Source organism: Notolepis coatsorum (assembly GCF_963971535.1).
Source record: "Notolepis coatsorum genome assembly, chromosome: 1".
Classification (NCBI taxonomy): domain Eukaryota; kingdom Metazoa; phylum Chordata; class Actinopteri; order Aulopiformes; family Paralepididae; genus Notolepis; species Notolepis coatsorum.
The window spans coordinates 121,280,391-121,352,479 of NC_140165.1; the positions used below are offsets into that span (position 1 = coordinate 121,280,391).

At 44.8% G+C, this 72,089-nt stretch overlaps 1 protein-coding gene across 2 annotated transcripts; it reads left to right on the plus strand.

The window, feature by feature from the left end:
* Window positions 1-1,467: 1,467 nt before the first annotated feature.
* Window positions 1,468-46,186, plus strand: LOC311241921 (rab-like protein 6). 2 transcript variants are annotated; one of them, XM_084330872.1, is made up of 17 exons: window positions 1,468-1,570; window positions 2,269-2,678; window positions 8,416-8,550; window positions 9,050-9,097; window positions 11,318-11,347; window positions 11,748-11,800; window positions 12,002-12,093; window positions 13,460-13,600; window positions 17,263-17,368; window positions 18,269-18,372; window positions 18,838-19,310; window positions 32,332-32,488; window positions 34,352-34,543; window positions 38,250-38,919; window positions 39,505-39,697; window positions 40,658-40,716; window positions 45,590-46,186. In XM_084330872.1, exons 2-17 carry the CDS (start codon window positions 2,549-2,551, stop codon window positions 45,773-45,775), a joined length of 2,769 nt encoding a protein of 922 aa, XP_084186998.1. In that variant the 5' UTR covers window positions 1,468-1,570; window positions 2,269-2,548; the 3' UTR covers window positions 45,776-46,186. The 2 variants fall into 2 exon arrangements, with proteins under 2 accessions (XP_084186998.1, XP_084186999.1); XM_084330873.1 differs by lacking the exon at window positions 11,318-11,347.
* The last annotated feature ends 25,903 nt before the right edge of the window (window positions 46,187-72,089 follow it).

Genomic DNA, 72,089 nt, shown 5'->3' on the forward strand with positions numbered 1-72,089 from the left:
CTTACCCTACAGACCCCAAGAAGTGCTGTATATTCTGTATTGTTTAATATAAATGCATTTTTTATTCCAATCCCGATTTGTATTTGAGATTCCCAAATCCCATCGGACTTGACTTCTTCGTGTCCCTCAATGAGTGTAATACCAGCATTCAACAGCGGTTTCTATCATCATCATCATCACCACCCACGCTATGCATAAAATATATAGGTCCGCGGAGAGGCACGCTGAGGAGGCCGTGCAAACTGCAATGGAATATGGGGCATCTCTCTCTTTACCTAATATTTTGATTATATCCTGAAATTTTTCAGTTGGAAGGGCAGTCTATATGCGTAACGGTACATTTTTTTTTTTTTTTTTTTCAATAAGGGCACTTTTTTGATGAGGCTCAAAAAGGCAGGTGCTCAGGCCCCCCTTGGCCTCTATGTGTGCACGTGCCTGTTAACTGGCATGACTGAATGTTTGTAGAGAGAGAGAGAGAGAGAGAGAGAGAGAGAGAGAGAGAGAGAGAGAGAGAGAGAGAGAGAGAGAGAGAGAACCACATAATACCTTACTCCTAGAACCCACCTCACCCCTGCCCACTTTGACAACCTAGGATGGCTTAGAGTAGACGACAGAGTACAGCAACTTGCAATGAGTTTGGTCTTCAAGATACACTACACGACCAAGGTACCCATGTACATGTCAAAATACTTCCCAAAGGTCAGTGAATACCACGATCACAACACCAGAGGGAGCTCCACAAATCATGTTAAACCCAGATTCGGCTCAAACAAGGGACTAAACACGTTTCGCAATTATGCCACATCAATGTGGAACGCCCTACCCAAAGCTGTAAAGGAATGTGAATCACTACCCACTTTCAAAACCACTCTCAAAGAGCACCTACGTGAGACTGCAATTCGAAACTGGCCCCTGCAAATGTCCAAACCCAACCCCCTCCAATCTACAGTAAATGTCCTAACCCAATAATACACGAGACCCTCTTCTTGGGACCAAGTATGGTTTCGTCGATATTCCAATGTACAGTTTTGCTTGTACAGTTGTACAGTTTACCCCACCTACCCAACCTCCTCCAATGTACAGTTTCTTCGTCAATACTCTCTTTTTTAGACTCTTCTTGTATCACAAACAGTACTGTATTTGTAAATCTGATATGTCATAAATGTATAGATGTAGCAGTACTGTCTACCTGTATGTCATGTTATGATGAATTGAAAATGGAGGACCCTGATGTAAACAAGACGAAAGTCTTTCTCTGGTCTGCATCCCCTTAACAATTGTGTGTATTGAGCCGTACTGTATTGTACCCATTCTGCAATCTGTTAATAAAGTTTTCAATCAATCAATCAATCAACCAGAGAGAGAGAGAGAGAGAGAGAGAGAGAGAGAGAGAGAGAGAGAGAGAGAGAGAGAGAGAGAGAGAGAGAGAGAGAGAGAGAGAGAGAGAGAGAGAGAGAGAGAGAGAACCAGGAAGCAGAGCACTGACTGACTGCAGCAGAGGAATGTCGCTGCTGCTACAAACTACAGATCTCTGTCGGGAATGATTCCTGATCTCTCCTGTTTGTTAGCCGTGAGTATGGGATCCTGACACATCATCAGGTGAAACACAGCCTCGTCTGCTTTGTGTCAGTGAGCATCATGTGTATATTATATTATATTATATTATGTGTTGGGGGGGATGCTAGGCTAACCCTGGCTGCTAGCTAGTAGCAATAACAGTCCAACTAACGTTAGCTTAGTTAGCTACCTGTTAGCTCATAGGTAGCAGCCGGGCAGGTTGTCTTCCCCCCTCTCTCTCTCCCCTTTTCTTTTTTTTAGCCCATATAGTGATGTTCACTTTTTCCACTTTGATTAGTCTGGAAACAGTCCAAGTAAAATGAAAGATATTAAAGTCGAAATGTGGATGCCAGCTATGCTACCCTAGCTAGCTAGCGTTAGCATGCATGAGTAGCAACAAGGGCACACAGTGCTGCCCAACCCTCTGCAGTCTGTCAGCATCCCTGCGACTAGCTGTACGAAGGATTGATTGATTGATTGATTGAACACTTTATTAAACAGATTGCAGAATGGGTACAGTACAGTGCGGCTCAATACACACAATTGTTAAGGGGATGCAGACCAGAGAAAGACTGTAGTCTTGTTTACATCAGGGTCCCCCCATTTTACATTCGTTAGTGCTGAAAATGCAGTCATTTCGACAAGATTTTTAGACTAACTCTTCTTAAGTGAATGGTTCACAACTGTGTGTATTTTTCTGTCTTTCCACAGATGATAGACAGGTCGACGTGATGGTACTAGTAACCACCACCACCATTCACCGGCGAGGCAAAACATCTGGTCAGATCGGAGAGAATATATGATAACATTGGCATGATCTGAAGCGGATACATCCTGTACAGCATGGATCCATGACCTCTCCAGCCATCATCAGTCTTCCTGTGTAGTCTGTTACACTCGCACACCCAGCTGTGGGACCGGCCGGCCTGTGACTTTGAAACACGTTTCATCTGTTTTTGTAGACCGAGCGTTGGTTTTAATCCTCCTCAAGATGTTTTCAGCTCTGAAGAAACTAGTGGGTTCTGAGCCAGGTCAGCTCAAGGAGAAGAACATTCCTGCTGGCCTCCAGTCCATGAACCAGAGTTTACAGAGACGCTTCGCCAAAGGTGTCCAATATAACAGTAAGTAACCAAACTATTTGTATTTTTTTCCCTTTTTTTTAACAGTAGAGCCATAGTCTTACCTCATCATTGTGTGGGAATTTCTTTTGCAGAGCCAGGGGTATTTCAGCCATAATGCAGCTGGACTCTGTTTTGCCAATCCTTTGGTATAATTGATTCTCCATGATTTTTGCTGCAGTCTGTTGTTGTTCATTAGATAAGACCTGTGTTGCCCCCGAGGGGACATTGTGTTGTTGTCGACACGGTAAAGAATATCGGTTATTATATAAACTGGATATTGTTGAAGATGAGGGACAAATATTGTCTCGGGTGTTCCTTTGTGCCTACTGCCATCCGGCATCCACGATGCCTCCTGTCATAATGGGAGTCAGCTGCTGTGGCACTAGTCTCAGTCAGCTGCTGTGGCACTAGTCTCAGTCAGCTGCTGTGGCACTAGTCTCAGTCAGCTGCTGTGGCACTAGTCTCAGCTGCTGTGGCACAAGTCTCAGTCAGCTGCTGTGGCACTAGTCTCAGCTGCTGTGGCACTAGTCTCAGTCAGCTGCTGTGGCACTAGTCTCAGCTGCTGTGGCACAAGTCTCAGTCAGCTGCTGTGGCACTAGTCTCAGTCAGCTGCTGTGGCACTAGTCTCAGCTGCTGTGGCACTAGTCTCAGTCAGCTGCTGTGGCACTAGTCTCAGCTGCTGTGGCACTAGTCTCAGCTGCTGTGGCACTAGTCTCAGCTGCTGTGGCACTAGTCTCAGCTGCTGTGGCACTAGTCTCAGCTGCTGTGGCACTAGTCTCAGCTGCTGTGGCACTAGTCTCAGTCAGCTGCTGTGGCACTAGTCTCAGCTGCTGTGGCACTAGTCTCAGCTGCTGTGGCACTAGTCTCAGTCAGCTGCTGTGGCACTAGTCTCAGTCAGCTGCTGTGGCACTAGTCTCAGCTGCTGTGGCACTAGTCTCAGCTGCTGTGGCACTAGTCTCAGCTGCTGTGGCACTAGTCTCAGTCAGCTGCTGTGGCACTAGTCTCAGTCAGCTGCTGTGGCACTAGTCTCAGTCAGCTGCTGTGGCACTAGTCTCAGCTGCTGTGGCACTAGTCTCAGCTGCTGTGGCACTAGTCTCAGCTGCTGTGGCACTAGTCTCAGCTGCTGTGGCACTAGTCTCAGCTGCTGTGGCACTAGTCTCAGCTGCTGTGGCACTAGTCTCAGCTGCTGTGGCACTATAGTCACCTTTAGGCGTCTCTGTCCACCTTCTGTCCTCTTGCTTTGTTCATACTCTGTATATCACAAGCTCTTTCCTATATACAGTCGGTCCATAAATATTTGGACATCAACACAATAACTTTGGCTCTGTACACCACCACAATGGATTTTAAATAAATAAACAAGATGTGTATCTTCATCCAAACCAGGTGAATGGTGTAAGAATTACAACCATTTCTATATGTGCTTCCCCCTTTTTAAGGGACCAAAAGTTATTGGACAATTGGCCGTTCAGCTGTTCCATGATTGGTCAGGGGTGTGTTATTCCCTTATTATTATTATTATTATTATTATTATTATTATTATTATTATTATTATTATTATTATTATTATTATTATTATTATTATTATTATTATTATTATTCCACTTACAAGGAGCAGATGAAGGGTCTAGAGTTAATTTGGAATCTGTTGTCAACTCTCAATATGTGGTCCAAAGAGCTGTCACTATCAGTGAAGCAAGCCATCATTAGGCAGAAAAATCTAAACAAACTCCTCGGAGAGATAAACATTATGTGTGGCCAAATCAACTGTTTGGTACATGGTACACATGGTGAGCTCAGCAACCCCGGCGGAAGAAAAGAAACATCTTTTCACAACAGTTTGCCAGATCAAGAACACTCTTCAGGAGGTAGGCATATCTGTGTCAAAGTCAACAATCAAGAGATGACTTCACCAGAGTGAATAAAGAGGGTTCACCACATTGCCTCAAAAACAACCATTGGTGAGCCTCAAAAACAGGAAGACCAGATCAGAGTTTGCAAATAACATATTTAAAAAAAAAATGCCTGTACAGACAGTACAACATCCTATGGACAGATGGACAAAGATCAACTTGTACCAGAGAAGAGTGGAGAAAGGAAGGAACTGCTCATTAGCCAAAGCATACCACCTCATAAGTGAGGGATGGTGGTAGTAGTGTTATGCCGTGGGCATGTATGGCTGCCAATGGAACTGGTTCCCTTGTATTTATTGATTATGTGACTGCTGACAAAAGCAGCAGGATGAATTCTGAAGTGTTTCAGGCAATATTATCTGCTCATATTCAGCCAAATGTTTCAGAACTCATTGGACAGCATTTCACTGTGCAGATAGAGAATGACCCAAAGCATACTGCGAAAGCAACCAAAGAGTTGTTTAAGGCAAAGAAGTGGAATGTTATGCAATGGCCAAGTCAATCAGATGGTCAGATGAACTCAGTGGTACACAGGTTGAAGAAACATGTCTTGGATTCAAAACCAAATTCACAGCAATACTCAACAACATGGCACCCATAAGAACCACCAGGGTTAAAAATCGCGCTGAGGCATGGATGCACACTGAAATACTGGCCGCTATGAAAACCAGAGACAAAAAATGCTCTGAACTTCATAAAAGTCAGACAAAGCTTTCCAAAAGCTCAAACAGTGAACTCCAAGCCCACGTGGTTGAACTAAAAATTCAAAGAAACAGACTAAAAAATGACGTAAACACCATGATCAGAACCGCAAAAAGAAATTTCATCAACGACAAAACTGAGGAAAACAAAAACAAACCCAGCGAACTTTGGAAATTACTCAATAATCAACTAGGCTGCAGTAAAAAACTTAAAACCAGATTCTCAAACATAAACATAAAGACGGACAACACGCTCATCACAGACAAGCTGGATGTAGCCAATTACTTAAACATCTTCTTCACAAACATAGCCACAACACTGGTAAACAAACTACACTCCCACTCAGGGCATTATGGGGTAGAACACATAGTAGAATACTACAAAAACCTAGGGGTTCACAAAGATGACTTCAAACTTGAAATGGTAACAACTGATGAGGTACTCAAAAAATTTAGCGCCCTCCAACCTAACAAGGCCACTGGCCATGACAACATCCCCTCCAAATTCCTCAGAGACGCAGCAGCCGCCATCACCCCAGTCATCACACACATAATAAACCTCTCCATAAAACAGGGACACGTCCCCAAGGACTTCAAAATTGCGAGAGTGACCCCTCTGCACAAAAAGGGCAGCAAATTAGACCCAGGCAACTACCGCCCTGTTTCTATTCTTACCTCCATCTCGAAAGTCATGGAGAAAATAGTCTACGAACAGGTCGAAAAGTACCTGGCGGAAAAAAATCTAAATAATCTACGAATTCCAATCTGGCTTCAGAACGTCCCACTCCACTGACACATGCCTCCTCTATTTGAACGACCACATCAAACAAGAGGTGGACGCGGGCAAATACTGCGGCATGGTCATGCTGGACCTACAAAAGGCCTTCGACACTGTCAATCACTCCATTCTGATGGACAAGCTAAAAGCAATTGGTTTTGATAGCTTATCAGTGAGCTGGATGCAATCCTACCTGGAGGGGAGAGAACAGATGGTAGAGGTAAACGGTACTCTATCCCCCCCCCTCACAGTGAGCTGTGGTGTTCCACAAGGAAGCATACTAGGCCGCTACTCTTCCTAATTTGTGTCGTCAGCCTGTGACTGCAACTTGTTCCTGTTTGCGGACGACTCAGCCCTGCTGGTCTCTGACAAGAACAAGTTGCAGGTTGAAAAAACCCTCAGCACGGAACTAGGCAAAATCTGCATATGGCTCGCTGATAACAAACTATCATTACACATGGGCAAAACAGAGTCCATTCTCTTCGGTTCAAATAACAAACTCAGCAAGACCGACGGCTTCTCAGTTACAGTGGGTGACAATATTGTCACAAGGAAAGACGAAATTACCTACCTGGGTTCCATCCTAGAGGCAAATCTTTCCTGTGACAAAATGGCATCCAATGTAATAAAAAAAAGTCAACCAACGAACTAGATTCTTGTACCGGATCTCCTCTCTGGTAAACAAGAATACCCTGAAGACTCTGGCAGGAGCACTCATTCAAGGGTACTACGACTATGCTTGCACCTCATGGTACCAAAGCACCTCAAAGGCGCTTAAAACAAAATTACAAACATCACAAAACAAACTGGTCAGACTACTACTTGACCTGAACCCCAGAACCCACCTCACCCCTGCCCACTTTGACAACCTAGGATGGCTTAGAGTAGACGACAGAGTACAGCAACTTGCAATGGGCCTGGTCTACAAGATACACTATACGACCGGGGTACCCATGTACATGTCAAAATACTTCCCAAAGGTCAGTGAATACCACAACCACTACACCAGAGGAAGCTCAACAAATCATGTAAAACCCAGATTCGGCTCAAACAAGGGACTAAACACGTTTCGCAATTATGCCACAACAATGTGGAACGCCCTACCCAAAGCTGTAAAGGAATGTGAATCACTACCCACATTCAAAACCGCTCTGAAAGAGCACCTACGGGAGGCTGCAATTCGAAACTGGCCACCGTAAATGCCCAAAACCCCTACCACCTCCTAATAGACAGTCTCCTCCCCATCGCATGTATATATTCCCTCCCCGCCGTATGTATATTTCTCTCCCACCCACCCACCCCCTCCTAATGTACAGTCCCCTCCCCATCATATATACTCTGTCAGGATCTAGGGGTAACAGTACTGTATATTTGAATACCGTTTATGTCACAAATGTATCAGTACTAAATACCTATATGTCCCTATGCCATAAATGTCATGTATGTTGTGTATGTCATAAATGTCTATATGAATTGAAAATGGGGGACCCTGATGGAAACAAGACAAACGTCTTTCTCAGGTCTGCATCCCCTTAACAATTGTATGTATTGAGCCGTACTGTATTGTACCCATTCTGCAATCTGTTAAATAAAGTTTTCATTCATTCATTCATTCATTCATTCATTCATTCACCTGACCTGACCTGACCTGAATCCAATAAGCATGGGTTTCACTTGCTGAAGACAAAACTGAAGGGAAAATGCCCCAGAACAAGCAGGAACTGAAGAGGCCTGGCAGAGCTAGGGATGAAATTCAGCATCTGGTGATGTCTATGGGTTCAGTCATTGACTGCAAAGGATTTGCAACCAAGTATTACAAGTGACAATTTGATTTATGATTGTTAGTTTGTCCAATAACTTTTGGTGCCTCTAAAAAAATAAAAATAAAATTATCACCTGATTTGGATGTAAATACCCTCAAATTAAAGCTGAAAGTCTGCACTTAAAGCACATCTTGATTGTTTAATTTCAAGTCCATTGTGGTAGCCAAAATTGTACAATGTCCAATTATTCATGGCCCTGACTGTATTACTTGGCAAATGTGAACATAGTACAGATTATACTCTTGCACATCAGTCTGTAATTATTAATAGCCATATCCAATTTGTATACATGTATTTGCTCTGACCCGACAACGTTTTGGATTTATCGATCATTGGGTACCTGTACACTTGGGCACATTACTCTGGTAATATCAATAAGCCGGCCTACACTATCAGTTTACTGTATCTGCTTTCTCACACGTTACTCAAATTGACTTTTTTTTTTTTTTGTGATGTGCTCCTTTTTAATAAAATCTCCACGTTTCTTTTTCCTCCCCCCCCCCCCCCCCCCCCCCCCACAAGTGAAAATAGTTATCCGAGGAGACCGAAATACTGGCAAGAGCACTCTGTGGCATCGCCTGCAGGGCAAGCGCTTCTCTGAGGAGTACCTGCCCACGCAGGAGATCCAGGCTACAAGCATCCACTGGAATTACAAAAGTAAGCGTGAACTTTAATATTATGAATTATTTCATTTCATCTTTATTCCGATCAGGTTTATTTTTATTCCCAATTTATTTCACTCTTGCTCATGTAAGCGTTTGACGTGTACTTTTTCCTGCCTCTGCCATTTGTTTCAGTGGCCCCTTATCAAGGTAAACATTCAGACTAGGAGATAGAATTAGCCCCCGTCTAACCTGTTCTAGTGTTAGGTGACCTGTATTTGTGTTAGTAGTGGAGTAGTGACCTACATACGGTAGGTAGTAAGCCGTTTCCTGCCTCTGAACATACTGGTAAGTATCTTACCGTCGCACTTAATTAATTAATCCGAATTTGTCAATACAACCATTTAGTATTTAGCCTACATCCATACTATAGTGACGTAAGATCTTCATCGTATGAATTGTACCCGCCTGTAGTATTGAAGCTAACACTGAAGGAAGCAAACCTTCTAAGATCATCTTCATCTCAATGAAAGGAACTCTCTTGTTTCTCTCAGCGACTGACGACGTGGTGAAGGTGGAGGTGTGGGATGTGGTGGATAAAGGTAAGACGGGCTCTTAATCAGTGATTAGAACCTTCTACTGAGGCACTATGAGAGGTAGGGATGTAACGCTGTAAGTCACCCAACGTCGCTCTTAATTAGGGACGAGTTATATTATTATATTATTATTATTATTAATTATTATGAGTTAGAATTTTCTAATTTTCGAATAGTCGTGCCAGTCTCCACTAGGGATGCACCGATCCGACTTTTTTGGCTGATACCGATACCGATCCGATACCCATTGTCTAAATTCTTTTTACGAAAAAGTTAAAAAAAAAAGAAAAAAAAAATTGTATCCACGTTTTTTTTTAATATATATTAAAATATATTTTGTTTTTAAGAATTGTAAAGGATCACAAGTGTGTTTTTGATTTGTTGTAAACAAAGACAGAAAATAAACTTCATTCATTCAATTAATAAACTGTATGCCTCACTGTGTGGAAGAGACTGGGATCATTCTTTTGTGCAACAAGGCAACATCAGGCTCGACTTAAAACATTACTTTCCTAACTTAGTGAAACTGAATGTAACAAATTAACACATAGATCCAATTTTATTTTATTTTTTACCGATACCCGATCCAGCTATTTTACTGGTATCGGCGGACAATATCGGATCGGTGCATCCCTAGTCTCCACATTCGATTTTCATGTCTGAGCCAAAAACATTTGTTTAAGTGAAGCAAACCATTCTTATTTCATTAATCTTTATATTTAGAGGCAGCCTAATTTTCATAGCCTAATTGATCTAAAAGATGCCCATGCTACTGTTTCTGTTTGTTTATTAACCGGTTGATAGGCCAATGCAATGTTGTTATTATTATAGGCTACGATGGTGAATGGTGTCATTTTGATTTATTGTCTGACAGCTGAGCCGATCAAACTTCTGAAGGATTATCTGAAGTGCCTATCTATGTGCAATACCCTTTGATTTTAATGATCCATTCTATTAAAAAGAATAACTGAATTGAACTGAAACTGAACATTTTAACTGAATTTAAACTGAAACAGAAAATAACAATTTCCTGTTTATTATACATTTTATTTGGGGGGGGGGGGGGGGGGTTTGAAATTTCGAATATTCGGTCTTAACACATTGGGCGCCGGGCATTGTGCCCATCATTATACCCAGTCTGCCAGCGCTGTGAGCCTATGGAGATGTTTACCTTCTTTGCAGGGCTATACATTTTTAAATATTATAGCTATATCTGCATTACTATGGCCCATTCAACATCGGGTATCTATCGTTCCGGATGTGGGAATGTTATATTTTTTCATTCATACATTGTTGTGTTAATACCGTCGAGAATATAAGTATGTTTTTAAGCTTTTCTGCTGTAATTCCAAAAACGAGAGTTATAGGCCCTGACGCATATGATAGATTATCGATTGGCGTGTCTTTCCTATACACGCTATATAAAAAAATTCAAATGTATATGATCGGTATACATTATGCTTCATCATGCGTGAAGGAAAGGGGGGGGGGGGGGTCGTTTATAATTCATTGATCGTCAGTAACGGCTTTATTTAGTATGGGTTGATATATTGATCAGACTGATTGCAAACAAAGAGATGGACAATCGGGCTGAAAATAACGTTAGTGTCCTCTTACCGTTCGCCGATGAGACTGGAGGAAAAATATCCCAATTATTTGACGTCAATCTCCTATATCCATTTCCGGTTTGTATGGCACAATAAACGCCAAAATCATATTGATTATTGCGTTTCGAAAGCGATCCAAATGCACTTGAGTGTTTGTTTGGACCCACGTAACAAGATATTACTGCCGGAGGAATTTCCTTGATGCACCGATCGCCACTTCCGGTTTAGCATGAGTGTAACTCGCCCGACCATCCACCAGGCGGTGGTATTGAGGCGTTGCAATCTCAGACAGGGTGCCGCTGCAGTCCGGAGGGAGGCTGGATGAATTCTGAATGCCATGGCGAAAAAATTAAATATTGATCCCAAAAACGATTTACGCCGTTGTTGGCGTTCAACGCATGGCGGGCAATAACGACTTACGCCGTTTATGGCGCACAATGTGTTAAGAAGAGTAGACTATTCTAAAATTATTTTGGTCAGTCAAGCACATCCCTGCTCTTAATCAAGTCACTACATTGTTTTTATGGCATCAAACGCCTTCATGGTTGGTTTGTATTTGTTGCTGTATGTCCTCTGTGTTCATGGTGTCTCTCTTGCTCCTCCATCGCACTCGCCTCAGGCCAAAAATACCCTCTTCCCGAAGGTGTAGGTGAGCGCCACCGTAACGTGTAGAAAATTAACGTGTTTTGTGTGCTGTGGGTTCGCCCCTCTTGTTATCTGAATGCAAACGTTCTCAAGGTTCGCCGTTGGCGTTGGCTAATTTGCAGTGTGGCTGAAATGAAACGTGTGTGATTGCCGCTGTGTTTTTAGATAAAGCCTGAATACTTGCACCGTGTGAGCTAATGGACTGAAGCAAAGCAGGAGTTGTGGAAATAATGGCTGCTGTCAAATCTGTTGAAAGGAGGCTGAAAGATGCTTATCAATAAAGAGAAAGAGCTTTGCTGCTGTACTTGCTAACGAGCCACGGGGTCAAGCAAGAAATAAGCCGTTCAGATCACCGCGTGTCGATCGGTTCAACTAAACATCTATCTGCTCTTTGATTCTTGCAGGCAGAGGCAAAAAGCGTGGAGAGAATTTGAAGCTTGAGAATGAGCCCCAAGAGGTGACTATCACATGACCGTCATGCGTACGAATAATAGACCCCCTTAGCGGTATGTGGGCCAGGGATTAAGAGTCTACCTCAGGAGGACTCGTAGGTTGTTGTAAATTACATGTGCTAGTTGTCTTCCTCAATATAATCTTATATGTGATACTTTTAATAAAATCTCTTGATTTATTTGTGACTCGTGTGGTGTGTTATCAGTCGGAGTCCGAGGTGGCCTTGGATGCAGAGTTCCTGGACGTGTACAAGAACTGTAACGGGGTCATCATGATGTTTGACATCACCAAGCAATGGTAAGAGTTGGGGCTGGGGAAAAAAAGATTGCGATCTCGATTCATAGACCCATGCAATCTCATTTCAGAATTATGACGATTTGTTTTATATTAAAAAAATATATATATTTATATATTTTCTTTTTACTTTTTACTTAACTTTTAAATTATGACGATTCTGACTTGAGTTATTTTGTATGTTACAAGAGACTTTTAAGTTTAAGTCAACCACTTTCATATGTTGTCTGTTTAAGAAAGAGTGCAATAAATGATTTTATTGAAAGAAAAAAAAATAAGAATCGCGTGAGAGAATCGTGACCTCAATTCTTAGAGGGAAAAATCGTGATTCACATTTTAGCAAGAATCGCCCAGCCCTAGTAAGAGTCCTCTGCCCCGGGACCTTCAGCGCCAATTGTATTGTCTTAACGCGGCTGGAATCAATGAACTCTTAAAAGAACACGCCAACATTTTGGGAAATTAGCTTACCGTCTTCTCCAGAGAGAGACAAGAAGATAGACACCAGTTTCCCTATCTGTGCGTTCAGTAGAAAGCTATTTGGCTGCACGTTAGCCTAGCTTAGCACAATGAATGGAAGCGGACATGACCGGTTAGCCTAGGCATTGTCCAACTAACACCTCTCCCGAAGGCTAACCGGTCATGTCCGCTTCCATTCATTGTGCTAAGCTAGACTAACGTGCAGCCAGATGGCTTTCTACTGAACGCACAGAGAGGAAACTGGTATCTATCTATCTTGTCCCCGTCTGGAGAAGACGGTAAGCTAATTTCCCCAAATGTCGGCGTGTTCCTTTAATGCCACCCTCTGTGTATACAGTATTCTGTTGCAGACAGGCCTGCATGTAGCCTAGAAACTTCAGGAGCTCTCAGTGGCTTTGCTGGGCTTCAAAGGCAGCGGAATTTGAAGTTGATCAAAGGAAATAATGATCAAGCAAACGCACACGCATCTATCTAGCTGCTACTAATGATTATTTAAGTAATTTAATATTATTGATTAATCGGTTCATCTAAACGATACATTTCCATCCAAACAACCCCTCCCCCCACCCCAATTGAACATGTAAGCATGCATTTTATCTTTCCCATGCTTTCCCGAGCTAAAGCATGCACTTACACAGGATGTTTTTAGAGCCGTTTTGAACAATCTGAGTGCAATCAGAATCTTACCTGAATGAACTGATTTTTCTCCTTTTTATATTTCCGTCGGACTGGACACTTTGGAACGTTTACTTGCCACCAGTGAAATGTATCGAAGCATCGATGCAGTAAATCGATCTGATTATCCCATTCAGCCCATTTATGGCGACAGCCCCGCACTCACACAGAGGGTTCATAACGAACTGGTATCCTGTCGCCATGTTGTCATTGGCAGGACCTTCAACTACATCTTGAGGGAGCTGCCCAAAGTGCCCAATCACGTGCCAGTGTGTGTCCTGGGCAACCACAGGGACATGGGCGAGCACCGCATCATCACGCCGGACGACATCAGACACTTCATCGCCGGCCTCAACAGGTAAGAGGGACCGCCCTCCCCGGTTACGCTTTTTAGAATGTTCTTCCAATATCGGTTTCTTGAAAATGACAGATGCAAATGTTATATTCGGAATTTTGATGTAGTAGCCATCAGAAAAATACAAACTGGAAATGAGTAGAGTAAAAAAGAATCATGGTTGAACTCGGTAGCATGATATGTGTTAGTATTTGAGCTTTGGTAAAGTTTGAATGTGAATGTGACACTGATTGCTACAATGTGCAGCACAGTAGTGTAGATCAGTGGTTCCCAAAGTTCCTAGGGGGGGTCGCGAGCCCTTGCAGTTCCGCGATCTGATTGGCCGCGCGTTTAGTTCAGTTAGCTGGATAAACCATGGCCACACCCTCGCAAAGAAATCCCAGCTCGCTTCCTGAAATAATTCTCACAGTTTAGATCCCATTATACCATTCTGAATTATGTTTTTGTGCTTCGTTTTTCTAGAGGGGGCTTTTGAAGTGTAAATTAATAGACTTAAAATGCTGATACTAAATTTACTTTGTCCTAAATAATGCACGTTATATATACGGCGCTCGCGAGGTGCGATATACACATTATAGTTAAACTCGTTCAGAATAAGTAGATACAAACAAGCCCAAAGAGTATCTAATTGATACAAATTAATAGATACTTATGAGGATATCTGTACTGTATGCGCTCGGCTTAGGTATCATGTACTTTACATATAAATACATGGTTCCCAAAGTTTTCAAGGCTCGACCCCCGAAATAACGTGTCAGAGAGGCTTGGAGGGAGGCTATATACAGTTTCACTATTAATCAGGTTTTTATCTGAATCGGAGCCAAACGAGCAATAGGTTTCATTCATTAAAAACATCCCAGCGGGATTCACATTTGCAATGCTGCGCGTTATTAAAATAACCACATAATGTGTATATCGCACCTCGCGAGCGGCGTATATATAACGTGCATTATTTAGAACAAAGTAAATTTAGTATCAGCATTTTAGGTCTATTATTTTACATTTCAAAAGCCCCCTCTAGAAAAACGAAGCACAAAAACATAATTCAGAATGGTATAATGCGATCTAAACTGTGAGAATTATTTCAGGAAGCGAGCTGGGATTTCTTTGCGAGGGTGTGGCCATGGTTTATCCAGCTAACTGAACTAAACGCGCGGCGAATCAGATCGCGGAACCCGAATGCGGAACTGCAAGTGTGTTGGTAAAAGACTACACGCCAGATGATAAAAATAACTTAAAAAAAAAATATGTATGCAGTCATGCCACTGAACTTAGAAGCAGGTCAGGCCAATAGTTAGATAACCTAGGTGGGGAACAACCAGGAGATCACTGCAACTCACATGAGTTGGAGAACTATCTCTCTCTCTATCTTTCTCTCTTGCTCACACACACACACTCACAAAGGGAGCCGCATGTGATTGGTGGAGGCGGGACCCTTACAAAAAACTGAAAATCCATCAAAATAAGTGTTGTTGCTAATCATACATATGCTAGCCTGTTTTTTAACAATAATTTGTGATGCCATCACAAACACTGGCATTTAAAGGGTACAAATAAAAAAATGCCTGCACCAGAATGCAAGAAATTAAGTCTTTGTAACTAAATGTCCTGGTGGGGAAAAGTGGCCTGACTGGGGCTATATTTCGCACTACCGTAATTTTTGCACTATAAGCCACACCTGAATATAAGCCGCAGCAGCTAAATTGAATGATGTGTACATATATAAGCCGCACTGGACTATAAGCCGCAGGTGTTTTAATGTTTAATTACCATATGTAAGGGTTCGTGCACAGAGGGGATTGTCGGGAAAGAGATGGCTATTTGAGGAAGCTCCCATTTATTAACTTGCAGAAGAGCGAGTGAGAGTTAAAGGTGGTGGACTGTAACCTGTAAAATCCATAGATTTAGGAGGTCCCCTAGTGGCCGTTAGATTAGCCGCACCGTTATATAAGCCGCAGGGTCGAAAAATGGGGGGGAAAGGCGCGGCTTATAGTCAGAAAATTACGGTATATTTCCTGGCCTGAATGATTTCCCCAGTCCGGCCCTGGTTAAAAGCCTACAATGCTTATTAGTGTGTGTGCGTTTGAACGTTTGCATGTTTCAACCATACATTTCCATTTATAAAAAAAAATATATATATATATGTATATATATTAGGGCTGACCCCTATTAATCGATTAGTCGACTAATCGGTCGAAAGGGGCCGTAGTCGACTGGCCAACCTCTTAGTCGAATATAATAAAAAAAAAATAAAAAATAAAAATATATATATATATATATATATATATATATTATTATTCTTTTTTTTTTCAAAATAAAAGAGGCATAGAAGCGTGGCTAACGCTAATGGCACGCATACCAGAGGCTAACTGCCTACGAAAACAGGCACAGAGGCACCGAAAGAGGATTTCACCCATCTAATTAACACACTAGACTAGACAAATATCAAGATGTATCCATCAGTGGACCAATTGCATTTTTTTTTTACGTCGACCAATAGTCGACTAACGGCAAATTTTGGCCAATCCTAGTCGACCATCCAAATCCTTAGTCGGGGACAGCCCTAATATATATATATACGGTATATATAATATATTTTTTTTTAACATTCTTTTTTTACCTCTTATAATAGTGGGGGTCGCGGTCTGAAAAGTTTGGGAACCCCTGGTGTAGATAGACTTTACTGAAATAGTACTTTACTGTTGCTGAACGCTACAATGTGCAGCACAGTAGACAGACCTCACTGTTGCTGAACGCTACAATGTGCAGCACAGTAGACGGACCTCACTGTTGCTGAACGCTACAATGTGCAGCACAGTAGACGGACCTCACTGTTGCTGAACGCTACAATGTGCAGCACAGTAGATGGACCTCACTGTTGCTGAACGCTACAATGTGCAGCACAGTAGACGGACCTCACTGTTACTGAACGCTACAATGTGCAGTAGGGATGTCCCGATCCGATCATGTGATTTTCAGAAGATCGGGATCAAAAAAATATATATATCTGGATTTTTTATTTTTATTTTAACTTTTTTTTTAATTCAACAAACATGACCATGTTCACGTCTTAAACTCATACTGAGGCCTTAGTTTTTGCATATCATCATTCATTTATTTATTGTCACACAGAGCAGAAGAATTTTGCCAAAACAAACGCATTTCCTTTGATTTAATTATACATCAAATTATTTATGTCAAGGATGAGGGACATCCACTAGTTGCAGAACTTGCAGTCACCTGATTTTTACAGACGATGGCGCCATTGCTCTCATGAAGCAGCAGGTTGGAGGCGGAGTTTTTAGATTACTCCGGTTGCAATACCTCTCTTGAATGAAGTTAACTTTTCACCTGGATAACGTGAATGTAATGGGAGAAATTGGGATTTTTATTTTATTTATTTTTTTATATAAAACTTCGGTATCGGTAGATACTCAAAATCACATGATCGGGATCGGATCGGGAGCAAAAAAATGTGATCGGGACATCCCTAATGTGCAGCACAGTAGTGTAGATAGACTTTACTGTTCCTGAACGCTACAATGTGCAGCACAGTAGATGGACCTCACTGTTGCCATGGTCTTATGTGCTGAACAGAATCTAATCTCGGACACAATTATTATGGACCCATGATGTACTTTAATGACGCCTCTGATCCCCCGCAGACCAATGGGATCTTCCTATATCCACTATGCCGAGTCCTCCATGAAGAACGGATTTGGCTTAAAATATCTACACCGGTTCTTCAACATCCCCTTTCTCCAGCTTCAGGTTTGCAATTCTTACCCCTCTTGATTTTATTCCTTTGTTTTGTCCTTTGCCTCTCAATTGTGTCACTTATTATGCCTTAACCCTTTCACTACCACGTTGCAGACGGCTGTAGTGTGGTAGTGAAAGGGTTTGATTGATTGATTGAAAAGTTTATTAACAGATTGCAGAATGGGTACAGTACAGTACAGCTCAATACATACAATTGTTAAGAGGATGCAGACCTGAGAAAGACTTTCGTCTTGTTTCCATCAGGGTCCCCCATTTTCAATTCGTCATATGACACACATGACATACAGATAGACAGTACTGCTACATCTATACATTTATGACATACCAGATTTTCAAATACCTTATGTATTGTCACAGTGAAAGGGTTAACCATTTGGTGGTAGTGAACGGGGGGTTAAGGCATGATGCTGTTAGTCTGCTTCATGCAACCATTAGATTGGTCCATACTAGGGCTGTCACTTTAACAAAAAATCGAATTCGAAATTCGTTGCAGAATTGTAGACCAGTTCGAATTCCAAATTCAGTGTAAAAAAATTTATAAAATAAAAACCTTTTTGGCAACTTTCTTTTTACGATGGTATGTTTGCTATCATTCTTTTCAGCACAGTCTCACCTATATGACCTGACCGTTTAAAAAAAAAATTATATTATTAAAAAAAAACGAATACAATTTAAAAAATACATATATTTCAAATTCGAATTTCTCCCTTCAAGTTCGAATCTCGTGTTTTCATGTAAATTCGAAATTAAATTCGAAATTCTAAAATAATAATGTGACGGCCCTAGTCCATACCCTGAGCTGGCTCACGTACGTACACTAGCTAAGACCCACTCCCAGTGAGGAAGGAATACCAACGCTGATCTCAGCGGCGCTGTCGTGTGTTTGTGCAGCGGGAGACTCTCCTCAGGCAGCTGGAGACCAACCAGTTGGACATGGACGCTACGCTGGAGGAGCTCTGTGTGCAGCAGGAGACGGAAGATCAAAACTACGACATGTAACACGTACTTCTCTACGTCAATGTAGCGCTGGGTCTTCTCTCTCCAGGAGAACGACATGTTTACTAACTGTTGCTGTTGGTTCTGTTTACTAACTGTTGCTGTTCTGGATAATGACATTACTGCAGCAGCTATGGTTCTGTTTACTAACTGTTGCTGTTCTGGATAATGACTTTACTGCAGCAGCTATGGTTCTGTTTACTAACTGTTGCTGTTCTGGATAATGACTTTACTGCAGCAGCTATGGTTCTGTGTTTACTAACTGTTGCTGTTCTGGATAATGACATTACTGCAGCAGCTATGGTTCTGTTTACTAACTGTTGCTGTTCTGGATAATGACATTACTGCAGCAGCTATGGTTCTGTGTTTACTAACTGTTGCTGTTCTGGATAATGACATTACTGCAGCAGCTATGGTTCTGTGTTTACTAACTGTTGCCGTTCTCTTCACTGAATCTGTTGCAGATTCCTAGATAACTTGGACAGTCGTAGTAAAGGCTACGGCTCGCCGGGTCCGGCCAACGGACAGAGCCCCTCCTCGGGCTCCCAGTCCCCCATCGTCCCTGCTAGCGAGGCCTCCAGCGGCTCCAGCCCCGGGACCCCCCAGCCCCCGATGCCCTCCCAGATCCTGCCTCAGCCCCAGATGCCCTCCCAGATCCTGCCTCAGCCCCAGATGCCCTCCCAGATCCTGCCTCAGCCCCCAATCCTCTCCCAGATCCTGCCTCAGCCGACGTCTCCACGCTCCTCTCCTCCTCCAGCCGCGGTCAGCGAGGTCACCCCCCCGACCACTGAGCCTCCGCCCTCGGCTCAGTCTGAGCCCCCCGGGCCCTCTCCATCGCCCCCGCCCCCTGTCGGAGCCCAGCCCCCTCAGAAACGCAGTTTCATCTCCCGCTTGTTTGGCTCCTCCCCTGTTCCAGAGGCTCCTCCCACTCTGTCGGGTGAGTCTTGTTGTTTACTTGACACGCTCCTACGCAGGGTGGTCTCCACTAGGGATGGGAACCGAACCGAATTAAGGGTCCCGACCGGATCATGTGAGATCCGCCGGTGCCACATTTCGATACTGTAAAAAAAACATTTGTCCGATGACGTCAACGTTTCGTTTACCGCGAAACAAAACCTATGAAGTGTGCCACACGTTCACGCGCACAATACATGCTTTACCTAGGATTTTACTTCATTCAACAACAAAGCAGTCTCGAGGCAATGGCAAGCTTTTTACACTTTACAAAGCTAGATGCAGACAACGCTCGCTGCAATATTATATATTATATACATACAGTATATATTAACAAATTGTTCTAAATAAATAACAATGATAATAAATTATTTGAAGTTTGGATTATTATTTTCTTTTTACAACTGAGGTAGGTAGATAAATTTTTTTTAGATAAAGTACCGAAAATTATTGATTCACAGGTACCGGTTCAAATGTGAACGGTACCGAACCATAGTCTCCACGCCTGTACTGTACGTCACAGCCTGCGAAACAAAGCCAGACATCTGTACCAAATCCAGACATCTGCGACCAAAATGGTTTGAAAGAAAACGTGGCTATAACTTTGAATTGGGTGTGTATATATATATAGAGCTTGTCTGAACAGTTCTCAGTTATGCAGTTATGTAGTTTTCTGATGTATTAGAAAAGTAAACAGGCTTATCTTTTCTGCATAAGGAGGAAACCACACCTTTATGGCATCATGGTTTCCATGGAGACAGTGAATAAACAAGGCTGCACAGACGCCATTAATTTTCGGTTCTTATTTACAAAAGAGATTAGAATATATGGTAGGGGGGGGGGGCAATAATATAATAGGATTAATTTACTTTCTCTCGCTGGCCAAAGACATGCATTGAAAATAGAAATATAGTACATAGAAGAGTCACAAGACTCTAGAGTCAGTAGTTGAGAAATGCAGAGCTTTTCAAAGGATAAAGGCGCGCTGCCTGGTATTGCTGGAATATGATTTCTGCCTTGTCTCAGGAATATACAAGGCAGTGTGTGCCGGACGACTGTTGCTGCTAGATTACAAAAGTTAGAAAATTGCATTTAGGTGGAGACATTATTATTAGGGTTGGGCATCGTTTGGATTTGAACGATTCCGGTTCCGATTCCGATTCTCCATATCGATTCCTGTTCTGAACGGTTCTCGATTCCGATTCTTTGAGGTGCAGGTCACAGCTTATTTCGCAGGAGATTTTTTTTTTTTGAAAATGTTAAAAAAATTTCATACTATTCACATTTTCAGTTGACTTGATACAGTTTAATTTGGTTGCTGTACTGTAACTATGGTATTAATTAACAAAGTAATTTTTTTTTTTTTTTTTAATAATCGAAATGCAGGTATGTTACTTCCGGTTCCAGAACCGGAAGTTAGGAACCGGTTTCTAATTAGAACCGGTTTTCGGTGCCCAACCCTAGGTTTTAAATGTGCTTGAATTGTGTATAAAGTTACTGAAATTGTAATTGCACTTTATACTTTAATAATAAATCGCTATCTGACTGAATAGTTTGGTTTGTTTAGACAAAGAAATAAAATAAGTCGGAGCGATTCGAGTGAGCCTATTTTGCAATCGCCTTTCACGCAAAATGAAATGTGTCTCGGCTCGACCCGTAGTGTTTTTAGCTGTGCCATCTGAGAACAGCGCGCGCGTGTGGTGGTCAAAATGCCGGGAGGCTGCCGTTTTAATGAGCTCTGGCTCGAAAATATCAAATATAAGTCATGGTTGAAAAGAGGAGAACATGCTCGAGTAGCCGTCTGCAAAATATGCAGAAAGGACTTGAAGATTTTTACGATGGGGTAGAGTGCACTTTCGAGCCACATGCAAGGTGAGCTAATTAATCATAATATTAACGTGTCTCACTCTCAGCCTGGCTCGACACTACAAGTGCTCCACACCGGTCTGTCTCCGTAAATGTTAGTTTTAAAAATACCACTTCAATAATCGAAATAGTCAAGTAACAGGCAGAATACACTATTGGAATTACAAACTTGTGTTTACCGGACTCTGTTTTCACCGCAGTGTTTTGAAATACGCAGCATGTAGCAAAGCCTTAACGTTAGGCGAATCAACGTTAGCTAATTTCCTTTCACTTGTTGTGTATTGAAATGGTATTTTATTTTTATAACGGAACATTTACGGAGACTGGTGTGGAGCAGTTGTTGGTTGGAACGCAGTAACGTACTGTATATGTGTATGTCATAAATGTTATGATGAATTGAAAATGGGGGACCCTGATGTAAACAAGACGAAAGTATTGCTCTGTTCTGCAGCCCCTTAACAATTGTGTGTATTGAGCCATAGTGTATTGTACCCATTCTGCAATCTGTTAATAACGTTTTCAATCAAACGTGACGAGCCAGGCCAATTTTAGCATGTTTATTTATGGAATATGCAATCTAACAGCTAACGTGAACTTTACAGTTAATTACATGGATAATAATGTAGTTAGTTCATTCCAGGTCATCATTAGGCTCTAAAATCCATAGGCAGTAGCCTATAAATGAAAATGAAATATAAATTTATAATATCATAATGATCCATTTAGATTAGATGTCAACATTAAACAATAAACACTCTTAAAATTAAGTGCAACCAGTGAGATTAAATTAAAACACTTTGTTTTATTTATAACATGATGTTGCTCCTTTTTATTTAGGCAAGAAGCATCAAATTCTGATGAAAGCACGACTAAATCCAGGTCCTGCATTAGTGGATTATTTCCAGCAGACAAGCAATGCATCAAGCAGCACAGCTACATCCACATCAACAAGCAGCAGTGTAGTGAGAGCCAGTACAGTGGAAGCAGCCAGTGGAGTAGCTTGCAGTGGAGTTGCCCCTCTACCATCCACAGGCTCATCCAAGAACCAGTCAACTAGCAACACCACAGGCACCATTAAATCATTTGTTACCTCTAATCCAACAAAAGCTGTAACCAGCCACTATTCCTACCATTCATGTAATGACATGGGGGCCATGTTTCAAACAATGTTTCCTGACAGTGAGATAGCAAAACAATTTACTTGTGGGGAGAATAAAGTGGCATACCTCACCACATTTGGGATAGCTCCTCATTTCTCTTCCCTGATGAAGGCCAAAGCCAAGAAAGAATCTGGATATGTACTTCTGTTTGATGAAAGTCTAAATCGGGAAATGAAGAAATGCCAGCTTGACATGCACATGAGATTCTGGGATGATAATCAAGTAAACTCAAGGTATATGACATCTTTTTTCATGGGCCATCACACCGCAAAACGAATACATGAGAAGGTTGAGGCAGTGTGTTCGGATATCAGCTTCCAAAACCTGTCTATGGATGGCCCAAATGTTAACTGGAAGCTATTCTCCCTGGCCCAGCAAAACATAGAAGAACAAACAGGCAAGACGATGCTAAATGTAGGACGCTGTGGTTTGCATATACTACACAATTCCTTCAGAGGAGGGTGTGCATCCACAGACTGGGAGCTAGGAAATGCTCTGTCGAGCCTTAAATGGCTATTCAAAGATGTTCCAGCTCGTAGGGAGGACTATACAGCAGTCACTGGTTCCTCGTCCTTCCCTCTTGACTTCTGTAGTCATCGATGGCTGGAAAATGTGGAGGTGGCTGAGCGTGCACTAGAGATTTTGCCTTCTCTGAAAATGTACATTAATGCAGCCAAAACGAAAATGGTAACGGAACCATCTACTAAGTCTTTCAAGACTGCTCAGATGATTGTTCAAGATGACCTCTTCCCAGCAAAGCTCAACTTCTTTCTAATGGTGGCTAGGGAAATAACACCATTTTTGAAGTTATACCAGACCGACAAACCCATGCTGCCGTTTATGAGTGTGGATCTCACCAATATGCTGAGGAGTCTAATGGAGAAGTTCATCAAGCCCAGTGTCATGAAGGACGCAACTACCACAGTGAAGCTTCTCCAAGTTGATTATGCTGACCCAGTCAACCACATGGATGTCACCAAACTGAGTGTGGGATTTGTCACAGAGCGAGCTCTGCAGGAGCACATGAAGAAGAACTCAAATGCTGAGAGGCTGAGGCTGGAGTTCAGGCAGAACTGTAAGGTGTTTTTGCTGAAGATGGTCTCCAAGCTTTTTGAAAAGGCTCCACTCAAGTATCCTCTTGTTAGAAGCATCTCTGTCCTGGATCCTAGGGAGCTCATCAAGAGCAAAGAGAGAAGCACCCGGAAACTCACCACTTGTCTGCGGCTCCTTGTTGAAACTGGCCGCATTGAAGAGAAATCATGTGATGAGATTCTGAGGGAGTTTGGTCACTTCTATGACTACAGCTTGATGTCAGTGTCAGATCCCTTTAGGAACTTCAACCCAGAAAGTGGAAGGTTGGATGAATTCTATCATGAATGTTTATCCAACAAAGCAGAGTGGCGCCATCTATGGGGAGTAATGAAACTCCTCCTGATCCTTTCACACGGTCAAGCCACTGTCGAGAGAGGGTTTTCAATCAACAAAGAAGTGATGGTGGAGAACCTCAAAGAGCATTCATTGATTGCCCAGCGGGTTATTCATGACCATGTGCAGAGTGTTGGAGGGCTGCTCAACATAGCCTACACAAAGGAGCTACTCCTCTCTGCAGCTGCTGCCCGGCAGAAGTATCGCATGTATCTTGATGACCAAAAACGTCTAAAGCAAGATAAGCAGAAGGCACAGAAGAGGAAAGGACTAATGGAGGAGATAACCGAGATAAAGGCCAAAAAAAAGAGAATGGAGGAGGATATAAGGGTCCTCCTGAAGTCTGCTGATGCCAATGCAGAAAAAGCTGAGTCTATAGGGAAATTGAGCTTCATCTCAAAGTCCAATGGCCTTCGAAGAGCTGCAAAAGAAAAAGAAATAAGTCTAGAGACTGTGGAGAAACAGCTAACCGACAAACTCAAGGAACTGAAGGACACTCCCTAATAGGCCCTGCCCTATTTGGTCTAACTAGGCCAATTATATTTTTTGCACTATTTTGTGTTCGATGCAGTGTTTTTCTCAAGGAGATGTATTTCTTTTGCACAATACAAAGTGTTTGATTTTGTATAAATTTAAGGCTCAAGGAGCTGATTGACTGCCTACCTCAAAGACTTATTATTTAGCACTTTTTTGAGTAAATATTTAATTAATGTTCGCACTATTTTGTGTTGTTTGATGCAGTTTTTTCTCAAGGAGATATGTTTTGCTTTTAAAGTGTTTGATTTTTTAAGGCTCAAGGAGCTGATTGACTGCCTACCTCAAATACTTCTTATTTAGCACATTTTGAGTAAATATTTAATTTACCACAGCCTGTTTGCACTATTTTGTGTTGTTCGATGCAGTTTTTTCTCAAGGAGATATGTTTTGCTTTTAAAGAAAAAGTGTTTGTTTTTGTATACATTTAGTATACATTACATACATACATAAGGCTCCAGGAGCTGATTGACTGCCTACCTCAAAGTCTGTTCTCTTATTTTGCAAATTTTCATTAAATATTTGAAATAGTTTTATCTGGTGATTATTTGAGTGATTGTTTACCTACAGGAATGAACTAACTACCTTAACATTATTATCCATGTAATTTACTGTAAAGTTCACGTTAGCTGTTAGATTGCATATTCCATAAATTAACATGCTAAAATTGGCCTGGCTCGTCACGTTTGATTGATTGATTGAAAACTTTATTAACAGATTGCAGAATGGGTACAATACAGTACGGCTCAATACACACAATTGTTAAGGGGATGCAGACCAGAGAAAGACTTTTGTCTTGTTTACATCAGGGTCCCCCATTTTCAATTCATCAGGACATTTATGACATACATGACATACAGATATACAGTACGTTACTGCATAACACATGGGCTCAGCCAGGTTATATATGATGCCAAGTCTACATAGTTTCGGTTGTTTATAACTTTATAGCACAATAACATCTGATTTAATGTGATGGAAGAAGTGAAATAATCATTGAGTAAATATTTAATTTACCACAGCCGCATAAGATGCTGGAAAATCTTGAAAATGCACCTTGAAAATGCTTGAAAAGTGCTTGCATTTTGCCTTGGAAAAGGTGTACAAACCCTGATTATAGTGTCAGTACCTTGTTTCACCACCTGGCAGTGTCAGTACCTTGTTTCACCACCTGGCAGTGTCAGTACCTTGTTTCACCACCTGACAGTGTCAGTACCTTGTTTCACCACCTGGCAGTGTCAGTACCTTGTTTCACCACCATGGACGTGTTGGTACCTTGTTTCACCACCTGACAGTGTCAGTACCTTGTTTCACCACCTGGCAGTGTCAGTACCTTGTTTCACCACCTGGCAGTGTCAGTACCTTGTTTCACCACCTGGCAGTGTCAGTACCTTGTTTCACCACCTGGCAGTGTCAGTACCTTGTTTCACCACCTGGCAGTGTCAGTACCTTGTTTCACCACCCTGACAGTGTCAGTACCTTGTTTCACCACCATGGACGTGTTGGTACCTTGCTTAATCTACACAAAACCATGTTTGAAATAAGAGTTGAAATTGCATTCAGTTTATTTGATCATATGGTTGATATAGTCTACTACTTGAATGATGGTGCCATTCCACGATATCGAATAGAACTGATATATAAAATGGAAACGTTGCACACTCCTCTGCGCGCTGTGACCAACATTAAGTGGCCAACGTCACAGCAAGTGGAGCGGAGTGTCCTTTTCATCGGTTTAAATCTGCAGTTGGCAAATTAGCAAGAGTGAGTTTACCTGCCCAGCAGAAATAGAGCTAAGCTCTGCATCACTTTTCAAGCCCGTGCACGACACGTGCAACAAAGGTTTTCCACAGACTCCCAGAGGCACCAGCAGCTTAACGTGCAACGGCCCAGCCCCGGGCCCTCTTGAGGACGATTTGTCCACCGACGCCACTTTGGCGACCTCTTGCAGCTCGGGTTTTAATACAATATATAGATAGAATTAAAGCCATATTTGTTGTCTGTCGATTGCCGTTTCAGGCGACAAAATCCGTTCAGCGGTTCTCGAGTTACATGCCGATATGTGAGGCGTGCGCCAACGTCTTTAGCAGACTTTACATTTTTTCGAATACCACTCCTGACGCTCTAGCTCCGTCAATCATTTCCCATCTAGACAATTACTGGACAGGTTTGTAACCAATGAGTGTGTCTTTCCAATGATACCCCACGTGGGGATGAGCAAATCCGGGATCTAGGTGAAAAGTCACGAGCTAAAACAGGAAGTGAAAACCGTGCAAAAATAAATCACTCATTTCTGAACGGATTCTTATGAAATTTGGACATGTTTATACAAGACTTCAGGCTATGGACCCAGGGTGTTTTCCAGCTCATGGCCGGTTAGCCTTCGGGAGAGGTGTTAGTTGAACAATGCCTATTCTAACTGCCTATTCTAACCTATTTAACTGCCATTCATTGTGCTAAGCTAGGCTAACATGCAGCCAGATAGCTTTCTACTGAACACACAGAGAGGAAACTGGTATCTATCTTCTTGTCTCTCTCTGGAGAAGACTGTAAGCTAATTTCCCCAAATGTTTGCGTGTTCCTTTAAAGCTTCTGGTGCCTCTGGGAGTCTGTGGGAAACCCTTGTTGAGTCTGCATGAACTTGAAAAGTGATGCAGAGCTTAGCTTTATTTCTGCTGGGCAGGTAAACTCACTCTTTCTAATTGCTCTGAAGTTGCCCACTGCAGCTTTAATTCCCATTTAGTCAGCATCTCGCTGAGCTGTGTGTTTGACCAAAATCATTTTCCAATAGTCTACTGTTCTTAACACTTTGAGTGCCAACGACGAGAAACTTGTTATTTAATCGTTATTGCTTTTATTAGTGATATCCATTCATTTTTCATCAATCCAGCCTCACGTTATCATTGGGACTGGCTCTGACCTCAAAGGGCAAATACCGCCCCCTATCGTCTCCCGGATGGTAATGCACCCATTGGATTGGACTTAATGAAATTACAGAGGCTACTCAGCCACTCTGGCATGTAAAATTATTGGGAGCCATATGAGCATATTAGAGTATTATATCAGGGCTATACAGTGTGAGCATTTCACTCGCATTTGCCTAAAAATAGATTTGTGCGAACCGGAAAAATCATTTAGGAGCACAGTGTGCGAGTAATAGTCTTGCGTAGTGGGCGTGTCAACAACTGCACAATTGTCATTTCATAAGACACGGAGCAGCGTGGATCAGCTCTGTAACAACTCATCTCGAGTCACGCTGCTTCTATGTGCAACGAAAACTCCGCGAGCAGCAGTTCCAATTGTCTAACATGCTTTGCATCCTCGCCAGTTATACCCACGTCGTGCTAAAAAACAATAACTACTGTAATGTTATCTGCTAACTGAGTACTCCAACTAAGCTAACCTGCTAACGCTAACTACTGCTAACGCTAATCACTGGGGACGCTCAGAGGCATAGTGAGGGAAGGAGGGGCTGAGAATCTGTCTCTCTCCGTCTATCTCTCTGTGTGTGTGTCTCGCTCTCTCTCTCCCTCTCTCCATCTCTCTCCTGAACCCATTTCATTCAAAAGGAAGATATTGATGGACAGTAGCTATAGTATATAGCTCAGTAGCTGTAACAGAATAATTGTATTAATTACTATTGATTAACTATTATTCAATAGCGTTTAAATTATAATGAATTAAATAATTGTATAAAGAATTGTCCATGTTCTGTCATCTAATAATATATTCCATTACCTTTCCTATCTGTATCAAATGTTGGTATATACAACATACAAAAGCAGCTTGACAACCGATATCCTTTGTGTCTAGTAGGCATGGACCAATGTGTGATTTTGGTGATGTGCTATTGCACAGATGTTGACCCTTAGTATGCACACGCACGCACAGTATGCATGTAATAAATAGTTTGTTAATAAACTCTGTTACTTGAAAAATGTTCACTGTGCTCCTAATTTCTTTTTAATTTAGGAGCACATGTGCTCCCTGGGGAAAAGGTTAGCGTAGAGCCCTGTATATAGTAATATAATTACACATGGTGATATACTAAAAAGTTATTTCAAATTTTTGGCCACCTCGGCTGGTAAGCCAAAAAGTTAATTTTGTTCCCTGCATATACTATCGATAATCTAGTGTTTATTTGAAAAAGATTCATAAATCAGCCGGAAAATGACAACGTGTTGTGTGTATTACACTAAAGAGCTATTCCTGCGGAATCTTTTTCTTTTTCTAGAAATTTTCAAAAACCCCAGTTTTTCAAAACGGTATAAAACGGAAATGTACTGATGAAAAAAACTATCCGTTTCGTACATGTTGACTGCAAGCAAGTCATTGATAAGCGACGGGCGTATTAGACACATAGCCATAATATAGAATATAGAAATAGCTCAGCGAAAATCATGAAATATCAGAAAATCTGTCCCAAAAGGCTGGCATTCAAGCGATAAATTGTGCGCCCCCCTGCTGACACTCAATGTGTTAAGACCGAATATTCGACCACCCCCCCACATTTTTTTTTATTTAATTAAAAATATATTGTTATTTTTTTATGGCTTATACTTTATTGAGTTTTCTTTTTTCTTTTTGCACACAGTACTTCAGGACAATACAAATTAATGATGACATCTTGTGAATCAACATGGGGCGGTCCTGAAGGACAACACACACACCTAGACCACTAACATCCAGACTACAATGACACCACCCCACATGGGGGGGAAGACAAACAACAACAAAAAATTCAAAATAAAATAAAATAAAAAATAACTAAACCCAAAAATAGAATGAAAAGTAATAACAAAGCAAAAAGAAACTACACAAAACAAAAAGAAATTCTACTACATTACACCAAAAATAAAGCTATATTAATACATAGAGCCAATCTTGTCGACATACATAGTGCATTTGTCAGGTATTCTTTCACCTAAGTTTCTTTCTCCTGCACCTGAGCCGTACCCTCTACTCTCACCGGTCCAGTGTGATCCAAAGTATCTGTACCTTCCCCACCTTTACGCCTCCGAAGCCTATTTGCTCACACTTGTATAGATATAATCATGTGCATCGTCGCTGTCTTAGGGCATGCGTCCACCTAGCTCACATTTCCAGCTGAAAAACGCTGGCAGTGCGCCGGTAGGTGCTGGGGTGGAGCGCTTGCGGTGAGAGAAAAAAACGCAGCGCGAGCCTTTTGTAGCTATGGCAACGAGCTGTCAGTCACCAACCTACCTGATGACGAGAGAGAAAGAACTCTAGCGACAACTACATGACAGCCATCTTGTAATAACGTTTATCGTATTTTACTGCCGCGGTTTTGCACATATAGCATATTTTAATACACTTTATTGTATATTAATTATATATATAGTTATTGCCTGACACCACAGTTTGCCCTCTGCTTTTTATTAGCTTTTTATTAGTGTATTCGTGTAGTTATAAGTGTATTTGTGCCCTCATACTGTTCCTGTCTCTTGTGGGTAGACAGGCAGGCAGCTCCAGTGTCAGGTTACAAACAGAGTGGTAGATATGACTGGCTGTGATTGGTTGTCTGAAATGCGCTCAGCGCATCGCTCTGAAAAGTTCAGAAGTGTTCAACTTTAAACGCTGGGTGCGGCCGCACAAAAAAACTGAAAAGTGCTGAAAAAAGAAGCCGACTGCAGCGCATTTCCTATAGGCGGCAGCATACGCTCCCTCCCCATTGGGAACAATTGACAAAATACGCTTGCGCCCAGAAATATGCGGCAGGTGGATCCAAGCCCTTAGGCAAGTGTGCCCCCCCCTCCCGTTATAATGAGTGAAATTGCAGATATTTCCCCCATTTGCTAATATATTTTTCTCCTTTCTCTCCTAAACTAGGGCTGTCTTAAATACTTCGAAGCTTCGAAGCTTCGTTCGATGGGCATGGGATTCGAATATGAAAATAAAATTCGATTATTAAAAAAAAAAAAGATGAATTTCTTTTTAAATTATTTTTTTTTGCAAAATCAACTCTGCCTCTCTTTGTTAACTACAACAAGCAATGCTGTTTGTTATTTAAGATTAGGTCGGACTCGGCACTGACAGATTTGTGTTCATTGTGCTGCTTTTATAAAGCCTCAAATGACGGCTTACAATATTTCATGAAAGCAAAGTGTTTAGTTTGTCTAAGATTTAAAAAGGTTTAAACTTTACAGCACTGACAAAGTTGAACAAAGTTAATACATTTTTTTTAATTTTACATTTTATTTCGAAGCTTCGAATTAAAATCGAATCTCGGCCCCGAAGCTTCGAATTCCAAAAAATAAATCGAAGGTCAGCCCTATCCTAAACTAAAAGAAATATTCTCATAGGCAGCTACCCTACCCAGTTCTCCACTCCACTCTCGAAATGACGGGCCTTCTGGTGCCTTCCAGCCTCTCATTATCCGTTTACCTATCATAATACTAGTCTGTATCCAATCAGCTAGGGGCTATGCGATATGGCTAAGACTGCAGGGATCCCCCAGGATATATAAACCAGAGCAGAACTCATACTCCGTCCCTGTGACCTCTGTGATGTAGTTTGTTTGTTTGTTTGTTTGTTTGTTTATTAACACAGTTAAACAGAAGTAAAAACAATACATAATAAGTTATAACGATTGTGAAGGAGAAGTTAGAAGCCTAGAGGCTTATCAAGAACGTCCCCCGTTTTATAAAATCAAACATACAAAAATACAAGAATATGCATATTATAAAATACCAGAATACATTAAAAGATTCGTGTTAATACAAACATACATACACACAGTACATACATGGATATACTGTGTACATAATAATATATAACAACCCACCCACCTGCCTATAAACCTACCCACCCACATAACCAAATGCATACCTACATGTATGACCTGTTATCTATCTACTACTTTTGGATGAGAATTTCTTTGTAGTTTGCTTTAAAAATAAGCAGAGATGGAGATTTCCTCAGCATAGGATCAGCTGCATTCCAAAGATTGGACCCTCTATACCTCACTGAGAACTGCCTAAGTGAAGTACCACAATAAGGTATATGCAGGTCCCTGGACTGACGTGTAGCATATGAATAGACATCTGAATTAAAAGAAAAAAAACTATTAAAACCATTTGGTAGATTGTGATCATGAATGCATTTGTACACAAATATACATATCTGTAAAGAATTAACCTCAGACACAGTCAGAATGTTTAGTTTCTTGAAAAGAGGAGCAGATGGTTCAAATCGATCTGAGAGGGTTGCCAGTCTAACAAATCTTTTTTGAAGTAAAATAATTTTTTGAAGATTAGATGAATGAGTGCTAGCCCAAATTATGTTACAATAAGATATGTAAGGAAAGATAAGACTATAATACAGGATTAAAAAACAACTTCTATTTATCAATGAACACACCTTCCTAATTATACCTACTGTCATGTATGTTACTCCAGAAGTCTCTGATTTTCAGACATGACCAGAGTGCATGGACTAGGTCCCCCTCCCCTGTCTGGCATTTCCAGCAATCTGGGTTCTCTTTCAGGCCCAGTCTATACATTTTAGAGGGGGTCCAATAAATGCGGTGGAAGATCTTGAATTGTATTAGTCTTGTTCTAATATCCCTGGACACATTATGCATACTTTTGACAATAAATTAAATAAGAATTTGTTCTTACTTGCTTGCCTGGGTAAATAAAGGTTAAATAAATGTAAAAATTTAAAAAGATTTAAACCGATACCGATCATTTCCGATATTACATTTTAATGCCAATATCGGACATCCCTAGCATTGCATTGGCCTATCAATCGGTTTTAATAAACAAACAGTAGCATGTGCATCTTTTAGATCAATTAGGCTATGAAAATTAGGCTGCCTCTAAATATAAAAAGGAATTAAATAAGTGGTTTTAATTTATATTAAAAAAAATATATATTCGACTCTGACATGAAAATCGAATGTAGCGACTGCTGGCATCGACTATTCGAAAATTTTAATATTCTAACTCATCCCTAGTTTATTATTCTATTAGCCTACTTTTCTTGTTGCCTCCTCAGATGAAGCGCCCGCTCCTCTTCCTCCTCTTCCTCCCACTGCGGTCCAGAGTGTGGATGACTTTGTGCCGGACGAGGGTTTTGACCGGAGCTTCCTGGAGGACAGTCTGCCCTCCAAGGCGGCCCAGCCAGCGCCCGCTCCTGCAGGGGACAGTGACAGGTAGGACCGGCCTATATGGAAGAAGTTAATATCACCATCATGTACTATTTATATATCTCCAATATCTTTTGGATATATATATTCAAACCTTTCATTCAAACCTTTATTTATTCTCAAAAAGACAATATTGAGGTCACCCTAATTTTCAATGTCTGCAAGACTTTACTTTACAGACATTTCAACGCACACATTTCTACAATATAACAATAATAAATATGAATAACTTATCTATATAGTGCTTTTCACACATGGACCGCAGTCCAGAGTGCCCCACAGCAATTCGTATAAAATGAACATAAAATCAGCACACAATGAATTTACAGAATAAAAAAACAATGCATAAATTGCAGACCAGGGCTCGAAATTGCGACCGAAATTGTATCTGTGCGAACTCAAAATATAATTGGGAGCATTCGTGCGAGTGCAAATAATTGTTCTGGTGCGACCTGAAAATCGTTGTAGTCATATTGTAGTCTTTTAGTCTTATTAACTAAAAGATTTTAACCAAATAAAAAGCAGCAGCACTATTGCATAACTGAGTCATGTTTGCTATGTATTTCTTTCTTTAGGGGAGTAGGACTTTTGTTTCACAGTTTTAGCATGATGATTTATAGATGGCTAGGTTAAACACAGGTATTAGTTTAAGAGGGGGATTTGATTTGATTGAAGTTTATTTCAAATATGCAACACAACAAACAAACATCAAGTACAGATATAGCCTTAAGCCGTTCAAATAATAAATGTATAATTTTTTTTTTAAATAATAATAATCTAAAAGAACCGATAAGAGTATCGATAAAGTACCGCACCGTTAAGCAGTATCGATAAGAGTAGTAGTATCGATAAAATCCTAACGATACCCATCCCTAACTGTTATAGTTGTTTTTTTTATCAATAAAAAAAAATATTACATTATATATTGTTTGGTGCTCCTTACATTTTGGTGGGTGCTCCTAAATTTTTGAAGTTGGGAGCACCAGTGCTACCAAGTGAACATTTAAATTTCGTGCCCTGCAGACACAAGCATAGGTATAAAAGACAATAAAAGTAGTGCAATGTAAACATGCAGACTTAAGAATGGGTATTAAATAAGTACAATGTTGCTCGAAGGCATGTGAACCCCCCCGGAACAGTCCCCCAAACACATCCCCCACCACATCCCCATCCAAGACACACCCCCCGATAAAGCACGTCCTGACCGAAGGAATTCTTATTTCATGTCTGCTTACGTATGCAAAACCACTTGATAAATAATCCAATTGATGCTAATCGTCTTGAACTGCGCAGTAATGTAAAGTGTGACATTAAACTAAAACTTGCATTGAAACGCAATTGAGACATTTTAAATATCACGATTCCAGTTTTATTGACTACAAAATGGAATTAGTAAAGTTTGAGCACCGTGTCGTCTGGACCAATTACATAATCCAACATATGTGTAAAGAAACAACATATTCCAGTTAACGGTATATTTTTTTAATGATTCGTTACGGCGTAGTCAATACTTCCATGCGTATAAATTGAGGAAGTTGAGAACACACAGGGACTTCTGCCGCGCGCTGCAACACACAGAGGAGCTTGGCGCGGCGTAGCGGCAGGCGTGGATAAGGGGGCGTGCTAGCGCGGGGTCACGTGGGCGTCGTGGCCAATCAGAGGAACCCGGAAACCGAACTGCGTTGTATTTGGCACAGACGCGACCAGGAGTGACGTATACAGCGAACGGGTCTATAGGAGCGGGCCGTCGTCATCGTGCTCCTGTCCCACCTACTGACGAGGGAATTAAAGTGAATGTTCCGTCATGAGTGAAATAAAACGGCTGTTCTTCCATTTTGAATTGATTTTGAACTGTGCACCTGCTCCCAGTGACGGCGAGGACAGGGGCAACCCCATGGTGGCAGGCTACGAGGATGAGCTGGACCTGGACGACACAGAGCTGCCCCTGCCCCAGCCCCACGCCCTGCCTCCCAGTCAAGACCACGCCCTGTCCAGTGATGAGGGAGAGCCCCCTGCTGGCACACAGGACCAAGACCTGAACAGTGAACCTGAGCTCCAAGAGTACGTCTCTCGCCAGCCCTGCACTGGGCCCACCTTCATCATCCCAGGCTAAAATCAATTGTCAATTGCTATAGATAACATTCAGCCATTAGATGTCGCACTAGAGCACCAGCGTATCATTCATCCAATCGGGGGCATTCCACGTGGGGAAATGGGAAGTAGGGACGGGAGACATGCACGCATCATGTAAACAAACATTCATTCATTAACTCAATCAGCGCCAGAGGGTGAGCATGAGTATAGTTTTAGAGTAATCCTGTGTAATCCCAGAAAACGACGCTTTGCAGCAATACGTGCATTTCACTAAAAACGTGCCGTTTCTCGCCTGTATACGCTATTATTTCGAAATCAACGCTATATTATCGGTATTATGTTTCATCATGAATGCATGAAGGGGGGGGGGGGGGGGTCGTTTTTCTATGCTTTGATCGTCACCAACGGAATACGTTACACACACACGCTCGGATCGCAGTGAAGGAATTCTTGGATCAACGCAAGATTGATACCATATAGCCCTTACCTTGACTAGGATGTACTATTCCTGGGGCGCCCCAGTGGCGAACCACATAACGCGCTGAGTCGCGGCACGGCCGACCCGGGTTCAATTCCCGGACCCATCGTTATTTGCCCCACTCTGTCTCCCGTTCCTCCTCTCTCTCTCTCTCTACTGGACTGCCCAGTAGCAAAAAGCGATAAATGCTAAAAAATAAATCTTAAAAAAAAAGAATATTCCAATTATCAGATCGCCATTCCAAGTATTGATGTCGATCGTGTTGCCAACATAATCCACCAAAGAACATGAACCGGGAGTGCTTGATTCTCCTCAATCCATGCGTTATAAACGCTTGTCCTGCCCGACAAGGAAAACTCTGTCCGGACACTTTAGATCACCGGACAGCCCAAGATGGAGAGTTTCAAAGGATGTGCAATACCGGCCGCAAGGCGGCAGGCGGCGGTATTGGACGTTTGCGATCTCAGACTCATTCCCAATGATAACACAGGCTCCCTCGATGGATTATGAATGGGAATATCGAATAAAAGAAATAATGATAGACAACCCGACTATTCTCGGGTTTGGCGCGAGTTAACCCGACTTTATTCGTGAGTGGCGTCCAATGAGTTAATCAATAATTTTTTTCCACAGCCTTCTAAAAGCTCTGCATATGTATTCTTTTATTTTTTTATTTTTAAATATATATTTTTTTAGGGCATTCCATCTTCGGGGGACAACTTTATTATTTATTATACATTTTAACTATTTACAGTGCAAAATTAAATAAAAAGTGTAGTAAAATAAGAAAAATAGTGACATTTCATTGCCCTCTCGGAGGGGGGGAACTCAGACTAGACATTGACAAACAAATTACAACTAAGGAGGACAATGAAGGACAACAACGAATACACATGACCAGGGAAAGGGGGTGGGTGGGGGGTAAGTAAAGTAGGGGGTGAGGAGGGGGGGCAGAGAGGGGAGTAAGTAAAGTAGGGGGTGAGGAGGGGGATTGAGAGAAGGGTGGTTGTGTGGAGTGGATGGCTCACAGGTCAATATCATGTGATTAGGAGCCTAGATTATCCACAAGCAATTCCCAGATGCTATTAAATTGTGAGACTTCGATGTGATCCACGGTTGAGATTGTTTCCTGTGATATGTAATTTGAGAGAAGGCCCAACCATTGCCCCAGTATTCACGTTTTGTCTTGTCTTCCAGTTTAAGAGGATCGTTTTCTTGGCGACAGCTAGGGAAACGAGCAGGGGTTTGGTGTTCTGGACTAATAAATGGATAGCAGTAGTATCCCCGAGTAGGCAGAGGGAGGGGGAGAGAGGAATGCTGCAGCTCATGACCCGGGATAGTGTATTGATGAAGTCTTGAACAGGTGGGCAGAGCCAGGTAGCATGGAAATAGTTGTCTGGGGTGTTGAGGGTGCAATGGGAGCATACCTCTGTGCTTGTAAATCCCATTTGAAACATCCTGTGCTGTGTGATATGTACTCTGTGTAACACCTTATATTGGATTAATTGAAGGTTCGTGTTGTTAGTCATTGTGAATGTGTTGGTGCAAATTTGTTCCCAGGATACGGCATTGGGAGAGAAAGCCAAGTCCTGTTCCCATTTTGTGAAGGGGAGATGGAATGTAGTGTCTGCGCTTGCCAGTATTTTGTATATTTTTGAAAATATTTTCTTTTCTTTTGTGATGTTATTTTATTCATTGCTAATATAATTGGAGGTGGGTTCAAGATAATTTTGTGTAGTGTTAATTTTAGATTTCAAAATGGTTTTCAGCTGTAGAAATTGGAAGTGTTGGTCTGTCTCAATGCCGTATCCTTCAGTCAAATCTTTGGAAGTAATTAGGCTGTTGTCTGTGAAGATGTGGTGAAGATGAGTAATGCCTTTTTGTTTCCAAGCTGGGAAGTATATGGGTGATTTGCAGAGTTGAAAGTCAGGGTTGTGCCAGATTGGGGTGTATTTACAGGGGGTTAGTGTGTTACCAGTGATTTTGTTGGCTTTCCACCAGGCTGTCGGAGTTGTGGAAATGACTATTCCTAAAACAACAGTGATGTTTTATGCTTGTGCTAAGGAATGGCAGATCTTGTGGTGAGATTTCCATGCACACGTCCTTCTCAATGTCTTCCCAAGGGTTATATTGTTGGGTAGGGTGAATCCATTTGTAGATGTATATTAATTGGTTGGCCAGATAGTAGTTGAGAAAGTTAGGTGCTTCAAGTCCTCCTTGGTTTTTGTTTTTTTGAAGGGTGGTTAAATAGATTCTTGCTTTTTTATTCTTCCAGTAAAACTTAGTAATGATGGAGTCCAGGGAGCTGAACCAGTTGGTGATAGGCTGGGTTGGGATCATAGTGAATAGATCATTTATTTTTGGGAGAATTTACTTTTTGACGGTTGCTATTCTACCCATTAATGAGAGTGGTACGCTTAGCCATCTTTGTGTGTCGTCTTCTATTGTTTTTAACAGTGGGATGAAATTGAGTTGAAATAACAGCCTGGGTGAAATGTTGACTCCTAGATATCTGATATTCCCTGAGCGGAAGGGGAAGGATGGGCTCTGAGCTGCAGGACTCCGATCACCCCCCCCCCCCCCCCCCCCCCCCCAATGGCAAGATTATTGACTTTGACCAATTTATAGCATAGTTATATTTTTAGAGAAGGAGTCTATGAGTTTGGTAGTTGCTTGTAGTGAATTGGTTGGTTCCTGTAGGTATAACAACACATCGTCTGCATAGAGGCTGATCTTATGGTGAGTATTGTGTGTAATGATTCCTTTGATATCATAATTCTGTCTGATTGCTGCTGCGAGAGGTTAAATAAAAATGGCAAAAAGAGAGGGGGAGAGTGGACATCCCTGCCTGGTTCCCCTGTGAAGTGTGAAGCTTTGTGATTTTAGTCCGTTAGTAGTAACAGTGGTGACGTGTATAGTGTTTTAATCCAGAACTCTCCAAAACCAAATTCTTGTTGAATTAAGGTGGATATGACTGTTTCCAGTCTGGTGGTTAGCGCTTTACTTATTATTTTAATATCTGTGTTGATCAGTGAGATGGGGCTATAGCTAGAGGGTAGGGTTGCATATGTATTGTGTTTAAAACATTATTACTCTATATAAAATGTTATCTATAGCACCTTTAACAATCAAAATTGGTTGACTTCTTGTGTTAATAATTTCGATGTTCTAAAGTTCCATATTACTTTATTACAGGCCCGCTTTCGATCTAAAACTAGAGGTGTTGTCTGAAGCGCCTGAGCCCAGGGCTCTGAGCGAGCAGCTCCTCATAGCGGAGCCCATCTCCCTCAGCCTCGTCCCACCAGAGCCCGTCTCCCTCAGCAGAGCCCCAGCAGGACCAGAGCCCGTCTCCCTCAGCAGAGCCCCAGCAGAGCCCGTATCTCTCAGCCTCGTCCCAGCAGAGCCCGTCTCTCTCAGCCTCGCCCCAGCAGGACCAGAGCCCGTCTCCCTCAGCCTCGCCCCAGCAGAGCCCGTCTCCCTCAGCCTCGCCCCAGCAGGACCAGAGCCCGTCTCCCTCAGCCTCGCCCCAGCAGAGCCCGTCTCCCTCAGCCTCGCCCCAGCAGGACCAGAGCCCGTCTCCCTCAGCCTCGCCCCAGCAGGACCAGAGCCCGTCTCCCTCAGCCTCGCCCCAGCAGAGCCTGTCTCCCTCAGCCTCGCCCCAGCAGAGCCTGTCTCCCTCAGCCTCGCCCCAGCAGGACCAGAGCAGCAGCCGGTCAGACACCAGGGGAAGAGGAAAGGAGGGCCTCCCCAGGCAGAGGACTCTGACTCGGACACAGAGGCCCCCGCCTCCCGCCAGCTGCTCTCCTTCATCATGGATGATCCCGACTTTGAGTCAGAGGCCTCGGATACACCCAAAGTAGCTACGGTAAAGATACACCCAAAGTAGCTACGGTAAAGACGCACCCAAAGTAGCTACGGTAAAGACGCACCCAAAGTAGCTACGGTAAAGCAAACCGTACCACCTCAGTGTAGAGATAGGATTCACTCGTTTTCGAATCTTTGATCCGTTCTATTCTTTGACGTTCCTGTCATCCATATATTAATATATTAGGTGATTTTGATATATTGAAATATTCAAGCCTTCTCTCTAGCAATAACTAGAACATGGTGTGTGTGAAAATGGGAAATGCCCAATCAGAGCTTCTACCCATCACAAAAGGTGTTCCACAGGGATCAATCCTGGGCCCTGTCTTATTTACCATTTATATTAATAATATTGTCTCATCTCTGAGCACCTGTCAAAGCCACCTTTACGCGGATGACACAGTTCTCTATTGTACTGCTGATTCTGTGCAACTGGCCACTAAATATTTACAACTCTCCTTTGACACCCTGCAAGATGCACTTATTAGTCTAAAAAGTTCATGTTGTTTTCCAAAGCCAAAAATATTGTTTATAGTGACTAATGGAATATCTCTCTCTCTCTCCCTCCCACCCTCCACCCACCCAGGATACGTTCCCAGTCAGGGACGAGCTGCCGTCTGACCTGTCCGATGACGACGACGTCCCCCCAGCCAGGGTCCCGGAGCTTCTCAAACCCACGGTCATCTCCTTCAGACACAAGAGCGACGCCGACCTGTTTGGCCTCGGCCTCCTCCGGGAGGAGCCTGCTGTCGCCAAGGAGAGCAGCGAGGAGCAGGAGGGTGAGTCGCGCCTCTCGGTCTCCCCGTCGCTGAGCCTTTATCTCCGGCCCTGATTCACTGGATGTTTAAGAAGCCTGTAGGTTATTGTTTATTACAAACTGGAGGTTTCTTTGGTCCATTCAAAAGGCATTTGCGCTAGTATTCTGGTTTTAGAAATATTTGAAGCGGAAAATGTTAGCATTTGCTAGCGTCATGCTAAGCATGCTAGTGGAAGTCATGCTAAGCATGCTAGTGGAAGTCATGCTAAGCATGGCTAGTGGAAGTCACGCTAAACATGCTAGTGGAAGTCATGCTAAACATGCTAGTGGAAGTCATGCTAAGCATGCTAGTGGAAGTCATGCTAAACATGCTAGTGGAAGTCATGCTAAGCATGCTAGTGGAAGTCACGCTAAACATGCTAGTGGAAGTCATGCTAAGCATGGCTAGTGGAAGTCACGCTAAGCATGCTAGTGGAAGTCATGCTAAGCATGCTAGTGGAAGTCATGCTAAGCATGCTAGTGGAAGTCATGCTAAGCAATGTTAGTGGAAGTCATGCTAAGGATGCTAGTGGAAGTCATGCTAAGGATGCTAGTGGAAGTCATGCTAAGAATACCAAGAACATGCAAACGGACCTTGTAGACGTGGAGCAATCTTCCTTTTACTTACAGTAGGTATGTATTTTTAGGTGGATTTTCAGAAAATAGGGCTAGGGCTTAACAGGGAGTTGGTGAATGTGAGGCATACGTTGTAAAGCGCTTTGGATAAAAGATATAAATGCAGTTAATTTACCATTTACTCAGTTCACAATCAGTAATGCCCGTATACCTACGCCATGTTCACAGGAAGAATGAGAGTTGGTGACTTTTGGATCATCTGATTGAACAGTTCTTTTATTATGGTAATTTTAGTAATCGTACATCGGTCCTTTCCAGGAACAAAGAACATTATATGCAATTCTATGTGTCTTGTCCTTTTTTCCAGAAAAAGACGGCAAGCACTCTTCAAAAGATAAGAAGAAAAAGAAGAAGAAAAACAAAGAGGTACATTTGTGAATGAGGAGGCATAAATAGATGAGGTATAGAATAGAAGTACTTTATTAATCCAGAGGGAAATTCTGCACCACAGATCGCTCACAATAAACATTTAGGTAGTCACAGTCAAATATATACAGATACAAAGATATACAGATATAAATAGATGAGGTATAAATAGATGAGTTATAAATAGACTGGGCATAAATGGATGAGATATAATAATAGATGAGTCATAAATAGATGTGGCATAAATAGGCAAGGCATAAATAGATTAGTTATAAATAGATTGGGTATAAATGGATGAGGTATAAATATATTTGCACATTGACACAATTTTCACAATTTTGGCTCTGTACACCATAGAGCTGACCCCTATTAGTCGACTAATCGGTTGAAAGGAGCCGTAGTCTAACCAACCTCTTAGTCGAATAGTACCAAAAAAAAAAAAAATTATAATATAATATTTTTTTTATCATTCTTTCCAAAAGAAAAGAGGCCTAGAAGCGTGGCTAACGCTAATGGCACGCATACCAGAGTCTAACTGCCTAAGAAAACAGGCACAGAGGCACTGAAAGAGGATTTCACCCATCTAATGAACACACTAGACTAGACAAATATCAAGATGTATCCAACAGTGGACCAATTGCATGCTTTTGCAGAGGACAAGAAGCCTTCAGTCGACTCCTTCAGACATTAAGCACCCCCCACAGCACAAATGGAATGACTAAAAAAAAATGTTTTAATAATAAATTCATTTTTTTTTTATATTATATATATATATATATTTTTTTTTTGTCGACCAATAGTCGACTAACGGCAAATTTTGGCAAATCATAGTCGACCATCCAAATCCTTAGTCGGGGACAGCCCTAGTACACCACCACAATGGACTTGAAATGAAACAATCAAGATGTGCTTTAAGTGCAGACTTTCAGCTTTACAGTGTAGGAATAACAACAGTTTGTGCTTTGGGCAGATGGGCCCCCCTTTTTAAGGGACCAAATGTAATTGCACAAACTAACTAATCAATCAAATTGTCACTTTTTAATACTTGGTTGCAAATCCGTTGCAGTCAACAACTGAAGTGTGGAGCCCATATAGGTTTGCACTGTGAAGCGCCGTCCAATGAGTTCTGAAGCATCTGGCTGAATACGAGCAGATATTAATTGCCCAAAACATTTCAGAATTCATCCTGCTGCTTTTGTCAGCAGTCGCATAATCAATCAATACAAGGGAACCAGTTCCATTGGCAGCCATACATGCCCACGGCATAACACCACCACCACCACCACCACACTTCACCGATGAGGTGGTGTGCTTTGGATCATGAGCAGTTGCTTTCCTTCTCCATACTCGTCTCTCATCTGTCCAACCGCAGTTTTCCTTGGTCCTTCCGGGTCTTTTGGCGTTGCTGAGCTCACCAGTGCGTTCCTTCTTTTTTTAAGAATGTACCAAACAGCTGATTTGGCCACACATAATGTTTCTGCTGTCTCTCTGATGGTGGCTTGCTTCACTGTGACAGCTCTTTGGACCTCATAATATTGAGTGTTGACGGCAACCGATTCCAAGTGCAAATATCACACTTGAAATTTACTTTAGACCTTTTTTATCGGCTCCTTGTAAATTACATGATGAGGGAATAACGCATGGAATGGCCATGGAACGGCTGACCAGCCAATAGACCTATCTCAAACCCTGCCCTCTTTTCTTGATCATTGTCCGAGGTAAGCGACAGTTGTGATTGGAGGATCAAGAACAGAGGGCAGGGTTTGAGATAGGTCCATTGTTGCCAATTATTTATGATCCCCTAAAAATCGGGAGGCACATAAAGACTTCCGACACCCTTCACCTGATTTATTTGTAAATACGCTCAAATTAAAGCTGAAAGTCTGAACTTAACACTTTGGCTGCCATGAAACGTCTTTAGACGTCATTGCCGGCCATGCTCAAGTTGCCGGAGGACGCTGTACAGCGTCCTTATATCAATATTTCAAAAATCTGCGATCGGATTCATATGTCCCCTCCGCTGGCCTGAGATCCACCAGCAGGACCCACTGAGCTCTCTGGCGGTTCAGGAGCGCCATCTGGTGGCCGATCGGCGCAATCGCTTAACAGGATGTGCCATAGAGGTTGTGCTAGACGTCTGTAGTACTTCCGGGCGCTCGCTATAGGTCCCGGGACTCTGGCTCGTCACGCTACACAGTGTTCGATTGCCAATAACTCGATAAACAACATGATTTGGACGTATATACCATTATACAAGCTGGAGATGGACCGGGTAAATTTACATCCCATAATGATAAGATTTCTACTCTACGATGATCGCCCAACGGCGCGCGGAGACTGGGGTGAGTTTCAGCGTGTAACGTTACCGTCTTCGATACTAACTGCTATTATCAACATTTGACCCACATTAGATGATTGGTATAACGCTGCCCACGGAATTATAAACGCCCCCTAGCCCATCCGGTCAACATCAGATGACGTGTAGTAACTTCTAGAAGTACGTCTAGTTGGAATTTTTTATATCGCGCTGATTGCCATAAAACTGTATTGCATCATCAATATAATGCATTTGGGGCTATAGATCACGTTCTGGAGAAAGCTGCAGAAAGAGATGAAAACATACTTAATAATAATACATCTATTTTATATAGCGCTTTTCCAGGTGCTCAAAGACGCTTTACATGGGCAGGAGAGACAAACTATGGCAAAACAAAAAAACAGAACAAAAATAATACATGACAAAAATAAAATAACACCGACAGAATTAGAGGTCAAAAGCAAGATTGAAAAGGTGAGTTTTGAGGGCTGATTTAAAAGATGTCAGGGTGTTTGCATCACGGATATGGCTGGGGAGGGCATTCCAGAGGGAGGGGGCAGCAGCAGCGAAGGCCCTGTCGCCCCAGGTCCGGAGCCTGGTCGTGGGAGGTGTTAGGAGGTTGGCATCTGCAGACCTAAGGCGACGGGTGGGCGTGTGACGGTGGAGGAGGTCGGACAGGTAGGGAGGGGCAAGGTTGTTGAGGGCTTTGAATGTGATGAGTAGTATTTTAAAATGTATCCTGTATTTGATTGGAAGCCAGTGGAGGTCGTGGAGGACAGGGGTGAGGTGATCAGAGCGACGGGTGGAGGTGAGCATGCGGGCAGCAGAGTTTTGGACATATTGGAGTTTATTGAGGATAGTGTTTGGTGAGCCGTAGAGGATGCTGTTGCAGTAATCTAGTCGTGATGATATGAATGCATGAACCAGTGTTTCAGCAGCGGAGAGTGATAGGGAGGGGCGGAGACGAGCAATGTTCCGGAGGTGGTAGAAGGCCGATTTGGTTATGTGGTTCACATGGCGGAGGAAAGAAAGGGTGGGGTCCAGGATGATGCCAAGGTTACGGACGTGAGTGGAGGGGGTGACAATGGTACCATCAATATTTAGGGTGAAATCCTGGGTGTGGCTGGTGAGGGATTTTGGACCGATAATGATTATTTCTGATTTATTGCAGTTTAGTTTAAGAAAGTTATTTTGCATCCATGTTTTGATGTCTGTGAGGCAGGTGCTGAGGGTGGAGAGAGTGGCTGGAGTGATAGTCTTGGTGGAGAGGTAGAGCTGAGTGTCGTCTGCATAGCAGTGAAAACGCAGGCCATGTTGGCGGAGAATCAGACCAAGTGGAAGGATGTAGAGGATGAAGAGCAGGGGACCAAGTACTGAGCCTTGGGGGACACCATGAGTGATGGGGGCAGTGGGGGATTTGCAGTTGTTGATAGAGATGAATTGGTGCCTGTGTGAGAGGTATGATTGGAGCAAGGTGAGGGGGATTCCGGAGATGCCAACGGAGGACTGGAGACGAGTGATGAGGATGGGGTGACTGATGGTGTCAAAAGCAGCGCTGAGGTCTAGTGAGGATGGAGAGGGAACCAGAGTCGGCAGAGAGGAGTATGTCGTTGGTGACCTTTAGAAGAGCAGTTTCGGTGCTGTGTTTGGTGCGGAATCCGGATTGAAATGTATCATAAAGGTTATTGTTGTCGAGGTAGGATTTTAATTGGGAGGCAATGGCTCGCTCAATTATTTTTGAGAGGAAGGGGAGGTTGGAAATGGGGCGGAAATTATCAAGGGTTTCAGGGTTGAGACCGGGTTTTTTTAGTAAGGGGGTGACGGAAGCAATTTTGAGGGCGGGGGGAAATAGGCCAGTGGTCAGAGAGGTGTTTACGATGGAGGTGATTAGGGGAGAAAGGGCAGGGAGACAAGCCTTGACTAGGATGGAGGGGATAGGGTCCAGGATGCAGGTAGAAGTTTTCATTGTAGAGAGAATGGAGGATAGGTCCGATGCAGTGATTTCAGTGAAGGATGTAAAAGGTGGGTTGGGCGGTGGAGAGGGGGTTGAATCCGGAGGGGAGATAGTGTTGGCGGAGGCAATTGTTAGTTGGGTGTGGATTTTGTCAATTTTTGTTTGGAGATATACTTATACATTAGACCATACTTTACTATGAATATGTGAATGAAAAAGTTTAACGTTGCTACACAATGAACAATACATATAGGACTTTGAATGGGCCCTAATAATGGCAATGTAGCAATAGAATTTAAAAAGTTATAGCCATGCAAAGAAGGGGTACTTCTCCATAGACAAATAGAGCCGGCAACCTATGGTATATCATGAATTTAACCCAAGGCAACCAAAGTGTTAAAGCACATATTGATTGTTTAATTTCAAATCCATTGTTGTGATGTACAGAGCCAAAATGATGAAACTTGTGTCGATGTCCAAATATTTACGCACCCGACTGTATAAATAGATGAGGTATAAATAGATGCATAAATATAAGCCTGTGTCTGTGCTATAAACGGGAAAGCCAACGCAGTTCAATAATTCTTAAAATGTGTTCTCAGGAGGATGAAAAGACCAAGAAGAAGCATAAACAGAAGAAGAAGGAGAAAGACGAGACGGGAACGGGGGATGAGAAAGAGAAGAAGAAGAAGAAACCGCGCTCCAAGAAGACGGAGGTGGACGAGCTGGAGGACTTCTTGGGCAGAGGGTCGTCGAAGACAGAGGGCGGGGACTACGAGGAACTCTAGAACGTACTCGAACGTCTTTCTCATTTGGCAACTTGAACCCAGGAAACTGCGAGACCCGAGGGGTCGTTCCGAAACCCCTCTGTTCCCCCCCCCCCGAACCCAAGACTTGTTCCTGTGTGCGCGAGTAGCAGCATCTGCAAAGCCATACACTAGGTTACCGACGAGCCTGTGTGATGCTTTTTAACCCATCTCCCCATCTGCACTACTACTGTCACTTTCACGCTGGCCAATATGAAAATAGCAAGACGACCGACATCTACCCTAGTAACGACAATTTAATAATTACTAGTAGAGACCATAGAGGATTTGTCTATTTTTATTTTTAATTTTTTTGGTTGTTGTTTTTGCTTTTACTCTCTTAAGTGGACTACTCCAAATAAACTACTGTGTGTGTATAGGGCATTCATTTTGTCTGAATGTCTTGTGTGATCATTGAGAGCATGCTCCCAAGTGTCCATAGCCACTTCCTAGTTGAGCTTTAGGTGTTTGAATTGTGTCCTTGTTTTTCCCTCCAACTCAGTGATGTGACTGTTACTGGCAGATATACAGCTTTTATCTGGCTCCTGTTCGTAAAAGGTAGAATCAAACCTCTGGTGTTGCACTTTGTTTACATGTTTTGTTCTGATCTGATGTGTGGGGTGGAGTGGAGGTGAGGATGGAGGTGAGGGGTCACTATCGTGGGCCACGCCCCAGGCTCCACCCAGAGAGGTCGGGAGTCACTCCACAGCATAGTACGGGGGTCCTCAAACTTTTATACCACAACCCCATTTTATTTAGGATTTGTTTCGGCGACCCCACACCAACATTTTATTAATCGTGTAATGTTGTGCGACCGCTGTCGCCTACCCACGACCCCACTTTGGGTCGCGACCCGTAGTTTGAGAACCGCTGGCATAATAAGTTGCTAAACTCCAATTAATCCACACATCAGATCGAGACAAAAAATTTAAACAAAATGCAATACCCAGTCGAGCTCTAGAGGTCACAGTTATCGGATGAAATACGGAGTACTTTAGAGTGGGTCGACTGGAATACTGTGGCCATCGAAGGGCTAACGAAAACACCACTTTGTAGCAAACCGAGATAAGATGAGGTGGATCTTTATTAATTCCCGCGGGGGGGGATATTCTGGCGTTGTGGATTTTCTTAGGCACACATCGCTTCTTCAGTCCCACCTCATCTCATCGGCTTAATGTTGCATAGTTTCAGTAAATGTTTCAGCATATGCCTTAAAGGAGGTTATTATAAAATTAAGGGAATAATGTGCAGCTTAGCCTCACGAACCATCTCAAGTGTTCTTCTGTAAATCACCTGAGTGAGTACTGTAGCTTCAGGACGGTTCATCCGCTGGGTGAAATGTCGTCAACGCTCCAAAGTAATAAGACTGCCATAATATGACACCGCATCAGTCCATCTGTTTTTGTTTTTCATTTGACGTTATTAAAGCACCCTCCTATTATGAAAGAGCTAAGTGAATGATGTTGATGTGTTCTGTAAGTGCAACTTTTTTTTTATCAAAGTGATCCATGTTCCCTTATCCATTTGTTGTTCTCGGCTCCCTTTTTGATTGTTTGAAAAGTGTATGGCTCTCTGGACTGTTTGAAAATGTAGGGCTCTATAAGACTGCTGAAATTGTCTATCGTTATCAAAAAAAAGACTGAGCAATCGGTCAAGACTAACATCTCATCGAGCCCAGCCCTCGGCGTTGCTACCAGCTTGGCTGGTCGTTCATACTAATACAATTGGCAGTGTTAGGGGGTGGGAAGCTGGTGGGTGGGAATCTGGCGTTGTGGACAGCAGATATACTGAGGTCAGGTCTCGGCGTTTGCTCAGCGGGGGCAGGACTTGGTGGAGATAGCGTGCCCTCCCACGCGTTACACTTCACCAATGAGAGCCCTCGCTGCCAAGTGAAAAGACGTCACTGGCAGTCGCCGCACGTGTCGGAGGAAACGTGCGATCGGCTTCGGGACGCCCTTGTACCGACCAGTAGGAGGACATGCGTACAACAACCAGGTAGGGGAGGGGGGGAATTGGCACAACGACTAAATTGGGACGGGGAGAAAAACAGAAATTGGAGAAAGAGAAGGTAAAAAAAAAAGACTAACATCTCATGCCACTGCTATGAACTCTAAAGTTATAGCCTGTACACATTTCTAATCCCTTTTTTATATCAACTCATTGACCATATTCACACAGCGGCCATTTTGCTCTTGTGTTGTTCTCAGGTTGGGATCCCTTTCCACCCTCACAGGGCGGAGATGCGCCCCAACCGTAGGATGATATGGGAGCAAAATGGCTGCCGTGTGAACGGGGTCAGTCCCTCGTGGTTTACTTGCACTAGTTTTTATTTTCTTGATAATGAAATGTAGTTGATCGTGTAAACTGGTTATCATCATTCATATCTGAACTTGCCATGTGTGATATCTTTTTTAACAGAAGGTCAAAATGTCTCAAATTGCCTGCTCAAAATGTACAACAATTAACTTTTCCAACTTGCACCGCAGAATCATGTGATGTGCTGATTAGTGATTGCTTTGTTGTTGAAACCACTTTTAGTTTAGTAATGTGAGGAATACCACTCTGGTGTACTTGAATACCACACTGGTGTACTTGGATACCACTCTGGTGTACTTGAATACTAGACTGGTACTTGAATACCACTCTGGTGTACTTGAATACCACACTGGTGTACTTGAATACCACACTGGTGTACTTGAATACCACTCTGGTGTACTTGAATACCACACTGGTGTACTTGAATACTAGACTGGTACTTGAATACCACTGTGGTGTACTTGAATACCACACTGGTGTACTTGAATACCACACTGGTGTACTTGAATACCACTCTGGTGTACTTGAATACCACTCTGGTGTACTTGAATACCACTCTGGTGTACTTGAATACCACACTGGTGTACTTGAATACCACACTGGTGTACTTGAATACCACACTGGTGTACTTGAATACCACTCTGGTGTACTTGAATACCACTCTGGTGTACTTGAATACCACTCTGGTGGAGTGGTGTACTTGAATACCACTCTGGTGTACTTGAATACCACTCTGGTGTACTTGAATACCACTCTGGTGTACTTGAATACCACACTGGTGTACTTGAATACCACTGTGGTGTACTTGAATACCACTCTGGTGTACTTGAATACCACTCTGGTGTACTTGAATACCACTCTGGTGTACTTGAATACCACTCTGGTGTACTTGAATACCACACTCTGGTGAATGAGATCACTCTGAGATCACTCTAATCACAGTGTACAAGATCAACTGTGTTTGGTGAAGATTTTATTTCCAAAATGTCACAATGTTTTGACAACCAACACATCCAGATATGTTACCGTACATCATTGGCCTCATGATCATCACATTCAATCGGTTTACCATCAAATTATGTTATTTCAAAAGCGAAACTACTATGCAGCGTTGATTCTAAAAAAAAAGAAAGGAAAAAAATAAACAGTTTACTCCGTTTTGTCTTTTGTCATGCCATAGGATAAATGCTAACAGCATAGTTCCAAGTGTAGCATGAGACTTATCTGTATAGTAAGAAAATAATATATACGTATTTTGGAAGAGTTTTCTTCCAAATAGATTTTCAATATAAAACAAAAAACGGGCGTCAGACCTATTCCTAGAGAATGTTTGCTTATAAAGTAATAACATCTCTGATTATGTAAATGTGCTTTTGAAACATTGAGAACAGGACCTCCAGGTGACAATATTTCCAGAATGGATATATTGCATTTTGGAATTTAAACTTTAATTTTTCACCCCATAACATGTTCCCATCTTTACACATGTGGGTTTGCCCAATAAATGCAAACTTATTTCTTCAAAGTGGTCATTATTTCATTTTTGTAGAAAATGAAAACCTATTCATGGATTGAATTATGCTTTACTCGTGTATGTTCCTTTGCATCTGTCTGTCTTTGCCACCAGGGGGCAGAAGAACTTCACCTAAGAGGAGGCCGTGGACAGGTTCTTAAATTTGGTCCAAAATGTACTCGTCAATATGTCCCTTCAGTTCTCACTGGACTATTTGTGATTGATTGATTGAAAACTTTATTAACAGATTGCAGAATTGGTACAATACAGTACGGCTCAATACACACAATAGTTAAGGGGATGCAGACCAGAGAAAGACTTTCGTCTTGTTTACATCAGGGTCCCCCATTTTCAATTCATGCGAGTTGTAAGGAGTGTGTAGTAATTAGTTTCAGCCAGAATAAGTTTAATTAAAAGATGATACATACACTGTTTTACTGTTAGACAGTATGGCTCAGGAGGTAGAGTGGTCATCTGGTAATCTGAAGGTTACTGGTTCGATTCTGGCTCCTCCCGGCAGCGTGTCGGACGTGTCCTTGAGCAAGACACTTAACCCCTAACTGTGTGAGTGAATGTGAGGCACAAGTTGTAAAGCGCTTTGGGTGAAACAGATTATAATTAAATGCATTTACCATGCTTTAACCCTTTCACTACCAAATGGTTAACCCTTTAACTGCGCCAATACAGAAGGTTAACCCTTTACTACCACACTACAGAAGGTTAACCCTTTCACTACCACACTACAGAAGGTTAACCTTTCACTACCACACTACAGAAGGTTAACCTTTCACTACCACACTACAGAAGGTTAACCCTTTCACTACCACACTACAGAAGGTTAACCTTTCACTACCACACTACAGAAGGTTAACCCTTTGCAATCACCTTTCACTACCACTACAGAAGGTTAACCCTTTCACTACCACACTACAGATGGTTAACCCTTTCACTACCACACTAGAGAAGGTTAACCCTTTCACTACCACACTACAGACGGTTAACCCTTTCACTACCACACTACAGATGGTTAACCTTTCACTACCACACTACAGAAGGTTAACCCTTTCACTACTGTTACAAAGGATCAGATTAAACCGAATATATATATTTATTTATTGATATATATTGCATAGTATTTGTATATCGTTTGATATCCCTTGTATATTCCTTGTACATATACACGGAATATCCCTTTAGCCCAGACCATAATATTTCATTCTCCTATTGGACAGCGGTCCACCGGCGCCAGGGACCGGCCTCCGGAGTCAGGTTCAAAGTCACCGTCAAGACATGTCTGGACATGCCCGGCCTTGCCCAGGGATACGCGACAGAAATGAGATTGGCACTAGTTTGTTCACCGTGCATATAAATACGGCGCAGGTGAATACAGAAGTATGTTACCCAATAAGTTGAAGCCTCACCCACGATACAACGTGCGGTGAAGTATGGCCTGTTTGGCCCCAGAATAGAGCATTGAGACCGCGTGCGAATTAATAACTGAATTGTCAGAGTTTGGCGCTATACCGTCGAGTGCGACATATTTCTATTAAGTCAATAATAGTCTATTTGTGTATAGTGTATCGTGCGGCTAAAGTTCTACAGTGACCAGCATCTCCAACGCTTCCTCGTATTAGCTAGAGTTCTTATCCAGGCTGGGCTGCTTTCATTGCGCTTTCACCCGAGGAGACCTAGACGAGAACCGTGTGGACATGTACACTGGATTAATCTACCCGACGACTACATAGCCCTTTGCGGCTGGAATATATTTGCTTTGGTCCTGTGATTTATGGAGCGGAGAATCGCAGACGCCTGCACGTGTTGGATTTACCCCGCGAGGAGACCAGTCGAGTCGGCGCCTCAGAGAGCCTGAGGCCGGCTAGCTTTCTTCACTGTGGAGCTACAGTCTACGGAGAACAGCTGTATTCGTCTGTGGACCAAGAGGCTATTGCACCGTCTCCTGTACTCGGAGTCTCCTTAGTCATCGTTGACCAGACTCTCTACTACCGACAGATCTTCTACCCCTGCTGGCTTACAACCAGGGGGACCCTTCCAGTATCTCCCGCTATATTACTAGTGTACCATAGATATAATTCCCTAAGATTCAGGTTGTATAACTACCTCCTGCGTAACCAGAGAATGGACATTCATTGTTGATTTGCCTACGCACATTCCTTTGCCTTACAAGTGCATTCAAAGTATATCGAGAAGTATTATGTACCTTTTGCTGCAATAAATACTTAAAGACAACTTTGTGTAGAACCGGTTCATTGTGGGAAGTGTTCATTATATTCATATATCATGTACTGTATGGCCAGTAATTAAAGTACATAAAGCGGTAGTGGTTTAATGATACCATACTTATCAATACAGTCAGGGAATTGTACCCCTCAGTTACAATTGGTCCTTCGAGCCGGAGATAACTAGCGTAATATTAATATAGTGGTATTAATATTGACATGGCCGATGATGAACACTCCACAAACGGTTCTCCCGAGCTAGAACGCCCGCAGCGCAGACGGCAGCCACCTCCCTATCTAGAGGCATACAATGTCAGTCCAATACCTAGCTTTAAAGGGAAGTTAAATACGGATAAAGTAACTAAAGCGGATAGTAAAATTATGTCCAACCCTACCGACCAGGCTACCCCGCCAGTAGAGACCCTAGTGGGTTCTAACGTAACTGACCAAGCTCACGGTGGGGACCAGGAGGGACCTGACATGACTTTACCCCCCGCCAACGTCGACGAGGTAGTCCCCGGAGAGCTCCAGGATAAAGAAAGCCCTCCCGGGACGGGACCCGACCCACCACAAGAAGAGACGCGCACCCAGGAGATGGATCTCCTCGGTACGCGACAGGAGAACGGATCTCCAACGAGTACTGCCGGGAGCCGATCGCCTCGACCGGCGTCTTCCCCCAGCGAGGCGGACAAGATGCTGGCACAGGCACTCATCGCCACCCTGGCAGCCTCTACCGAACGCGATCGACTTCAGGGTGCAGACGAACGAGAGCGCCTTCACGCGCAACTCCAAGCGCAAGCCCTCCGTGAACGCGAACATTCTGCAACCGAGCGAGAGCGCTTCCAGGCGCATCAAAGGAGTGAAGACGACCGCATAAGACTGGAGACCAGACGCCTCCAGACGGAAGAGAACATTGAGAGAAGCCGCGCCGATGCGCAGCACGCCGCAGCCAATGCGCAGCGCGACGCCGCCAATGCCCAGCACGAAGCAGCGCGCGACGCCGCCCATGCCCAGCGCGAGACAGAGCGCGACCGGCTGCAGGCGCAGCTGATGGACAAATTGATCACCATGGCGACACCCCCTCTCTCCGCACGGAGCTCCCGGAGATCATCACGACAAGGGTCTAGGACGCATTCCCCTACCCGACTAAGCGACCCGGGACCCCGCCAACAGGAGGATCCTGTCCACGTCTCCGAACCCCCTCCCCGGCCGGTCCATACGAGACCCAGCAACCGGGAAGAACCGGACCACGCCGAGAGACTGAACAGAAGACTCCAGGTCCTGGCAGAGGAAGAGGAGGAGGAAGAGGAGGAATGTCAAGCCGACCAGCAGCAACGTACTCTGGACCAGGAGGCCCAGTACAGCCCCGACCAGCAGCAACGTACTCTGGACCAGGAGGCCCAGTACAGCCCAGAAGTCAGCCCCGAGGCACTACGCTACAAACCCCCGACTCAACTCACGGGTGAGTTTGACGCACCGCCAGCTCCGAGTAACAGCACCTGGGTACCCGACCTTCGGTACCCACCAAGTACCAGCCCAAGACGACACGCAAGAGGAGACTCGCCTAGGAGGCCTCTCCCCCAACGCTCACCGATGTGCCAGTCATCCATGGCATCGTACCTTGGCACACCGACGTTCCCGGACTTCACACACGAGAACAGAGCACAGTACACAGAGCTACGAATGTGCCTAGAGACTATGCTGTCCGACGTACCAGATGAACCGTACAAGTATGCTATCCTACTCAAGCACCTGAAGGTGCCCAGAGCGCACAATATAGCGCTGGCATATTCCAGCTCTACTACCCCATACACCGCGGCTCTAGTAGCCCTCGACCAACGTTATGGACGCATATGGGACTACGTGATACAGGAGATAAGAGACATTGACCGTCTCCCCCCAGCCAGAGACAATAGAGCCTTAGATGACCTCGCTATCAAGGTACAGTCCCTGGTAGGGATGCTGGGGTCCCAAAAGGAAAAAGGGATCTATGAACTGTACGCTAACTCTAATGTAGAGAGGATACTAGAGAAGCTCCCTCCCGCCCGACAAGAGCGCTTTCGGCGGCAGAGAGACCACCGCGACCCCAACGGTCCAGAGGCATCCCTCCTAGACCTATCTGAGTTCCTCGCCAGGGAGGTCAGTAGCCTACGACTCGACACGTTCGTATGGAGTGGACCAAGCCCAAGACTCGGACCTCAGGGATCAACGGATAACCGCCGGTTGGTGACCGTTATGCACCAAGCCGAATCAGTACCGCAGCACAAGAACCACCACACCCCCTCGACGAAAGAGGACCAGTGGAAGATTGAGTGCCAGTACTGTGAGGGAGAACATCGGCTGTACCAATGCGACACTTTCGGGAAGCTGACCACGGACGAGGTGAGTCAGTGGATCAAGGACCACCGCCGCTGCTTCCGCTGCGCGCGCAGCCACCTAGCAGCTGAGTGCCGCTTGAAGAAGAAGTGCAGCAGGTGCGGTGGCACCCACTTGGAGGTCCTGCATGACATCAACAGGCGTCAGCCAGGACAACAGAGTGGGCCCGTCGCGGTAATGTACCATGCCGAGGCGGTGGCACCAGTACCGAAGAGCCACCAGACCGCTCCCTGGTGTCCCGACTGCTACAGCAGACACTGGGAGTCACGGTGCGACTCGCACCATATAGATTCTGTGTCACCACAGACAGGTGACAACCCCCCGGCAAAGGAGGTATGGAAGATCGACTGTACGTACTGCCGAGGAGGACACTGGCTGGACCAGTGCGACGTGTTCCCGGAACTGACCATCGCCGAAATGGAGCAGTGGATTGCGTCTGACCCCCCACAAGCCGGTCACCGCCGATTCTTGTGCGAGGATAACATGATAAGAATAGCCCGACGAGGCAACCGACCAACAGGAGTGCTCCACATAGACCCCAAGCAGAGCGGGACCCCCCGAGTGCTCCTCAAAGTGGTCAGAGTGCTCCTGAGCTACGAGGACAAGGTCCTGGACACTTACGCCGTCCTGGACGATGGGTCTGAAAAGACTCTCCTCCTCGCTTCCGCAGCAGCCCAGTTGGGCCTGCGGGGTGTCAAAGATACCATGACCATACGCACCATCAGAAGGGACCAGAAGACCATAAAAGGTGAAAAGGTCTCCTTCAAGATAGCAGCGGTGGACCAGCCCGAGAAGCAGTATAGTATAACCAACGTCTTCACCAGCCACGACATAGGCCTGTCTCAGTACACCTACCCCATCCCACAGCTGATGGCCAAATATGTGCACCTACGTCAACTACCTATACCGCTTATCGACGGCGCCACACCGACCCTGCTCATCGGCTCCGACCACGCGGACCTCATTCTCCCAATTGAGGCGGCCCACATCGGACCCAAAGGATGCCCAGTCGCGGTTCAGACCCGACTGGGATGGACGCTCCAGGGCCCCCTCTACGGACTTGACAGTCAACCCACGTCTACACGCTGCCTACACACAAAGGCGAGCGACACCGGCCACTCCCTCGTACAGCAGAGGCTATTGACATTAAGCGAGAGGCCCGTGAGAGAACCGTGGGCACCAGAGGGAGTTCGGAACTCCACCCCCCTCAGCTGCGCTCCAGACGTAGCTGACCTCGAACCCAGCACCCCAAGCGACTCCTTGACGGGGCGGCCGGGACCGGCCCCTCCTCAGACGGGGTACAGAGCAAACAAGAGAAACAGACGTAGGAGGAGGAGGCACAGCCAAGCACAGATCAAAGCAGTCTCAGGCCCGCTTCCTCCTAAGCCCCCCTTCATCCCGTCCAGTCGTCATGACCATAGACCAGTCACTACCCCGAGCTGCGTGGCCGGCCGGCCGCGTAAGCAAAGTGACCACTGGTGCCGACGGAAAGGTCAGAGTGGCAGAAGTGCTCGGCCAAGGGCGGACCTACAACCGACCCGTGGCGAGGCCGATAGAGTCGCCAAGGCTCCCCGACTCGCTTAATGACGACCATGACCCCATGACTTTGTGAACTGACCGACCCCTCACAACAGACATTGAGTAGTGGACAGTGCGGTTAATCTGTCTCTGCTTAGCTAATTAGGTGGGACTAATTAGGGGGCGGCTGTTACAAAGGATCAGATTAAACCGAATATATATATTTATTTATTGATATATATTGCATAGTATTTGTATATCGTTTGATATCCCTTGTATATTCCTTGTACATATACACGGAATATCCCTTTAGCCCAGACCATAATATTTCATTCTCCTATTGGACAGCGGTCCACCGGCGCCAGGGACCGGCCTCCGGAGTCAGGTTCAAAGTCACCGTCAAGACATGTCTGGACATGCCCGGCCTTGCCCAGGGATACGCGACAGAAATGAGATTGGCACTAGTTTGTTCACCGTGCATATAAATACGGCGCAGGTGAATACAGAAGTATGTTACCCAATAAGTTGAAGCCTCACCCACGATACAACGTGCGGTGAAGTATGGCCTGTTTGGCCCCAGAATAGAGCATTGAGACCGCGTGCAAATTAATAACTGAATTGTCAGAGTTTGGCGCTATACCGTCGAGTGCGACATATTTCTATTAAGTCAATAATAGTCTATTTGTGTATAGTGTATCGTGCGGCTAAAGTTCTACAGTGACCAGCATCCCCAACGCTTCCTCGTATTAGCTAGAGTTCTTATCCAGGCTGGGCTGCTTTCATTGCGCTTTCACCCGAGGAGACCTAGACGAGAACCGTGTGGACATGTACACTGGATTAATCTACCCGACGACTACATAGCCCTTTGCGGCTGGAATATATTTGCTTTGGTCCTGTGATTTATGGAGCGGAGAATCGCCGACGCCTGCACGTGTTGGATTTACCCCGCGAGGAGACCAGTCGAGTCGGCGCCTCAGAGAGCCTGAGGCCGGCTAGCTTTCTTCACTGTGGAGCTACAGTCTACGGAGAACAGCTGTATTCGTCTGTGGACCAAGAGGCTATTGCACCGTCTCCTGTACTCGGAGTCTCCTTAGTCATCGTTGACCAGACTCTCTACTACCGACAGATCTTCTACCCCTGCTGGCTTACAACCAGGGGGACCCTTCCAGTATCTCCCGCTATATTACTAGTGTACCATAGATATAATTCCCTAAGATTCAGGTTGTATAACTACCTCCTGCGTAACCAGAGAATGGACATTCATTGTTGATTTGCCTACGCACATTCCTTTGCCTTACAAGTGCATTCAAAGTATATCGAGAAGTATTATGTACCTTTTGCTGCAATAAATACTTAAAGACAACTTTGTGTAGAACCGGTTCATTGTGGGAAGTGTTCATTATATTCATATATCATGTACTGTATGGCCAGTAATTAAAGTACATAAAGCGGTAGTGGTTTAATGATACCATACTTATCAATACAGTCAGGGAATTGTACCCCTCAGTTACAACTACCACTACAGAAGGTTAACCCTTTCACTACCACACTACAGACGGTTAACCCTTTCACTACCACACTACAGAAGGTTAACCTTTCACTACCACACTACAGAAGGTTAACCCTTTCACTACCACACTACAGAAGGTTAACCTTTCACTACCACACTACAGAAGGTTAACCCTTTCACTACCACACTACAGAAGGTTAACCTTTCACTACCACACTACAGAAGGTTAACCCTTTACAATCACCTTTCACTACCACTACAGAAGGTTAACCCTTTCACTACCACACTACAGACGGTTAACCCTTTCACTACCACACTAGAGAAGGTTAACCCTTTCACTACCACACTACAGACGGTTAACCCTTTCACTACCACACTACAGATGGTTAACCTTTCACTACCGCACTACAGAAGGTTAACCCTTTCACTACCACTACAGAAGGTTAACCCTTTCACTACCACACTACAGACGGTTAACCCTTTCACTACCACACTACAGAAGGTTAACCTTTCACTACCACACTACAGAAGGTTAACCCTTTCACTACCACACTACAGAAGGTTAACCTTTCACTACCACACTACAGAAGGTTAACCCTTTCACTACCACACTACAGAAGGTTAACCTTTCACTACCACACTACAGAAGGTTAACCCTTTCACTACCACACTACAGAAGGTTAACCTTTACTATCACACTACAGACGGTTAACCCTTTACTGCACACTACAGAAGGTTAACCCTTTACTACCACACTACAGAAGGTTAACCCTTTACAATCACCTTTCACTACCACTACAGAAGGTTAACCCTTTCACTACCACACTACAGACGGTTAACCCTTTCACTACCACACTAGAGAAGGTTAACCCTTTCACTACCACACTACAGAAGGTTAACCTTTCACTACCACACTACAGAAGGTTAACCTTTCACTACCACACTACAGAAGGTTAACCTTTCACTATCACACTACAGAAGGTTAACCCTTTCACTACCACACTACAGAAGGTTAACCCTTTCACTACCACACTACAGAAGGTTAACCTTTCACTACCACACTACAGCAGGTTAACCCTTTCACTACCACACTACAGAAGGTTAACCTTTACTATCACACTACAGACGGTTAACCCTTTACTACCACACTACAGAAGGTTAACCCTTTACTATTGATTGATTGATTGATTGATTGAAAACTTTATTAACAGATTGCAGAATGGGTACAATACAGTACAGCTCAATACACACAATTGTTAAGGGGATGCAGACCAGAGAAAGACTTTCGTCTTGTTTACATCAGGGTCCCCCATTTTCAATTCATCAGGACATATATGACATACATGACATACAGATAGTCAGTACTGCTACATCTATACATTTATGACATACCAGATTTGCAAATACAGTACTGTTTGTGATACAGAAGGAGTCAAGAAAAGGGAGTATATACATTTGACGTAGAAACTGTACATTGGAGGAGGTTGGGTGGGGGGGGGTTGGGTACAAGTTCAAGTTTCAAGTTTCTTTAATAGTTGTCATACAGAAGTACAGAATACTTTCATACAAAATGCTTCTTACTGTTACGCTCCAGAGACTGTGCTAGACAAGATAGTATCAAATAACATAGTATAGCATGTAATTTAGAAGTAGAAAATGAGGTCACAGTGTTCAGTATAGACATATGTACAATGTTCGATGCAGAATAGACGTAACTGAGTTACCATATAATATACAATACTATGCAGTGTACTAATGTACAGTACTATATAGTGCAAAGCAGAAATGGGATGAGGTACAATTTAGGTACAATTTACAGTAAGGTGTACGAGTTGTAGTGCAATCCTTCATCAATAAATATAAAGTGTGGGGAGTGGGTGCTACAGTGTGTTTGTTTAAAGTGAGTGTGTGCTATAAAGTGTGTGGAGTGGGTGCTACAGTGTGTTTGTTTAAAGTGAGTGTGGATGTGTGTGCTATGTGCGTTTGATGGTTGTTGTTGTGTAGTGTTCATTGTTCGTTTAGCAGCCTGATGGCCTGGGGATAGAAGCTTCTTCTGAGTCTTTCTGTGCTCGCCTTGAGACTCCGGTATCGCTTGCCTGACCGCAGCAGTTCAAAGAGGCAGTTGTTCGGGTGACTGGAGTCCTTAATGATTCTCTTAGCCTTGCCCCTGCAACGCTTGTTGTAAATGTTCTGGAGGGTGGGGAGCCCCCCTCCAATTGTGCGTTCGGCTGAACGTGTCACTCTTTGTAGTCTGCTTCGGTCTTGTGCAGTGCTATTCCCAAACCAGGAGGTGATGTTGCCAGTCAGGATGCTCTCTATTGTACATGAGTAGAAGTTCTTAAGGATCTTCTGACTGACTTGGAACTTCCTTAGGCGCCTGAGGAAGTAGAGGCGTTGTCGTGCCTTCTTCACAACACTGTCAATGTGTGTGGTCCATGTCAAGTCCTCGGATATGTGGGCTCCGAGGTACTTAAAGCTGTTGACTCTCTCAACCGGTGCCCCGTCGATGCTGAGTGGGCTGTAGTCCTTGACCCCCGACCTCCTGAAGTCCACAATCATCTCCTTTGTTTTGCTGACGTTCAGGGAGAGGCTGTTTTCCTGGCACCATCCCGCCAGGACCTTGACCTCTTCCAGGTAGGCCCTCTCGTCGTTGGCAGAGATCAGGCCCACCACCACTGTGTCGTCAGCAAATTTGATGATTGTATTGCTACTCCGCTGAGCCACACAGTCGTGTGTGTACAGGGAGTAGAGGAGGGGACTCAGAACACAGCCCTGGGGGGCCCCTATGTTGAGGGTGATGGATGAGGAGGTGCAGTTGCCTGCTCTCACCACCTGGGGTCTGCCCGTCAGGAAGTCCAAGACCCACTGGCAGAGGTCATAGTTCAAGCCCAGGTCCCTGAGCTTGGCTATGAGTATGGAGGGGACTATGGTATTGAATGCCGAGCTGTAGTCGATGAATAGCATTCTCACATAGTTCCCCTGCCTCTTGTCCAGGTGTGATGCTGCTGTGTGCAGCACATGGGCTATGGCGTCCTCCGTGGACCTGTTGGGGCGGTATGCAAATTGCAGGGGGTCCATGTTAATGGGGAGGGAGGAGCAGATGTAGCCCTTTACTAGCTTCTCAAAGCACTTCATGGCTATGGAGGTGAGAGCTACAGGGCGGTAGTCGTTGAGGCAAGCAGGCTTGGATTTTTTGGGTACAGGGATAATAGTGGACTTCTTCAGGCAGGTGGGGATGACAGCCTGTTCTAAGGACATTGGGATATTGACAACCATACTGGGTAATTTACATTGGAGGTGGTTGGGGGGGCACACTGTATAAACAAGCAAACCTGTACATTGAGGGGGGGGGGGAGGAGACACTGTACAAACAAACAAAATTGTACATTGGACTATTGACAAAACCATACTAGGTAAATGACTGTACATTGGAGGGGGTTGGGTTAGGATATTTACAGGGGCCAGTGTTGAATTGCAGTCTCCCGTAGGTGTCCCTTGAGAGAGGTTTTGAAAGTGGGTAGTGATCCACATTCCTTTACAGCTTTGGGTAGGGCGTTCCACATTGATGTGGCATAATTGCGAAACGTGTTTAGTCCCTTATTTGAGCCGAATCTGGGTTTAACATGATTTGTGGAGCTCCCTCTGGTGTTGTGATCGTGGTATTCACTGATATTCACTATCACTACAGATGGTTAACTGTCTGTAGTGTGATAGTAAAGGGTTAACCTTCTGTAGTGTGGTAGTGAAAGGGTTAAACCGTGGGTCACCTCCAGGTTCCCTCCCTCCATCAGACTGAAGGCCGTCCAGCACTGAGTGGTGTTCTCCTGGCACCACACCCTGAGCCTCGTGCTTCAGTTCAGATGGACATGTCAGCTCCTGCCAGCACAGACTGCCACCCACGTTTCAAGTTTCAAGTTTGTTTATTATTTGTCACAACTAGGGGGTGTAACGATGCAACCTCACAATGATTAATTTCGATTACTCAGGCAACGATTCAATGCATCATGAAATCTCTTCATTTAACCACGATTCGATTAGATTTAGATTAATTCTCGATTAATTCTCGATCAGTTAATTCCCCAAAAAAATTTGAATACACAAATGTGGCTGGGGGAACTGATTCACTCAGCATGAATGGATTATAGGTCAATAAAAACAATACACACACAAAAAAAACATTAAAAAGAATATATATATATATAATAATAAATAATAACTTTATTTATATAGCACTTTTCATACAAGATGCAGCCCAAAGTGCTTCACATTACATGATAAAAGAAAGATAAAACAATGAATAATAATAGATTAAAAAAAGAAAAGAAGAAAAAAGAACATAGAGTAAACCACACAGTCAAAATCACAAGTAAGGAAAATGGATAAAATCGAGTATATAAAGAAAAATAATAAAAATAGTTGCTAATTAAAAGCAATATTAAAAAGGTATGTTTTCAACTGTCGTTTAGAGATGTCCACTGAGCCAGCCTCTCTAATATTTTTTGGGATTGTGTTCCACAGCTGTAGTGCATAGAATTTAAAAGCAGATGCCCCAATGTTCCTTTGGGGCACCCCAGGAACAATGAAAAGACCAGCTGTGGAGGACCTCGGGGCTCGTGAGGGGACATAAAGGGACAGGAGATCGGAAATGTATGAAGGTGCTAAATTGTTAAGAGCTTTAAAAACAAGTAGAAGGACTTTAAAATCAATTCTAAAAGATACAGGGAGCCAATGCAATGCTGCTAAAACTGGAGTAATATGCTCTCTCTTCCTTGTTTTCGTTAGAAGTCTAGCAGCAGAGTTCTGAATTAGCTGTAGCTTTATTGGTTTTTTTGGAAGACCAGTAAAAAGAGCATTGCAATAGTCCAGTCTGCTTGAAATAAAAGCATGAATCCATTTCTCAGCATCCTGTTGGGTTAAAAACAATCGAACTTTAGCAATGTTTCTTAGATGGAAAAAGGCTGTTTTGGTCACCTTATTTATGTGGGTATTAAAACTTAAGTCAGAGTCTAAAATTACACCTAGGCTAGTTACTTCCGGTTTATTCTGGTGAGCCAAACTTCCCAACCCATTAAAAAGTGCTTCCCTTTTGGCTTTAGGGCCTACTAAAAGAATTTCTGTCTTGTCTTCATTTAGTTTTTAAAAATTATCGCTCATCCATCGATCAATTGCAGACAATCAGGGAGCATAGAGCGTTTGGATCTTTTGGCTCGACAGAAATATACAATTGGGTGTCGTCGGCATAGCTATGGAAGTCAACATAGTGTTTTCTAATAATATCACCTAGAGGTAGCATGTATAGTGAAAAAAGAAGAGGACCAAGGCAGCTTCCCTGTGCAACACCAAAGGACATGTCATGTTTCTCAGATACAAAGTCACCTAAACTTACATAAGATAAGTTCGAAACCAGTTCAATGCACAGTCGGATAATCCAACCCAGTTTTCCAATCTATGAATTAATATGCTATGGTCAAGTGTATCAAATGCAGCACTCAAGTCCAGAAGGATGAGAACTGAGACCCTGCCATCAGCAACACTAAGTCTCAGATCGTTTGTTACTTTAATCAGAGCTGTTTCAGTACTGTGATTAGATCTAAAACCGGACTGGAATTTCTCTAGGATACCATTTTCATTAAAAAAATTATTTAATTGATTAAAAACTACTTTCTCAAGTATCTTACTCATAAAGGGTAAGTTGGAAATAGGCCTATAATTACTTAAGACATTATAGTCTAAATTAGATTTCTTTAATAACGGTTTCACAACAGCCGTTTTGTATGCATTAGGAACAATTCCAGTCTCGAGGGATGTATTAATTATTTTAAGAACTGATTTAGAGAGACTATTAAAAACATTTTTTTTAAACTTTGTGGGGACAGGGTCAAGATTACAGGTTAATGATTTACTCTGTGTTACAATTTTTTGGAGTTCTGGTTCAGAAATGTTACTAACATTTCTCAGAGTTGCTGGTCTGTTGCAAGTCATGTGTAACGCTGGTATGTCTGACAATACCAGCTCTAATGGTCGTTACTTTATTGTTAAAGAATTGTGCAAATTCCTCACATTTTAAGGTAGAGGCTAAGCTGAGGATGTCAGAGGCTGGTGCGGGATTTAATAGATGGTCAATGGTTGAGAATAATACCCTGGAATTGCCACCATTCTCTGCAATTATCCTAGAAAAGTGGGCTCTTCTCTCAGAGCAAATAGCCTTGTTATATGTGGTGATATGCCCCTTAAAAATACTGCGGTGAGTCTCTAGTTTGGTTTTTCTCCATGTCCGTTCTGCAGCTCTACACACTCTCTTAAGGTCACGGATAGTACTATTTATCCATGGGGGACTTTTTGGTCTGTCCGCAGGGGCGCGGGCGGTATTTGACCTGGGCCCCACACCACCCCACACCGCGCAGCCAGAGGTGAGAGCACGGCCTCGCCAGCAGCTGCGGCAAGGCCCCCGACCGGCGACCATGTTTCCCCCGCTTGAGATACCCTGGGCACAAAGAAAACAGGTGATCACAAGGCCGGCGGCTGAGGGATCGGCTACATTAGATGAGCACGCCCTAAAAAAACGTCGCCGTCTAGCTGTGTCTAGCACGCTCTCCGGTCACTCCCCCCCGCTACGCTACGGAACACAGGGCTCTGATTTGTTCCCTTTGGCTGCGGGCCACATGCTTTCAGTGAAGCGCAAGCGGCCCCACGTTTCGCTTCTCATGGGGACAGGGGCTGACACCCAGTTGTGAGCTAGGCCTGGGTCTGCCTGTGAGAATGCTGTGCTGTCAAGCGGCTCCCACACCACACGTTCTGTGTCTGTGTTTGGTGAGCCTGGTGTTGTGTCTGTCGACGAAAAAGGTTGTCAGCGGGGGAACTCGAGGCCCAGGAGGTCGCAGCATGAGTTCCCCCCGCCCTCGCCAGGCCGGGTATCACGTTAGTGCCTCCCCCGATCGGAAGACCGGCGGTGGTCAGTCAGGCACGCGTGGTTTGGGTGGTAGTAATATCACTACAGGGCTACGGTGTGTAGGGACCCACCCTATCGGGCAATGTGGGGACCACACGCCTTGCATGTCCAGCTGCAGAGCAGGCTATCCTAAGCAGTCCATGCCGGGAAGATGCTCAGTGGGGGAGCTTATGTCACCAAGTGTGATGGCCGCTCTCCCCGTATCAGACCGGCCCTTTCTGTCGGGGTCCCCCCTTGGGTGCGATTGCCTCGTTGGTAGAGTCAGGGTGCGATATCCTGGCTCCGCGAGACGCCCTGCTCGCGCGGTTGACGAGTCCAGGGTTGGCAACGCACAGCGGGTGGGACCGGGCCTCCTATCTACGGTTCCTAGCGGACCAGCGCCAGTTGGCGGCGGGTGCGCTTTGGGATTATCATCACATATGGCTACAGCAGTGCCATATGTCGAGGTGGATGGAGAGAACGCTGAGGCGGGGGCTTGTGTTGCAGTTTGCACAACCCCACCCTCCGTTTTTGGGTTTGGTACAGACCCTTTTATCAGGATCCGCAGCAGTGACAGCTCTGGCCGACGAGATCCAATCTCTGTTGGCGAAGCAGGCCATCGCCGTGGTCCCAAAAGAGGACGCGATGTGTGGCGTTTACTCCCGGTATTTTCTGGTGCCCAAGAAATCGGGAGGATCTGTCCGCATTCAATCGGCTGATTGTGGCGAGACGGTTCAGAATGTTGACCGTCAAACACCTGCTAGGCGCTGTCAGAGTGGGAGACTGGTTCACCTCCATAGACCTGAAGGATGCGTACCTTCACGTTCGGCTACTCTCTGGCCCCTCGCACATTCACCAAGTGCATGGAGACCGCGCTGGAGCCTCTGCGTCGTCAGGGGATACGAATTCTATTCTACCTCGACGACATTCTGCTCCTCAGCCAGTCAGAGGAGATCGCCAGGTCTCATACCAGGCTGGTGGTGGAATTCCTCACCAGTCTAGGTTTTGCTGTAAACTGGGAGAAGAGTACTCCTCTTCCCAGTCAACAGGTGGAGTACTTGGGCTTGGTTCTAAGCTCAAGGCCCATGAGGGCAACCCTCTCAGAGCGACGGCGAGAGGATATCCTCGACGTGCTCAGGAGGCTCCGTCCTGGCAGGACGGTTGCGGCGCTGTCTGTGATGCGCCTGCTCGGTATGATGGCATCTGCTCAACCTGTGGTCCCTCTTGGCCTCCTCTTCATGAGGAGGATACAGAGGTGGTTTTCCAGTATGGGGATAGACCTGGTGAGAGGCAAGTGGAAGCGACTGAAGGTTCCTGTGTCAGTACTGGGGGATCTCGACCACTGGGGGAGGCCTGGTGCCCTCACCAGCGGGATCTCCATGGGCAGCAGGCTATCACACGTCACGGTCTTCACCGACGCCTCCCTCACGGGATGGGGGGGGACGTGTCAGGCCAACGCAGTTGGGGGCAGCTGGACGGACCATGCTGCCCGGTCTGCACTGCATATCAATGTGTTGGAATTGAAGGTGGTCCTTCTGGTCCTCAAGCGGCTCGGCCACCTGGTGGTGGGCGAGCATTTGTTGGTCAGGACGGACAACACGACGACAGCGTCGTATATCAACAGACAGGGAGGAGTACACTCCCTCCGTCTGCACCGGGCGGCGGTCGAGCTCTGGCTATGGGCGTCTCTCAATCTGCGCAGCCTGAGGGCTCTCCACATCCCCGGCAGGGAGAATGTGGGTGCAGATGTCGCGGGGCGGTCCTCATCCCGACGAGTGGGGACTACGTCCAGACATAGTCAGGCAGGTCTGGGACCGATTCGGGGAGGCCACGGTGGACCTGTTTGCGAGCAGACAGTCCCACCAGTGCCCCTTGTGGTTCTCGGTCAGTCGGAAGGACAACCCCCCTCTGGGGGCGGAGGCCGTCTCGATGTATCCGTGGCCGCCCGGGATTCTGTACGCATTCCCCCCCATACACCTGATAGCTCAGCTGTTGGAGCGGGTACGTCGGGAGCGCAGGACTTTGATCCTGATCGCGCCTGACCGGGGCACGGCTGTGTGGTTCCCGGTCCTGATCCAGCTCTTGGTAGCCCCGCCGTGGTCTGTTCCATGGTCGCCACGGGCCCTCTCTCAGGCACACAGAACGCTGTGTCTACCCCCTTTTGCTGGGGCAGCCACTGAAGGTTTGGCTGCTGAAAGGGTGAGTCTGGAGGGGATGGGTCTTAACCCTACTGTGGTTGACACCATCCGGAACGCGCGCTCCGTCCACTACCGCGGTTTACGCAGGTAAGTGGCGTGCTTTTCCAGAGTGGTGTGAGGTTGGGGGCCTGGACCCGGTGTCCTGCCCCCTGGACTCTGTTCTTTCCTTCCTCCAGTCTATCTTGAATAGGCTGTCGGCCTCGACAGTGAGGGTATACGCCGTGGCTATATCCTCTTGTCACGTGGGTTTTGAGGGCGGTACGATGTTCAGCCACCCTACATTTACATTTACATTTAGTCATTTAGCTGACGCTTTTATCCAAAGCGACTTACAAGTTCTGTACGACAAGCCATCAGGAAGGGCACAACTCTATCAGCTGAGTAACAATGTTCGTCAAAGTGTTGAGTGCTACAGTGTAGGTTAGTTTATTAGGACAAGTGCATGACAGTATGGTTAGTTAGGGTTAGATATTTTTTTTTTTTTTTTTTCAGATAATGGTTGAAGAAGTGCGTCTTTAGTCGACGGCGAAAGATTGGACGTGTTTCGGCTGTCCTAACTGGGGTGGGTAGTTCATTCCACCATTGTGGGGCAAGGACTGAGAATAGGCGACTTCTCTTTGATGACCCTCCCGGAGCTTGGATAGGAGTAGGTCTGAGGCGGCCAGAAGAAGCAGAGCGTAGGGGTCTTGAGGGTGTGTAGTTAGAGACCATTGACCGGAGGTAGGCGGGAGCAGTTCCCTTTGCCGCACGGTATGCTAGGTCGAGGGCCTTGAAGCGAATTCGTGCAGCAATGGGGAGCCAGTGCAGGTCCCTAACAAGTGGGGTGACATGGGCCGACTTCGGTAGGTTTGAGATCAGGCGGGCCGCTGCGTTCTGAATGAGTTGAAGAGGCTTAGTGGCAGTGGCCGGGAGGCCAGCGAGCAGTGAGTTACAGTAGTCGAGGCGGGAGATGACTGTTGATTGGACAAGGAGTTGGGTGGATTCTTTTGTCAGGAAGGGGCGGATCCTTCTGACGTTGCTCAGGAGGAATCGGCAGGTTCTGGTTGTCGCTGCGATGTGAGCAGAGAAGTTCAACTGGTCGTCGAGGACAACACCAAGGTTCTTGGCGGTCGGGGACGCGGTCACAGCTGCATTCTCGACTGTGATGGAAAGGTCGGTCAGGGGGGAGGATTTGGCCGGCAGGTGGAGCAATTCTGTTTTGCTTAGGTTCAGTTTGAGGTGGTTGGTCGTCATCCAGGCGGAGATGTCGGACCCTCTCGTAAAACGTTTCCTGCTTGGCGCTCTGCGTCTCAAGCCTGTGGAACGTTCTCTGTCTCCGAGTTGGGACCTCCAACTGGTCCTGGGCCGGTTGTCGGAGGCCCCGTTTGAGCCTCTTGAGCAGGCGCCATTGGATCGGCTGTCCTTTAAGACCGCGTTCCTTCTGGCCATCACCTCCGCTAAGAGCGTGGGTGAGCTGTGTGCTCTCTCGGTGCGGCCTGAGTGCCTGTCTATTTGGGCCGATAGCGATGCGACTCTGAGGCCTAATCTGGTCTCCGTGCCAAAGAATATCCGGAGCTCTTTTCGCTCCAGGGATATTGTGGTTCAGGCGTTTCAACCGCCTCCTCACGCTAGTGAGTTGGAGGCGAGCCTTCACCTGTCGTGTCCTGTCCATGCACTGGGGGTTTACCTCAGTCGGACACAGGATCTCAGGGCTTCCGATCAACTGTTTGTTTGTTACGGTGGCCCTCGCTCGGGTAAGGCGCTGTCCAAGCAGCGCCTGTCACATTGGTTGTGCGAGGGCATTGCCCTTTGCTACACGTTGGCTGGACAGGTCCCCCCCGGGGGCGTCGGGAGTGGCGGCCTCTGCTGCCCTGTTAGGAGGGGCCTCAGTGGAGGACATCTGTGCTGCGGCCTCCTGGTCCTCCCCGGGTCCTTTCGTTAGGTTTTACCTCGTGGACATGACTGGGGGTTCTGTCTCCCAGGCGGTTCTGAGGTCTGGGACCTCTCCTGCGTCCTGTCATTTGGTGGGCTAGCAGGGGTGTGTGGGTGTGGGCCACGGAGTGCTGTGTCACACGTGGTCCCACCTGTGCTGTGCGTTCAGGGGTGCCTGGTTCCCCCTTTTTCGCACTTTGGTGGAGTTGACTGCCTCCCCCCCTTCGTTAGGACGGGCGGGTGGACGGGACTCCCCTCCTCCCTGGCTGGGGCTTACGGGCCCTCAGGGGGTACACTTTTTTTTATCTACTTTTTCTCCCATTTTCTATTTTTCTCCCATCCCAATTTTGTATCGTCCAATTCTACCCTCCCCTGTCTCGAACGCTGTTAGGCCATGCCTCCCACAAGCCGGCTGCAATGTGGACGAAGCCTTACATCACGTGTCCCCTCCGGTACTCGAGGAAGCAGCCGTCGCATCTTTTCACCTGCACAGCGCGATCTCTCAGCGTCGGGGGTCTGCATGGGAGGGCATGCCGCCCCCGTCGCTTCCTGATTCTGCTGCGCAGGCGCACCAACCGACCTGTAGGAGTCGCTGTCCACAACGTCCGATCCCCACCCATCAGCTTCCCACCCCCTAATACTGCCAATTGTATTAGTATGAACGACCAGCCAAGCTGATAGCATTGCGGAGAGCTGGGCTCGAACCCAGCGTCTCCTGCATTGGTGGTGAGCGCCTTGCCCACTGCACCACCTAGCCACCCCCAGGGGGTACACTTGTCGGGCCACGCGTCCGCTCTGCCCCATATCTCATTGGCAGAGCGAGACGCGATAGCCGAGTATGATATATAACGAAAGGTTATTTCATAACCTAGTTATATGAATACTGGCTGAGCGTCTCGCTCTTAGCGCCCTGAGGTCCCTTGGATGGGTTTCCGCTTATGGAAATCGTTCTGAGGAAGGTGGAGCGTGACCATTTCCGGCATCATATAGGGAGACGCATGGGAGTGGCTTGGTCACGTGCAAGTGGGTGCATTTGTTTGTTTCGCGTGCACGCTATGTGTGTGGAGATAAGAGGATATCTCATTGGCAGAGCGAGACGCTCAGCCAGTATTCATATAACTAGGTTATGAAATAATCTTTCGTTATCAGCTATTACAGTAACACAGAATGCTATACTGCTCATTTTGGGTTCAAAATGTAATACCGAAAATACCAGTGTCAAATCAGAGAATAGATTATGCAAAAGTTTACAGTATCACATAGGGGTGTAACGATGCATCGATTAATCGAAATGCATCGATTCTAATGTGTTAGAATCGATGCATCGATTTGAATATGTTAGAATCTATTATAATCTAAATTAATCTAAATTAAAAAAGAATATATATATATTTTTTTTTTGTGTATTGTTTTTATTTACCTATAGTCCATTCATGCTGAGTGAATCAGTTCCCCCAGCCACATTTGTGTATTCAAATAATTTTTGGGGAATTAACTGATAGAAAATTAATCGAATCGAATCGTGGTCAAATGAAGAGATTTCATGATGCATTGAATCGTTGCCTGAATAATCGTAATCGAATCGAATCGTTGTGAGGTCGAATCGTTCCACCCCTACTAGTATCACCAGAACAGTGGATATGTGCATCGTTGAAGTTTACTTATTGGTGCATTTTCAAATACAACGGCCATTATGAAATACAGTAATGCGGGCAAACACAGAATACTTGTTACCAAAAGAGACTATGCAATGGTAATTTCCTCATACAGTAACCCCTGTGATAGACTGCAGTATAGTGCTTGTGTTTTTATGAAAGATTATTTGATTACGTAAAAGGCTGCTTAGAAACCTGAAGAAAGGAGCAACATGGAGCAAGTCGGTGCAGCTGAGATTGGCAACAAAGCACAGGGTCATGGACGGGGTCGTGGCCAAGGAGGCAGAAGAACATCTGTCTCAAATGAAATTATAATCACAATTGTTGACCATGTAATACAGTAAACCGAGGTCTAACACTGGCTGAAGCTGGCAGGGTGGCGCAGCCTCTGAGGCCTAATCTGGTCTCCGTGCCAAAGAATATCCGGAGCTCTTTTCGCTCCAGGGATATTGTGGTTCAGGCGTTTCAACCGCCTCCTCACGCTAGTGAGTTGGAGGCGAGCCTTCACCTGTCGTGTCCTGTCCATGCACTGGGGGTTTACCTCAGTCGGACACAGGATCTCAGGGCTTCCGATCAACTGTTTGTTTGTTACGGTGGCCCTCGCTCGGGTAAGGCGCTGTCCAAGCAGCGCCTGTCACATTGGTTGTGCGAGGGCATTGCCCTTTGCTACACGTTGGCTGGACAGGTCCCCCCCGGGGGCGTCGGGAGTGGCGGCCTCTGCTGCCCTGTTAGGAGGGGCCTCAGTGGAGGACATCTGTGCTGCGGCCTCCTGGTCCTCCCCGGGTCCTTTCGTTAGGTTTTACCTCGTGGACATGACTGGGGGTTCTGTCTCCCAGGCGGTTCTGAGGTCTGGGACCTCTCCTGCGTCCTGTCATTTGGTGGGCTAGCAGGGGTGTGTGGGTGTGGGCCACGGAGTGCTGTGTCACACGTGGTCCCACCTGTGCTGTGCGTTCAGGGGTGCCTGGTTCCCCCTTTTTCGCACTTTGGTGGAGTTGACTGCCTCCCCCCCTTCGTTAGGACAAGCGGGTGGACGGGACTCCCCTCCTCCCTGGCTGGGGCTTACGGGCCCTCAGGGGGTACACTTTTTTTTATCTACTTTTTCTCCCATTTTCTATTTTTCTCCCATCCCAATTTTGTATCGTCCAATTCTACCCTCCCCTGTCTCGAACGCTGTTAGGCCATGCCTCCCACAAGCCGGCTGCAATGTGGACGAAGCCTTACATCACGTGTCCCCTCCGGTACTCGAGGAAGCAGCCGTCGCATCTTTTCACCTGCACAGCGCGATCTCTCAGCGTCGGGGGTCTGCATGGGAGGGCATGCCGCCCCCGTCGCTTCCTGATTCTGCTGCGCAGGCGCACCAACCGACCTGTAGGAGTCGCTGTCCACAACGTCCGATCCCCACCCATCAGCTTCCCACCCCCTAATACTGCCAATTGTATTAGTATGAACGACCAGCCAAGCTGATAGCATTGCGGAGAGCTGGGCTCGAACCCAGCGTCTCCTGCATTGGTGGTGAGCGCCTTGCCCACTGCACCACCTAGCCACCCCCAGGGGGTACACTTGTCGGGCCACGCGTCCGCTCTGCCCCATATCTCATTGGCAGAGCGAGACGCGATAGCCGAGTATGATATATAACGAAAGGTTATTTCATAACCTAGTTATATGAATACTGGCTGAGCGTCTCGCTCTTAGCGCCCTGAGGTCCCTTGGATGGGTTTCCGCTTATGGAAATCGTTCTGAGGAAGGTGGAGCGTGACCATTTCCGGCATCATATAGGGAGACGCATGGGAGTGGCTTGGTCACGTGCAAGTGGGTGCATTTGTTTGTTTCGCGTGCACGCTATGTGTGTGGAGATAAGAGGATATCTCATTGGCAGAGCGAGACGCTCAGCCAGTATTCATATAACTAGGTTATGAAATAATCTTTCGTTATCAGCTATTACAGTAACACAGAATGCTATACTGCTCATTTTGGGTTCAAAATGTAATACCGAAAATACCAGTGTCAAATCAGAGAATAGATTATGCAAAAGTTTACAGTATCACATAGGGGTGTAACGATGCATCGATTAATCGAAATGCATCGATTCTAATGTGTTAGAATCGATGCATCGATTTGAATATGTTAGAATCTA

Bases quoted from the DNA above. Each gene is read 5' to 3' on its own strand.
- LOC311241921 (XM_084330872.1), top strand. From the start codon at position 2,549: ATGTTTTCAGCTCTGAAGAAACTAGTGGGTTCTGAGCCAGGTCAGCTC. The intron at 9,098-11,317 runs GTAAGACGGGCT...CACTCGCCTCAG, and splicing joins GTGGGATGTGGTGGATAAAG to GCCAAAAATACCCTCTTCCC. The intron at 12,094-13,459 runs GTAAGAGTTGGG...TGTCATTGGCAG, and splicing joins TTTGACATCACCAAGCAATG to GACCTTCAACTACATCTTGA.